Genomic DNA, 72,089 nt, shown 5'->3' with positions numbered 1-72,089 from the left:
TCACGGAAGTAAAGCAACCCCTCTTTGCGTGTACAGAAACGAGGGGCAGTAAATCTCTTAGAGGTGCTATGATAACGAAGTCTCTCCCACATAGACGGAAAGGATGCTAAAAAGTGACCCTTGTGTAAAATGGTTTCGTCGATGTCTGGTGTATTCTCCGATCCCTCGTTAGTACGAGATAGGGCATCCGCTTTGCCATTCTTAGATCCTGGACGATAGGTGATGTTGAGATGAAATCGGCTAAAGAACAGGGCCCAACGAGCCTGGCGAGGTTTTAGTCGTTTAGCTGTGCGGAGATACTCCAAATTACGATGATCGGTGTATACCAATACAGGATGGGTGGCACCCTCCAAATGATGTCGCCATTCTTCAAGGGCAGATTTAAGGGCAAGTAATTCACGGTCGCCGACATCGTAATTCCTCTCGGGAGGAGTCAATCTCTTAGAGAAAAAGGCAACTGGGTGTACAGTGTTCTGAGGGCCACTTCTTTGAGACAGTATAGCCCCTATCGCCGAATCGGAAGCGTCTACTTCCAAAATATAGGGTCTGGAGGGATCAGGAAAGTAAAGGATAGGTGCTGAGGTGAAGAGACGCTTGAGACGATCAAAGGCATCCTGAGCGGGAGAAGTCCAGATGAATCTACCCTCCTTTTTGGTCAAAAGTGTAAGGGGTTGTATTTCTTTAGAGAAATCACGGATGAATTTCCGATAGAAATTAGCGAAGCCTATAAAACGTTGGACTTCTTTCTTGTTGGTAGGACAAGACCAGGAAGTGATGGCCAGAACCTTTTTGTCATCCATTTGGACCCCTTGGGGGGTTACGAGGAAACCGAGGAACTCCACTGTGTCTGTTTCGAAGGCACATTTCTCCAATTTAGCATAAAGATTGTTTTCGCGCAACCGGATGAGAACCTTGTGCACATGTTCTCTATGCTCTTTCAGGGTCTCCGAGTATATTAATATGTCATCTAAATATATAACAACGAAGACATCCAGATAGTCCCGAAATACATCATTCAGAAAACGTTGAAATGTCGCTGGGGCGTTGCATAAACCAAACGGCATCACGGTGTACTCAAAATGTCCGTACCGTGTCCGAAAGGCAGTCTTCCATTCGTCTCCCTTTCTTATCCGTACCAAATTGTAGGCCCCACGCAGGTCAAGCTTGGTATAAATATGGGCAGAGCTAAGACGATCCAAAAGTTCAGGTATCAATGGCAAAGGATAGCGGTTCTTTATTGTAATATCATTAAGAGCGCGATAATCTATACAAGGACGCAGACCCCCATCTTTTTTTCCCACAAAGAACATCTCTGCACCGGCTGGAGAAGTAGATGGTCTTATAAACCCTTTATTAAGAGCATCATCAATATAGTCTTTCAAAATTCTGAGTTCAGGACCCGAGAGAGGATAAATGTGTCCATACGGAATAGGTGCACCAGGGAGCAAGTCAATAGGACAGTCGTAACTGCGATGAGGCGGGAGCTTGTCTGCACCTTTCTTTTCAAACACATCGGCAAAAGTGTGGTAAGCGCTAGGAATACCCGGCGTAATCTTATTGACAGGTTGTGACTCTAGAGGAAGCAACTGTCCATGTGGAGAAGCAAGTAGTTCTGCAATGGATGGAGGGGAAGGAGAGTGTTCCCTTCTCCCAATTTATACAGGGGTTATGCAGTCTTAACCAAGGTAAACCGAGGATAACAGGAAACATGGGGGACTGGACTAAATCAAATTGAAGAAGTTCGTGATGGCGGGTTCCAAGGAGAAGATCAAGGTGAGTGGTTTCTTGGGTAACTGGACCGGAGGCCAGAGGATTACCATCAACCAGGTGAATAACAAGAGCTCTAGACTTGGTGAGACGAGGTATCCGATGCGCAGAAGCAAATGCAGAATCCATGAAGTTCCCGCTGGCACCGGAGTCCACCATGGCCGATGTGGTGACGGAGCCCTCAGTCCACTGTAGAATGAGACAGACGGATAAGTGAGGAGCAGAACGAAACATAGTGGGTCTCTCTGCGATGTGCATCGTAAACAGCTTACCTCCGTTCTTAGAGGGTCTCACTGGGCACTCACGGAGCATATGGCCTGCCTTTCCGCAGTAAAGGCAGAGATTCAATGTCCTTCTTCTGGAGTGCTCCACAGCAGAGAGTGGTCCCCGAAAGATGCCTATTTGCATAGGTTCCTCTGTGGGGGGTGCGAAGGTCTGAGGGGATCGGACAACAGCTGGAGCCGGAGCAGGAGCAGGAGCCTGGTAGAGCCGACGCCTAGGAGGGCTGGATCCCAAGGTACGTTCATGTCTACGCTCACGTAAGCGACGATCTATCTGGATAACCAAGTCCACAAGTACCTCCAGGGAGGTAGGAATGCCAACGCGTGCCAGTTCATCTTTCAGAGGGTCTGAAAGACCTAGACGGAACTGATCGAGGAGGGCAACCTCATTCCACATGGATTCAACAGCAGCTTGACGGAAGTCCGTAACATACTCCTCCACTGGTCGCCTACCTTGCCTGAGGTGGCGCAGTGTGTTGTGGGCAGTAGCTGCTCTTAGGGGATCATCATAGATCTTGGTTTAAGCTGACTGGAATGTGGACCAGGAATCAAGGACCGAGTCATTAGTACGAAGAAGGTGATGAGCCCACTGCTGAGGTTCACCTGCTAGTAGTGTTATTACTGTGTGTACTTTCGCACGGTCAGAGGCAAAGGTGCGAGGCTTGAGTGTAAACATCACTTGGCAGGCAGTAAGAAAAGTCCGGAATTGGGACCTCTCCCCGGAAAACTTGTCAGGCATCGCGATATGAGGTTCGGGATCCATAGCCCCTGCCTGAGCAAAAGCATTGGACGGATACAGAGCCGATGGTGCAGAGTGTCCGGATCGAAGTTCCTGTAGCTGATACCGGAGATCAGCCACTTCTGCCTGGAGTTCCCCCACAGTGCGATTAAGGGTGGTTAGTTGGTGGGCCATAGATGTAATGGCCTCTGCTAGCCCCGCGGACTCCATGTATGGCTCAGATATTATGTCAGACACTTGCTGGTGTCTGTATTAGCAGGGTAGAAGGAGCCCAGAATGCAGGACTACTGGAGGTAACAGGAACAGTCCAGAATAGTAGAGATAGGACACGATAACTAAATCAGGTAGAGGCAGGACGCCAAATAGCATAATCAGGTCACAGGCAAGGGTCAGGTCCAGGCAGCAATCAAATAGCGTAATCAGGTCACAGGCAAGGGTCAGGTCCAGGCAGCAATCGGGTAGCGTAATCAGGTCACAGGCAAGGGTCAGGTCCAGGCAGCAATCAAATAGTGTAATCAGGTCACAGGCAAGGGTCAGGTCTAGGCAGCAATCGGGTAGCATAATCAGGTCACAGGCAAGGGTCAGGTAACGGCTCAAATCAGGATACAAATAGGTAGAGGAGCACAGTACTGGGGACGCTGTGTAGGGCACAGAGCGTCTCAGAATATCTGAGCGCCGACATAAGGGAGCTTGAGGGTTTTATAGAGATCCCAGACGTGGCATCACGTCTAGATCTCCACCCACTGTTCCGCCCCAACCACCTCTTCCCTGTGAGACGGCACAAGAGGTGCCGCCCCTCCAGGGGAAGCCCCTACCCCCACTCCTCCCCCTCCCTCCTGCACACCGTTAGCAGGAGGAGAGGAACTCCATGGGGACCCGAATAGCGTCGCCGGCGTGTTCCCCTGGCTCCCCGCGTGGACGCGGGGAGTGAAGAACACATCGCCCGAGACGGCGGCAGGGACTGGGAACCTGCCGCGAGCAGACGCGGTCTGCCACGGGAGGTAAGTCCCGGACCTCGAACGGCACGTACCGTCCGGCGTACGGTACGTGCCTTACAGATAGAAAGGGGTAGATAGAGGGGATAGATAGTGAGAGGGGGTCCATATTGAGAAATGGGGAAGGGGGTACATAGTGATAAGGGGGGAACATAGTTAGAAGGGGCAGATAAGAAGGGGATGGGGAGAGGGGGTAGTGTGAATGCGTATGAGAATGAATGAATAAATGTGTGGATGAATTGTGTGAATGCGTATGAGAATGAATGAATTCATATGTGGATAAATTGCTTGAATGATTTGTGAGACTGCATTAATGAATATGTGTTAATGATTTGTGTGAATGAGTGAGTAAGTGTTTGTGTCTATCATGAATGTTTAAGTGATTTGGGGAAATGCAAAGATGGTACATGAAGGGTGGGCTTTAAAAATAAATAAATAAATAAAAATGGGCTGCTCAGTCTTAAATACCCGGGCCTATTTTTTGTCCCAGTCTGGGCCTGGATAGATAGATAGAAAACAGACTTTGGAAATTAAGCTAAATGGATTGTGTTGAAGGGTTTTGAGCTGAGCCTGAGCAGAAAGTGGGTGGTAAGGTTAGGAACAGAGAGGTTAAAGAACAGAAAGGTTGAAGAAGGTACCATGTCTTCTTAGTCTGGGTCAAACACTGTGCTCAGTTCTTTAGCTATAACACGTTGTTAACTTCAATACTAAAAAAACACCGCCTCTTTCCCCAATGTTACAGGTCCCCACCACTGGTATTCAAGGCAGTGAATTATGTCTTAAAAAAGGGTAGACTTGGGCACCAGGGGGCTCTTCGTGTTCATCTTCGTGCTCATCTTCGGGGGGAAAAAACTTCGTATTCCGCGAATATTCGCCTGGTCCTGTCTTCTCTTCAGGCGAATATTCGTGGACATTCTTCGTGTTCGTTTTTTCTTCGTTTTCCCCGGTTAAGTGGTTAATACGGGGTTAAGTGGAGTTTAAATGTCCGTATGAACAACTCTATTGGTCGTCAGCAGGGGGCTCGTCTGCCATTGGTTGATGGCAGACGAGCCCCCTGCTGGCGACCAATAGGGTCGCTCATACAGACTGCTAAACTCCTGGTGCCGTAACTTGTCCGGCAGATCCCACTGGTCTCCCTGTTCTAGCATTTATTAACTGATAGAACAGGGAGACCAGTGGGATCTGCCGGGTAAGTTGCAGCATTGGGATTTTAAAAGTCTGTATGAGCGACTCTGTTGGTCGCTCGTACAGACTTTTAGGCTCCTGGTGCTGTAACTTACCCGGCACATCCCACTGGTCTCCCTGTTCTATCAGTTAAATGTCCGTACGAGCGACCAATAAAGTCGTTCGTACGGACATTTAACTGATAGAACAGGGAGACCAGTGGGATGTGCCGGGTAAGTTGCAGCATTGGGGTTTTAAATGTCTGCACGAGCGACCAACAGAGTCGCTCGTGCAGACTTTTAAAACCCCAATGCTGCAACTTACCCTGCTGATGCCACTGGTCTCCACTGGTCTTCCTCCCTGTTCAATTAGTCTGTGCCGGGTTAAATGTCCGTACGAGCAACCAATAAAGTCGCTCGTACGGACATTTAACTAATTGAACAGGAAGGGAGACCAGTGGCATCTGCAGGGTAAGTTGCAGCATTGGGGTTTTAAAACCCCAATGCTGCAACTTACCCGGCACATCTCACTGGTCTCCCTCCCTGTTCAATTAGTTAGTCTGTGCCGGGTTAAATGTCCGTACGAGCGACCAATAAAGTCGCTCGTACGGACATTTAACTAATTGAACTGTAAGGGAGACCAGTGGCATCTGCAGGGTAAGTTGCAGCATTGGGGTTTTAAAACCCCAATGCTGCAACTTACCCGGCACATTCCACTGGTCTCCCTCCCTATTCAATTAGTTAGTCTGTGCCGGGTTAAATGTCTGTACGAGCGACCAATAAAGTCGCTCGCACGGACATTTAACTAATTGAACAGGAAGGGAGACCAGTGGCATCTGCAGGGTAAGTTGCAGCATTGGGGTTTTAGAACCTCAATGCTGCAACTTACCCGGCACATTCCACTGGTCTCCCTCCCTATTCAATTAGTTAGTCTGTGCCGGGTTAAATGTCTGTACGAGCGACCAATAAAGTCACTCGTACAGACATTTAACTAATTGAACAGGGAGGGAGACCAGTGGCATCTGCAGGGTAAGTTGCAGCATTGGGGTTTTAAAACCCCAATGCTGCAACTTACTCTGCAGATGCCACTGGAAATCCATAGGTTCGCTGTCAGGGGTTAACTTACAAAGACCGTTCGAGTGAGCCTATTGGTCACCTGCAGGGTCTTCCTCTGGCATCAACCAATTGGTTGAAGCCAGAGGAGGTCCCTGTAGGCGACCAATAGGCTCATTCGCACTGCCCTGTAACCCGTGTCGGCGAACCTGCGGATTTCCACTTCCGGGAACTGCCGCGATGCCGCGAAGACAAGGTAAGTTAGAAGGGGGGGGGGGAATGGTAGACGAAGACAATCACGAAGATCTTCGTGGTGTGTGTCTTCGTCTTCGCCTACGTTTTACCGCCGCCGTCTTCTCTTCGGCGTGTCTTCGGAACGAACACAAAAACGCACTCTTCGTGTTCGTTTTCATGTTCGCCCGAAGACGAATGCACAAGTCTAGAAAAGGGTACATCAAGAGCTACCCCTGCCTTATAAATATTTATTTTCTACCTGCTTTACTTTTTAAGGTTCAACAAAGCAAATGATGTTTGTTCACTTTAATTTGTAATCACTGAGAAACAATGCTTGATTACATATCTGGCATACACACATTCATGTTGCTTTTTTCACTGTGCTCATAGTATTCCACTTTGTCCCTGTACTCTAACAGTCCTCTCACATTAAATCTCACAAAGTATGCTACAGAGCTTTACAGACTAATTGAAGAATGGTGGAAGGCATTTAGGATGTTATGTATAAAAACAGCGGTAGACCACACATACTCACAGTGCGTGGTTGCTGAGTTCTAAGTGCATAAAAATCACCTGTCCTCTGTACCATCACTCACTACAGAGTTTCAACTAGACTTGGGCACCAGGGGGCTCTTCGTGTTCGTCTTCGTGCTCGTCTTCGGGGGGGGAAAAAACCTTCGTATTCCGCGAATATTCGCCCGTTCCTGTCTTCTCTTCGGGCGAATATTCGCGGACATTCTTCGTGCTCGTTTAATCTTCGTTTCCTTCCCGGTTGCCTTGCAGGGGTTAATACGGGGTTAACAACACATCGGAGCAGCAGCAGCTGCCGTGAAGGAACGTGTGTGCAACTCTATTGGTCGTTTCGGCAGGGGGCTGGTCTGGCATCAACTAGTGAATTGCAGAACGCACTTCATTCGTTGATGGCAGGCCAGCCCCCTGCCGAAACGACCAATAGAGTTGCACACACATACTGAGGTGTACTGTACACAAAATGACCTAGAGACAAATGCTCCAAGGAACTTGGCCTCCGTTTATCATACACAATCACACATCCATAGATGTTTAATAAAAGAATAGGGATTATTTTACATTTTTAAATTGATTTTGGACCACTTGTAATACATGCCTAACATTTGCTACCTATTTACAATGGCATACTTTGCAACAACCCAACTTTTACTGGACAGGACTGGAAAAAAGCAGGACTGTCCACCAAAATCTTGGGTGTGTTGGCAGGTATGCGGATGGAAAAATGTTGGACAAGAACTAAAAAATAGCTTAGGGTTAATGTACGGTTATGTTTAAGATTAGTAGCAGTGCACTGCTTTGGTTAAAGATGTATTATGTCTAAATAATAATTTAATTTTAATGGGTTTTAAAAAAAAATTAGGGGTTTATTTAAATGTATTTTAAAGTTAGATTTATTATTTAGTACTTTATTATATTTATTTAATGTTTATACTAGTGCTACCTACCGAGCTATAACTACCAACATGTATTTGCATACCTAGTTTAGCTAAATTAGATGGGACAGGACTGGAAAAAAGCAGGACTGTCCCTGAAAAAGTTGGGTCTGTTGGCAGGTATGTGGATGGAAAAATGTTATAGTATGAAGTGTGAGTTATAGCGTTAATGCTAGTGAGTGTAGAAATGAAGGCCAGGACAAATAACAAGAGGAAAGGTCCTTGTGATTTTTGCATTGTACGTGTATGTGTTATGTGTGTTATGTGTGTTGTCACTTGTCACTGTGTTATATGTGTTATGTGTGTTATGTGTTATGTCACTGTGTTATTTGTGTTATTGTGTGTGTTATGTTTGGTTGGTTGTGTATCAGAAGGAAAATAATGAAATGGAAATGGAAAAGGAAATGGGAAAGGCGAATGAGTGGGCAATTGGCGACCCACTCACCTGTTTCACCCCAGAGCAAAGCATCCAAACACTGTCAGTCCTAGACGTTTGGCAGCGGACTTCCAGAGCTCAGACACAAGGCCCTAGCGTAAGCTGGCCACTCCGGCGGAGGTAGCAGGCGTTGCCACACCGCAAACAGACGCAGCCAGGGGGGAGAAACTGCCCTTACCATTAGGGACATTTGAGGCATGACACTAGCCAGGAAGCGAACTGGCATCGAAGAGACGCTGGCACCAGCAGCAGCAGAATTGGGAAAGGCGAATGAGTGGGCAATTGGCGACCCACTCACCTGTTTCACCCCAGGGCAAAGCACCCAAACACTGTCAGTCCTAGACGTTTGGCAGCGGACTTCCAGAGCTCAGACACAAGGCCCTAGCGTAAGCTGGCCACTCCGGCGGAGGTAGCAGGCGTTGCCACACCGCAAACAGACGCAGCCAGAGGGGAGAAACTGCCCTTACCACTAGGGACATTTTGGGCATGACTCTAGCCAGGAAGCGAACTGGCAGAGAAGAGATGCTGGCACCACCACCACCAGCAGCAGCATTGAAAAATGGGAAAGGCGAATGAGTGGGCAATTGGCGACCCACTCACCTGTTTCACCCCAGGGCAAAGCACCCAAACACTGTCAGTCCTAGACGTTTGGCAGCGGACTTCCAGAGCTCAGACACAAGGCCCTAGCGTAAGCTGGCCACTCCGGCGGAGGTAGCAGGCGTTGCCACACCGCAGACAGAGGCAACCAGGGGGGAGAAACTGCCCTTACCATTAGGGACATTTGAGGCATGACACTAGCCAGGAAGCGAACTGGCATCGAAGAGACGCTGGCACCACCACCAGCAGCAGCAGCAGCAGCAGAATTGGGAAAGGTGAATGAGTGGGCAATTGGCGACCCACTCACCTGTTTCACCCCAGGGCAAAGCACCCAAACACTGTCAGTCCTAGACGTTTGGCAGCAGACTTCCAGAGCTCAGACACTAGGCCCTAGCGTAAGCTGGCCACTCCGGCGGAGGTAGCAGGCGTTGCCACACCGCAAACAGACGCAGCCAGGGGGGAGAAACTGCCCTTACCATTAGGGACATTTAAGGCATGACACTAGCCAGGAAGCGAACTGGCAGAGAAGAGACGCTGGCACCACCACCAGCAGCAGCAGCAGAATTGGGTAAGGCGAATGAGTGGGCAATTGGCGACCCGCTCACCTGTTCCACCCCAGAGCAAAGCATCCAAACACTGTCAGTCCTAGACGTTTGGCAGCAGACTTCCAGAGCTCAGACACTAGGCCCTAGCGTAAGCTGGCTACATTGGCGGAGGTAGCAGGCGTTGCCACACCGCAGCAAGTGCAACCAGGGGGGGAGAAACTACCCTCTCCATTAGGGACATTTAAGGCATGACACTAGCCAGGAAGCGAACTGGCAGAGAAGAGACGCTGGCACCACCACCAGCAGCAGCAGCAGCAGCAGCATTGGAAAAGGCGAATGAGTGGGCAATTGACGATCCGCTCACCTGTTTCACCCCAGGGCAAAGCATCCAAAGACTGTCAGTCCTTGGCGTTTGGGAGCAGACTTCCAGAACTCAGACACTAGGCCCTAGCGTAAATTGGCTACACCGGCGGAGGTAGCAGGCATTGCCACACCGCAGCAAGTGCAACCAGGGGGAGAAACTACCCTCTCCATTAGGGACATTTGAGGCATGATTTCAGCCAGGAAGCGAACTGGCAAAAGATGCTGGCACCACCACCAGCAGCACCGTTGGAAAAGGAAAAAGGTGAATGAGTGGGCAATTGACGACCCGCTCACCTGTTTCACCCCAGGGCAAAGCATGAAAGTCTGTCAGTCCATGGCGTTTGGGAGCAGACTTCCAGAACTCAGACACTAGGCCCTAGCGTAAATTGGCTACACCGGCGGAGGTAGCAGACGTTGCCACACCGCAAACACGTGCAACCAGGGGGAGAAACTACCTTAAACATTACAGATAAAAAAAATTAACTTTCCAAGCTAAGAGCTGGGTAACCCAACTTGGGCAGATTGAATTTAAGGAAGGCAATCTGCTCCATCAGATGAGGTGCCATGCGTGAGCGCTGTGGACTCAGTATGTTTCCAGTCATAGAAAACACGCGCTCACTTTGAACAGTGGTTGGCGGACATGATAGTAGCTGCTGCGCAACCCATGAGAGTGCAGGCCACACACTCTTCTTTTCATCCCAGTAGCTAAGAGGATCAACATTAGGCGCAGAAGGAACTTCACAGAGGTAAAGTTTGACCATTTCAGCAGCACTACTCTCCTTTCTGCTGCTAGCTCTGTCAGATGGTCCAACTATACTCCCAAGTGCCTCTTCCCAAAACGCAGCTGCTCCACTCAGCTGTGTTGTGCTGCTTGTGGCACTGCTGCTGATGCTGCTGCTAGGAGTAGCAGACCACATCATCTCTTCCTCCTCCTGCACCTCTCCCTCCTCGGACAGCATTCCCATTTTACGCTGCCAGTCACGCACCTTGTTGACCAATTGCTCCCGGTAGCTACTGAGAACATTAAATTTCAAAGCTAGCTTTCCCTTAATTCTTGGATCGCAAAGGCATGCTAGCATCATTTCGGGACTCTCTTCCATTCGTTTGCGAAGGTGTACTTTTAGCAGATCCTTCAGCTTCCTGACTATGGCTGCTATGTCAGGATGTAGAGTGCCACCTTGAACAGCCTCACGGTTTCCAAGGAACACATCCATCTTGCTGCCTAGATGGGAGAACACTGGGATTACCTGGGCCAGACTGGCAGTGTTTGAGCTTAAATTTTCTGTGGCATCCCTGAATGGTTTAAGGACTGCCACTAGCTGGGCGATCACTGTCCAATCCTCCCTATTCAATGGAGAGGTAATCCCAATATTGTGCTCTGAGGCAAGATTATGGATTTCCCTCTGCTGCTCCAAAATCCTCTCGAGCATGTCTAACGTGGAGTTCCACCGTGTACTGACATCCTGACGTAGGCAGTGTACGGGAAGACCTGACCTCTCTTGCTCTTCCCTCAAAAGTTGGCTAGCCTTAACACTATGGTGAAAGTGCCCAGCGATCTTTCTGCAGCGGGACAGAACTACTGCTGCCACATTAGTTCCTTCTGACATTGCTGCCTTCACTACAAGATGGATGATGTGGGCTGCACAGCGCACACCAACAATATGACCATCTCGCAGCGCTTTCACCATATTGGCACCTCCGTCAGTTACCACAAAACCAACTTCAACATTGGTGCCCACCTCTGCTCCCACCCAAAGGCTAAACATTTTCCTCATCGCATGCAGAATGTTTTGGGAAGTGTGCTTTTCATCCATCACTTCTGCATGGAGAAGGAAAGATCGGTAGCCTGCTGCAGCAGCTTCCTTAGACACACCGGTGCACTCCACAAATCTGTAGTGAAATGAACAGACTGACCAGCAGCCTTGGAAAGCTCCTCTTTCACTGCTGCAACACAGGACCGATACAATGAGGGGACAATGTTCCTGCTGAAAGTGGAACGTGACGGAACTGTATATTGTGGAGCCACAGCCGCCATCAATTGTTTGAAAGGCTCCCCTTCGATCATAGAGAAGGATGCCCCTCCAACAGCAATGAACTGACCAATCAGTCGCGTTACTTTATTGGCCTGCTGTTTGGGCATTGACCTTTTGGATTGGAATGCCACAAATTGTTCCAGGGTGGGCTGGACATGCAGTGCTCCAACCTGCCTTGGTCTCTGGCTGCCAGCACTAGTTGCTGCTGCTGCTGCTGCTGCTGCTATTGGCTCAGAAGAAGAAGCTGTTGGGGTTTTTCCACGGCCACCAGCTATGCTGCCTGCACTAAGTTTTCCCTCTGCATCTTTCCCCAATAGCACAGCGTTGTGTTGAGTGCTGAGGTGATGCTTCATGCTAGCACTGGTAAAATGGCCAGACACTTTCCCTCTGCTTATTAGCTTCCCACAATGTTTGCACTTTCCATAGCGCCCTTCTTCAACATTTTCAAAGTGCTCCCAAATTGGGGCGCGCATAGCCTTGGAGTGTGCCTTGGGTGCTGCTCCTACTGCTCGGGGTGGATGAACAGAGGCAGAACTAGTGGTGGTGGGACTGGTGGTAACAGTACTGGCCATAGTGGGACTGCTAATTGCTTTAGATTTGCTAGGTTTTGCTGCTGCTGCTGCTGGTGGTGGTGGTGGTGATGATCGTAGCGGAGAAGGTGGAGGCTCAGGGGAAAATTGTGCACTAGTCATTTGGACACTGCTCCCTGAGGAATCTGATTCCTGACCACTCATCTCCTCTACTTCCTCTGGCTCATAGTCTAGCTCTTCATTAGCCAGATCGAATGGAATTCCTGCTAGGCTGGAGCTAAGACTGATATCGTCGTGAGACTCGTGACTAGTAGTATTGCGAGCAGGAAGAATAGACTCTGCACTTGGCCTCTCAGTCTCAGGCTCCTCTGCTACCTCGCTAGGTGGAGTTCCACTATGTGTAGCCCTCTCTCTAACTGTCTTTACAAAAATTTTGTAAGGACTTGGTGGCTTGCTAGAGGTACTAGGAGGACATGGCGTGGCGGTACCAGTGGGAACAGTAGGCGCAGCACTAGTGGTGGTAGAGGCGGTAGAGGTGGGGGTGGTGGTGGTGGTGGTTTTCCCTACAAAGGAATGAGATCGCTTTGGTTTGGGACCCCTCTGAGTCTTGCTGCTAATTTGGCTCTGCTTGGTACCTTGCATGCTGCTGGTGGATGGGGAAGATGCTGCTTGGGGCAAAAGGCACTTCTTTTTAGTCACTGGGCTGGTACTACTTGTGCTACCCTTTAACTTTGAACGTGCTTCTGGTGCTTTAGGCTTTCCGTAAAAAACCATAGAGCTTGTGGGCCTAGCCGCACTACTACTGCCTGCTTTTGGTGCCTTTCCTTTACTTGATGATCCTTCAAGCAATGCTTCCCCAAATGATAAGCGAGAGCTTGGCCTACTTGGCCGACTAGACTGACGCAAAGGCTGCATCTTAGAACTGGTGGTGGTGCTGGTGGTGGTGCTGGTGGTGGCGGTGGTAGATGGAGCTTGTCCCTCCTTAGTCCCAAAAGGAGGATCCATTTCAAATTTTGTGTTGTGTGTGTAGTGTAGTGTAGTGTTTAAAAAACTATAAAAAAAAGAAAAAAAAACTAAAAATTAAAAAAAAGGAAAAACGAATTAAAGACAAAAAATTAGAGGAAGTTCTCTTCAGTGCTACTGCTTAAAAAGTAAAACTATGCACTACTGCACTGTGCTGTGTGCAATCTGCCAAAGTGCTAAAGTTATTTAAATTATTAACTCAAGATTAACTATTTAATAACTAGCAGTATTTTATTTTTAATTTGAATTTACACGGGCCTAAGAGCTTAGCCTACTACTATGCTAGCCTAAAGCTATATTTCCTTACTATAAGTCTACCTCTAGGCAGACGCTCTCAAACCCACTAAGCTAAAGTGAGGTTAAATCAGATTCAGTATATGATTTATTAATTAATATTAAGTTATATAATATTAATAGATTAGAAATAATTTACTTATATATTATGTATTATAGATAGAAGGATATAGATTATGAATTAGAATTTAGAATTAGAATTACTTATATTATAGATTATGAATTAGAATTTATATTGTTATATATTATTTATAATATATTATAGATTAAGATTAAAGAAGATTAGAATTATTTTAGTACTACAGCTAGTAGCTTGAAGCTTTGCTTAGTACAGCTCGTCACAGTCAATTTTTCTTGAAAAGAATTAGAAATAAAATAAAATGTCACAGCAAAACAGTTAGCTTCACTGCTGGCTGCACTCACTAGCCCAACAAGTTCACTTCACTGATGGACTGAGGTGAGCAAAACACTAAGGGTACTTTTAATAAAATTGAAATAAAATGTAAAATAAATGAGAAAATCTTTGCAAAACAGTTAACGTCACTGCTTGCTGATCAAAAAAAAACACAGCACTTATGCGGCTGCACTCACTAGCCCAACAAGTTCACTTCACTGATGGACTGAGGTGAGCAAAACAAATGAAATAAAATGAAAGATTAATTAAGAAAAATTGACTTGGTCTCTTGCTGTTGCTAAAACAAAGCACAAACTATAGAGCTGCAGCACCAGTACTAATAAGATTAGCTGAACTATACGCTAGTAGTAATTATTTAATATTATTACTTTTATTTATAGCTAATTTAATTAACTATTAAGACAAGAAAGAATTATAGAATTATTGATATTACTGATTTTAGATTAGACACTAGTAGATGTCTTGAATGTCTACAGTACACTCTACACTAGTATACTATTACTAACTATAACTGACAAATATATATATAATTTTATAATGAATTCAATTATTAATTATATTAATTAATATTACTGATTTTAAATTAGACACTAGTAGATGAATGTCTACAGTACACTCTACACTAGTATACTATAGAATATATATATATATATGACTGACAAATATATATATATATAATAATGAACTATTAAATTATAGATTCTATTAAATTATTATTTATAAATTCTATTTAATTTATTTAAGCAGGACAGGCAATAGGCACTAGTGCCAGCCCAGGGCAAGGGCACCCCAGTGCCACTGAGGCACTGGGTGCACTGTCAACTCAACAGCACTTACACTACAGTTGATGACAAATTAAATAAAAAAAATTAAATTAATCAAATTATTATTATTAATTATATTAAGTAGCACTGAAGTGAGGATGAAGTACACTGTGAGAAATGGCAGGCTAAGGCTTACCAGTTTCACACAGAACAGAACAATCTCTCTCTGTAACATAGTAACATAGTAACATAGTTCATAAGGTTGAAAAAAGACCAAAGTCCATCAAGTTCAACCTATATACATATTGTGTCCCTACTGTGTTGATCCAGAGGAAGGCAAAAAACCCTTATGAAGCAGATGCCAATTGCCCCATACCAGGGGGAAAATTCCTTCCCGACTCCAAATATGGCAATCAGAATAAATCCCTGGATCAACGTTCTGTCCCTATTAATCTAATATCCATAACTTGTAATATTATTGCTTTCAAGAAACACGTCCAGGCTCCTTTTGAACTCTTTTATTGAGTTTACCATCACCACTTCCTCTGGCAGAGAGTTCCATAATCTCACCGCTCTTACTGTAAAGAACCCCCGTCTGTGCTGGTGTAGAAACCTTCTTTCCTCCAGCCGTAGAGGATGTCCCCTTGTTATAGATACAGTCCTGGGTATAAATAGGTCCTGGGAGTGATCTCTGTACTGTCCCCTTATATATTTATACATAGTTATTAAGTCCCCCCTAAGCCGTCTTTTTTCCAAACTAAATAACCCCAATTCTGATAATCTTTCTGGGTACTGTAGTCCTCCCATTCCCCTTATTACTCTGGTTGCCCGTCTTTGAACCCTCTCCAGCTCCACTATATCTTTCTTGTACACTGGTGCCCAGTACTGTACACAGTATTCCATGTGTGGTCTGACTAGTGACTTGTACAGGGGTAGAATTATTTCCTTGTTGTGGGCATCTATGCCCCTTTTGATGCACCCCATGATTTTATTTGCCTTAGCAGCAGCTGCCTGACACTGGTCGCTACAGGTAAATTTACTGTTAACTAAAACTCCTAAGTCCTTTTCCATGTCAGTCGTCCCCAGTGTTTTCCCATTTAATACATATTCCCAGCCTGGATTTTTCTTCCCCATGTGCATAACCTTACATTTATCTGTGTTGAACCTCATCTGCCACATCCCAGCCCAAGCCTCCAACCTATGCAGATCCATTTGTAATCGTGCGCTGTCCTCTATTGTGTTAACCACGTTACAGAGCTTAGTATCGTCTGCAAAGATTGATACTTTACTATGCAATCCCTCTACAAGGTCATTAATAAATATATTAAAAAGAATAGGACCCAAAACTGACCCCTGTGGTACCCCACTAGCAACAGTCACCCACTCAGAGTATGTACCATTAATAACCACCCTCTGTTTCCTATCACTGAGCCAGTTACTTACCCACATACACACAGTCTCCCCCAGCCCAAGCATTCTCATTTTATGTACGAGCCTTTTATGTGGCACCGTATCAAATGCTTTGGAAAAATCAAGATATACGACATCCAGCGATTCACCCCGATCCAGTCTTGAGCTCACCTCCTCATAAAAGCTGATCAGGTTAGTTTGACAGGACCGATCCCTTGTAAACCCATGCTGATATGGAGTCATACACTTATTTTCATTGAGATACTCCAAAATAGCATCTCTTAGGAAACCCTCAAACAGTTTACACACAACAGAAGTTAAACTAACAGGCCTATAATTCCCCGGGTCACTTTTTGTCCCCTTTTTGAATATTGGCACAACATTTGCTATGCGCCAGTCCTGGGGAACAGACCCTGTCACTATAGAGTCCTTGAATATTAGAAATAGGGGTCTGTCTATTACATTACTTAACTCCCTTAGAACGCGGGGGTGAATGCCATCTGGACCTGGTGATTTGTCTATTTTGATTTTTTTTAGGCGGCACTGCACTTCTTCCTGGGTTAGACAGGCGACATGTACTGGGGCATTTATCTCATCCTGCTGTATATTACCTGGCATTTCATTTTCCTCTGTGAATACAGCAGAGAAGAATATATTTAATAGATTAGCTTTTTCCTGATCCCCGTCTATAACTTCTCCCTCATTACTTTTTAAGGGGCCAACGCTTTCATTGTTAACCTTTTTACTATTTATATAGTTAAAGAACATTTTGGGGTTTGTTTTACTCTCTTTGGCAATGAGTTTTTCTGTCTCCAATTTTGCTGCTTTTATCTGATTTTTACATATTTTATTTTTTTCCCGATAGCTTTTTAGTGCTTCCTCACTGCCTTCCTGTTTTAGTAGCTTAAATGCCTTTTTTTTGCCATTTATTGCCCCCTTTACATTTTTATTTATCCACATTGGTTTTCTCTTGTTCCTGACTCTTTTATTCCCATACGGTATGTACCTTTCACAGTGAGAATTTAAGATATTCTTAAAAATCTCCCATTGAGCGTCTGTACTCTTGTTTTTGAGGACATTTTCCCAATTTACAGTGTTAAGGGCTTCTCTTAGTTGATCAAACTTTGCCCTCCTAAAGTGCATAGTTCTTGTGGCTCCTCTAAGAGTTCCCTTATTGAAGGACAAGTTATAATGCATCATATTGTGATCACTATTTCCTAGATGTCCCCTGACCTGCACATTAGTTACTCTGTCAGGTCTGTTGGTTAATATTAAGTCCAGTAGGGCGCCCCCTCTGGTCGGGTCCTGTACCATTTGGGACAGATAATTATCCTTACTTATAGTCAGAAACCGGTTTCCTTTATGAGATTCACAGGTCTCGGTTTCCCAGTTTATGTCGGGATAGTTAAAGTCCCCCATAATAACCACCTCATTGTGATTAGCTGCCTTGTTTATTTGCTTTAATAATTGATCTTCTGCTGCTTCCATTATATTTGGTAACGCTCGGATGCAGCACAGCAGTGTTGCCAAAGTAGTCACAGCGAAAAATGAATGGATCTCTCAGGCAAGCTCTGGTCTTATAAAGGCGCCTTCAGAATTCAAAAAACAGCAGCACAGGCATTGGACGAGACCCTTAGCGTGATGTCACAAGAGTGAGCTGATTGGACAGACGAGATCAGCTCACTCCTGTTTGAAATTTTGACGGCTGCGCGGCAAAAACGAAGACGATCACGAAGAATCTTCGATTCTTCGTGGTTGTGAGTCTTCGTCTTCTCCTACGTTTTGCCGGCACTGTATTCTCTTCGGCGTGTCTTCGGAACGAACAAAAAACCGGCCTCTTCGTGCTCGTTTTCATGTTCGCCCGAAGACGAATGCGCAAGTCTAGTTTCAACTGCTTCTGGAAGCAACCTCGGCACAAGTATTGTGTGTCAGTGCGTCAAGAACTTCATGGAATGCGTTTCCATGGCCAAGCAGCTGCACACAAGCCGAAAATCACTATACACATTTCCAAGTGTCCCCTGGAGTGGTGTAAAGCACACACACAAAAGCAATAGAGTGCAGGGAGTGAAGTAAGAAAGAGAAGCACCCACCAACCTTCGCTCTCTTTTTTAATTATACTTGAATAAAGGTAGGTATGTTTGCATAAGGTTGAAACGCTCTACACGCTGCCCAGACTAAGCACCGGGGACTCAGATGCACCGGTAAGTTGGGGGGGGCATAACACAGGAGGATACAGGTCCCCTGCATTTGAGTCCCCGGTGCTTAGTCCAGGCAGCTTGTAGATTCGCGTAGAGCTCTACACGCTACCCAGACTAAGCACCGGGGACTCAGAAGCGCCGGTAACTTGGGGGAGGGGGGTGGAAGGAGCAGCAGGGGATCTGGATCTTAGTCTCATAGTTAAACCTATTTGATCTCTGATTATAAGACGACCCCGATTATAAGACGAGGGGTATTTTTCTGGAAAAAACCTCGTCTTATAATCGAGCAAATACGGTAACCCAGATCAGTCTTAATGGTCCCTTCACAGGGTTAACTTGCAATTGAACCACTTCTTCTAATAGACAGGGAGTGAGGGTAAGTGCATGAATACAAGTGCATTTTCATTTATTTAATAACTCCTTACCTCAACCCATAAAGTGTGGGCATAGCCAGATAATCATTAGCCATCTTTTAGCTTATAGGGGGCCCAAGTGACCCAGGTTTTTCTATTATATTTCTTATTTAATGTTAAGTGGAAGGGGGGGCTCAAATCCAATGTGTGTGTTTTATTAATTATGTTACAGTTTTTGAGTTTTTCGAAAGTATTTTTTCCCCGTACGAATTAAGCTAGTATACAAATTAGCTTCAACAATACATAGTCCCTATGACAGGCATATTGTTGTAGTTCAAAAGACAGATATACAGAGCTCAGAAAAATAGATTTTCTTTCTTACACCAAGTGCCACACAAGGCTGCCAAGGTTATAAGAATGCATTTTAGAAACAGAGTAAGGAAACTTGCCTTTGTATGAAAATAATGTTTGATCGGAAAGCTTTACCAGGGACACAACAGGAACTGAAAAAATTTTCTTTTTCATTAGAAAAATGTCCAAGAAGCCCTGGGGCACAATCTCCTGCTCCTTTTCCATTGGGCCACCAGCAGATCAGTAGCACTGAGATTCGGGAAGTTGTAACAAGATTACACTCAAGTCAACAATGCATACGCTGTGGTACTGCAACCCTGTTAAGTTGCTCAAAGAACACAGAACTTCTTAGCCCAGAGCGACTTGGCCATCTTCTGGAAAGGCTCACCCTGCAATCTGAGGAGAAGGCGCCAGACAGAAAAAGGATTCCTCAAGGAAAAGTGAAAGATATGGGATTGCTGAACTCCTATGCATGGAAAGGGTGGAAGACATTAAACAGATCATTTCTATGCTGTTTCAATATATTTTCTATTTTTCAAAATAAAAAATCTCTGCTTGATCCGTAGTATGGCATTTAAAAAACAATAGTGTTGTAAAATAGAAGCATTGGACTAGTTAAAAAAGGAGCATGACACCATCAATGTTATAAGGAATGAACAGAATTATCTATACTAAAAATATAAATTAATCCATAGTACAGATTGACATGACATCTTTGTATGACATTTTAATAAATATTTAAGAGTAAACGATTTCAGCCATTTTTTATAGACTGTACTTTTAAAGATGGATTGCACATTTTGGGTTCCCATGTGCACATGGCATCAGTACACCAACTGCAAATGTTTCAGAGGCTGAATTGTTACATCACAAAGTGAGCACAGAAGACCCAATGCTTACTCATATTTGCCCATCATTAAATTTTAACAAAAATTACCTGTCTTGTGCGTTCATACAAATCTCTGGTACCAAGGTGAGACCCAACGAAATGAAACAAAAACAAATTGCAACCCGCAAAAGTTTTGTTCATTCGTTTGCCTGTTATGGACGAGTCATCTCTCCCTTTCACACATTTTCTTGGACGTTTACCAATAACTACAAGATGTTACCTTTTCTGGCATCAGGTAGGCACTTAAACAAGCTATGATTAGCACCTATGGCAGCATTCCCAGAAAACGTGATTAAGGTTCAAAGCCTGAATATAAGACTACCCTATAGGAAAAAAAAGTTTTACTAATAAATATTAATTCACATGTAAACTACTTTTTCATATTTAATAAAAAATGAGAAAAATGCATGTTTTATTTATATTTCCATTTATTTGCCAACCTGTCCCCAGTTATGCACATCTGCCACCCAGGTATCCCTTATCCCCTTTTCTATGCTACTCTGTCCCCCAGAAATGCCTTATACACCCCTATATGCCACCCTGCCTCCCTGATATGCCTTTTAACCCCCTTTTTGCCACCCCCCGATATGTCCTATACCCCCTATATGATACTCTGCTTCCATGATATGCCTTTTAACCCACTATTTGCCACTCACCCCAGATATGCCTTATACCCCTATATGCCACTCTACCTCCCTGATATGCCTTTTAACCCCCTATATGCCACTCTGCCTAAAGAAAACCATTGAACACCCCCCCCCCCCGACTTACCAGTGCATCCCTTTACTTGTGACCCGTGCTTCAGACTTCCTGGTGTCTAGTGCGGCAGCTGGTGGAGGACTGTGCAAAGCAGACCCCCGCTGCTGCTTGCCAGTACTTCCGCCGCGGCTTCTCCGGTGCTCCACCATAGAAGCCCCTACGGAAGTGCCAGCAGCAGCGGAGGTTGTCTGTGCGCATTCCCACAAGCGTTCACTGGACGGTGCTCCCAGAGGAAGGGCCGACAGCAGCAGCGGCTGTCAGAGAGGAGGATCCAGGTCCCCTGCAGCGCTGCGGGGGATCTGGATCTTAGTCTTGTAGTCAGACCTCTATTTAAGGTATGATTAGAAGAGGACATTGAATATAAGACGAGGGGTATTTTTCAGAGCATTTGCATTTATATCTTCCTATTCTGCCTGCCTCCTATCTATTTTTATTGCGTAAATTCAACATGCTAATATTTTTTGTTAATTTGTAATCATGCTGACTATACTTGAAACTGCTTTTGGAAATCTAATTTTTAAGATTAGGGGATTAAGGATACAGCGCTAGTGTGCCTCAGAAGAAAAAAATGTATAAGGGAGGGTTATAGGATAATGGAAGAAGATAACATTCAGTAATAAAGATTGACAAAGCAGCTAGTCCTGAAGGGCAATACAGTTCCGCTTAGCAGGGGAAACCTATAATGACAAACGATAAACTAAAAAATGACAAATATACATTTTTGTGTTTTATTTATATTTGTTTTTTATACATGATATATATTTATTAGTAATAAAATATGGATTTTTATATCTATATGTTGTCTTAGCGCTGTCTTTTTTTAGTTTATCTTAGTTCTTAAGATTATATACCTATTATATAGTTATATACCAAACTGACATATATTAGGCACAGGAAAAACAAGCAAAGGAAACTATAAGAAATACTGCATTTTCAAATTAGCAATGTGCAAGATAGAGGCTAACATTATTGCACATAAACACATTTTGGGATTTTTTGTATATGTAGTCAGCTATGCATAAATTGAAAAATGAAGGAATTCTGTCAATAGACAATAAAAGATTAGCTTTTGATTTAGTGATTAAAGTATTGTTTAGTGTCAGTAGGTAGTAAAAAAAATAGGTACTCTTTCTTGATTTGCAGAAGCGAAAGCACTAGATAACATCTGGGTAGTTTGGTTGGTTATAGTGGCAATCAGAGAATGCCTAGGGTGCAAAGAAGGGCTCGTTTCAAGCACAGATTTGTTATTTCACAAAAAGCATCTATAATACAATACTATAAATACAAATACTAAAAATGAAATGGAAATGTATGCAGGGCTATCAACTCAACATCCTTGGAAACTACTTATGTGATTACATTTTACTTTCAAATGTTTGATAAGCATACTATTTTAATTTTATTTAGTTTACACACGCAGTCATTTTAACATTTAATTCAATAAAATTAAGTAAATAAAACCAAGGGCTGCTCCTTGTAACAGCATTATGCAGTACTTGCAGAAAATATGATATGAAAAGTTGAGGTGACAAAATTGATAACCATCATTACCAAGCCTTATGAAGTCATGGCTACATATTCCAATATATAGTGTTCAAACTAACATACCGTATTTGCTCGATTACAAGACAAGGTTTTTTTCAGAGCAAATGCTCTAAAAAATACCCCTCGTCTTCTAATCGGGGTCGTCTTATAATCAGACCTCAAATAGAGGTCTGACTATGAGACTAAGATCCAGATCCCCCGCACCGCTGCAGGGGACCTGGATCCTTCTGTCTCTCCCGCCCCCCCCATTTAACACTTCCTCTCCACCCCCCACCCCACACACACTTACCGGTGCTTCCAATTTCCTGCTGTATACCGGGGCAGCGGGTTGACGTCCACGCGATCCGCGTAGACAACTTACGCTGCAGCCGGAAGGAGGTGTGGCTAGCAGCGGGGGTTGTCTGCGTCCATCGCGCAGACCTTCCCCAACTGTCAGAGAATCAGAGTTCCCCGCACCGGTGCCGGTGCTGCACCGGTGCGGGGAACTCTGATCTCTGACAGCCGGGGGAAGGTCTGCGCGATGGACGCAGACAACCCCGCTGCTAGCCACACCTCCTTCCGGCTGCAGCGGGAGACAGAAGGAAGACTGCTGCCCCGGTATACAGCAGGAAATTGGAAGCCCCGGTAAGTGTGTGTGTGTGGGGGGGGGGTGTTAAATGGGGGCATAGGGCATTTCTGGAGGCAGAGTGCTCTATGAAATGCCTTTTAACCCCCTGAACGCCACTCTGCCTCCTGAAATGGCTTATACCTCCCTATATGCCACTCTGCCCCATAATATGCCTTTTAACCCCCTAAATGCCAGAGTGGCATATAGGGGTATAAGGCATTTCTGGAGGCAGAGTGGCACATAGGGGGTTAAAAGGCATATCATGGGGCACAGTGGCATATAGAGGGTTAAAAGGCATATCATGGGGCACAGTGGCATATAGAGGGTTAAAAGGCATATCATGGGCCACAGTGCCATATTGGAGTGGCAAGCCTGGGGGCAGATGTGCGTAACTGGGGGGCAGGTTGGAAAATACAAGGAAATAAAAACAAAAAAATATTTTTCTCAATCATAGCTTTTATAAAAAAATGTAATAGTTTAAATGAATTAACATTTACTGGTAAAACTTTTTTCCTATAGGGTCTTTTTTCCTAAATTAATATTCAGATTTTGGGGGGTCGTCTCATAATCGTTTTATAATCGAGCAAATACGGTATTTATAATAAAGCGTAATTTGTAATCTTAATGATTGAGCTGTTTTACTGTTGTATTATTCAAATAACTGCATGCACTGTTAAATAAATGAAAACTTGCAAATATCGCTTTGTTTTAATATTCAATCATTTGGAAGAGACAATGTGTGAACCTTAAAGTGTCAAGGGTCTCCTGTGTGCAATACGTACAATACATGTTTAATTTGACATACATATATAAAGCAGGGAAATTTGAATAAAAATTGCTGCATCATCAAGTAATTTGGACACAGGTAAATGCAAGGTTGTTGCTGATTCTCACGGTGCTCTGGGCAAACCTATGTCCTATACATATATTTAAAGTGGACAGACAACACATGCTTGTGTAATCCCAAAAAAAACCATTAGTTTTATAGGACAATTAGTCCTAACTCATCTTAAGCATTAAAAATATTTTATTAAAACTCTCTTTAGCTTGTGTATTCTGTTTGTCAATCAAAAATCGACAACGGGAGGCAACCCTACAGCTGACACAACCTGACGAAAAGCGGACTCTCTCTTAGACGCCAGGATTCACAGGACACCAGGGATCCCACTACTGCTATATTCAATAAAACAGCAGTTCACAAAATACAATCCTGGGATCCAAAAAAATAAAACATTTTTCATATCCACTTTGCAGTTTCACCATGTTTATTTTTCTAAGTGGATATGTGAAAAAACTAAATTGGTCTTGCTTTGTGTTCAGTAACATCTGCCCAATAACAGCAATATCCCACATGCATGGATAAGTAATGTTTCTCAGACATTGTGGAGTCAAACAGGAACATGCACATTTCAGGTTTCAAACTTGGAATATCTTACAATGCCGCCATCATGTCATACACAATCGTGGCATTGAAGGGGTTTATGCTGCACCATTGATCTGGCAGCTTGGACACAATCGCCTGGGAGGAGCCTGTAGGAGTGATCAAAGGGCTCATGGGGGTTCTTTTTTGCCGTTGGCAGATCAGCAGCAGTGCCCCGTACAAAACGGGTATTAACCCCTAAAATTACTGATATTTAGTCCCCACCAAATATTAACCCCTGCAACACTGTGATTGACATGGCATTGAAGGGGTTAACGCTGCACTGACGTTCTCATGGAGCGATCAGGCATCAGGGGAATGTTGTGGCAGAAACAAACAGCCCCATTCCCTGAAGCTACCTGTGGCATCTGGAAACCGCTGGGAATTGCGTGTTGAGCCTGTAGAATTGCTCCTGCAGGAGCAATCAAAGGCTCGGATGGGCTCGGGGTGGCTGTGCTGGGCAGATAGTAGCAGCAGTGCCCCCGCGATCATGACATGGGGGCCCCTTTTTTGCATGACATACAAGGTATGTCACAAAATCAATGAGCCCATTTGGGCATGATGTAACTGGTACGTCATTGGGCATGAAGGGGTGAACAAAGTGCTCATGGAGACAGGGCCGGCCAGACAATGAAGCAGAGTTGGGCAACTGCTCCAGGCGGCACTTTTGAAGGGGCGGCACTTTGCCACCCCAAGCCCTTTTTTTTTTTTTTTAAAGCGGAAGAGAGAGGGGCGCCGGGTGGTTTTTGCTTACCAAGTTGTCAGTACCCGCTCTGCGCCCCTCTCCTCTGCGAGTCCTCTAGCTCGGTCTCGGTGCCGGCTTGTAATGCTGAGCGCGGTAAGATGACGTCATTTCCGGCGCTCAGCATTACAAGCCGACACCGAGACCGAGCAGGGTGACTCGCCACAAGACTGCTGAAAGGTAAGTACAAGGGGGAGGGAGAGTAAGGGTAGATAATAGGGAGGGAGGGAGAGAAAGGGTAGATAATGGGGGGGCGGCAGGGACGGAGGGAGAGGAAGAGTAGATAATGGGGGGGGCGGCATTTTAAACTTCGCCCCAGGCGGCATTTTGTCTTGGGCCGGCCCTGCATGGAGATTACCATATTTGCTCGATTATAAGATGACCCTGATTATAAGACGACCCCCCAATATTTGAATATTAATTTAGGAAAAAAAGAAAAAAGCCTGAATATAAGACTACCCTATAGGAAAAAAGTTTTACTAGTAAGTACTAATTCACATGTAAATTATTTTTTCATATTTACTGAAAACTATGATTGAGAAAATTGCAATTTTTGTTTTTATTTCCTTTTATTTGCCAACCTGCGATCAAGTTATGCACATTTGCCCCAGGCTTGCCACTCTACCCCCCCTAGATATGCCTTATACCCCCTATATGCCACTTTGCCTTCCAGTTATGCAGTATACCCCCTATATGCCACTCTGCCTCCCTGATATGCCACTCTGCCTCCCAGATATGCCTTATACCCCCCCAATATTCCACTTTGCCCCCTGATGTGCCTTATACCCCCTATGTGCCACTCTGCCTCCCTGATATGCCACATTGCCCCCCATAAATGCCTTATACCCCCATATGCCACTCTGCCCCAATGATATGCCACTCTGCCCCCCAGACTTACCAATGCATCCCCAGACTTGGCCCCCGTGCTCCAGACTCCCTAATGTCTAGTGGGGCAGCCAATGGACGTCTGCGCAATGCGTGTAGACAACCTCTGCTGCTGCAGTGCGAGTGTTCCGAGTCCCATCAAGCTTCATATTTTATCTGTCATTAATTTTGTTGCCAACTTTACCAGGGTGAGAAGTGCAGACAGTCTTTGTTTTTTGTATACATTGTATACATTGTACAGCCAATACACTGTATTTGCATGATGCTCACACTGTTTGGTAGGCCTTGTATTATACATTTGTTTTATTTGAACCTGGGACTAGCTTAGCGCACCAACATTTTTCTTTTCTCTGTTTGCACATATGTGAGGTTGTTGGGAGGAGGTTTAATCATACCTCCCCCAACACATTTATAAGGTTTTGGTAGTAGTATAAACTGCTTTGTGTGTCCACTATGTAGGAGGTGAGAGTAGGTACTCACCCTATTGAGAGTGTGCCTTGACGTGGCGGTGAGCTTAGTTATGCTTTGGCCAATTCCTATAACCAATTTATAACCTCTCATTTATATTATGTTAATATATTTGTTTCCAACTTTGTTAAAGTGAGAAGACAGTTTTTGTTTTTTGTATACATTGTACAGCCAATACACTGTTTTTGCAGCATGCTCACACTGTTTGGTAGGGCTCGTACAGTTGTATTATTTGAGCCTAGGACTAGCTTAGCGCACCAACATTTTTCTTTTCTGTTATTAATAAAATTCCCAGTTATCTATGGCACTATATGTCCCTTTTTATCTATACCTTGTATTTTTCTAAACCCATTTTTATACCTCATCCCCATAGATTGTAAGCTTTCGAGCAGGGCACCTCTTTGGTGCTATATTAATAATAATAATTTATCAATAATAATTTGGAAAGAGCCTTACTTGATATAGAAGTTATAATTAAAGAGTTAGAAATTACCTTTGATTCGAAGCTGCAGCTACAATGATCAGATGGGTCACTCCAATGATCAGTGGCAGGAAAGCGCTCCATTGGGAGCTAGCCTTAATTTTTTATTTAAATACTGTGTAAACACATAATTGTGCAAAAACCTTTCCAAATCAGGTGCACTTTAATGGGAACATTACATGCCTTCACATATTGCAATAGAAAAACTATATTGCATTCTGAGCACAAATATCAGAATCAAGGCAGTATTATTGAACAATTTATACATAATGTTGTTTGCATTTCCCTTTGAAGTGTCTTAATATACAGAACATGGCACACTGTTAGGTGAGCTTTTCATCACTGAAATAATCTGCTTGTGATTAAACTTTCTGCGTTATTCTGCAGATTTTATTAGTAACAAAACCGTGGAGGAATCTTTTGTGTGTGGTAACATAAGAAGTTACATTATTTTCAGTGTTTGATGGCATACAAAATATTTGATTACAATGTAAACTATACAGTATAGTTATCAACCTAGCTGCCTTGCTAGACAAATGGGACCATGCAATTGAGAGACTTTCTAGATTTGTTTTAAATCAAGCACCAGAATTCATTCAGATGTAGCAGTGAATTACATTATCTAAAGGGAACTTTCCGTGATAAAAGCAGGTCTTCAACAACTGTCCATCATAGGCAACTGATGTTACAATTTCAGAGGAGACAGCTAAACATTTTATACCCATCAGTTACTAGGCATGTCCCAATTTTTTAAGGATTCCTACAAATTTACATGTTAATGTCCTTCCTCCCATATCCCTTTAGCTCCTAGTCCTTCTCCTATGATACTTACACAAGTATGGCTGTTCCGTTCCTAACAGTGGAACTTTTACCTGTTGTGTAATACACCCTAACTCCATCTAGATTGTAAACCTGTTTCTATAAGTCAAAATGTTATGTTATATACTAGTTGTTATGTCATATTTACCCGTTGTACAGTGCTGCAGAATATGATGGTGCTATATAAAACAATAAACAATAATTGTTTTGCATAATATACTCCTCCTTCTTTGCCCCAACTAATATATTATGATTTTTGTATCTACTGGTGTTATCTTGCAAAAACGCATCTCTATTCAAAAATATATTTTGTGATATCCTATATTTGTGTATACTGATTTTATTTCTATTCCAAGGGATTGATATAATGTTAAACATGTGTCTCTATTTATTTTATAAAGTGTCAAAAATATTAAAAAAAGAAAGGTATGTTATATTCTTTAAAAAAAATAATACAGTTATGCCCCACAGTGAATTTACTGAATTTGCCTTATGTCTACTAAAAAACAAAGGCCGCTACCCCTGAGTGTGCATTTGATCGTGGTGATGTATTAACAATATACTTAACAATGAGTATCCAACAGCAAGTAAAGCAACTGTGACCTACTACCACATTGCAATCATAGGTATGTCAGTACACATTCCATCAAATCTGTTAACGGGATTGTGTTATTCAATTATAATGTTGACTGTCATTGCTTGTTGAATTATACATTCAACTAAACTAAAGCAAAAGTGTCTAATTGTGTCTGAAGATCAAATCTAACTATTTAATTGCTGCTGGTTTATTATCATCCTCTATCAGCTTAACGATATCCCATTAAGTTTTTTTTACTTTTCAATATGTTTATTGCTACTTAGAATACCATGTACATTGTTCTATTTGTTGCAGTACTAATGCCTAGAATTACCAATGGAAAACAACACTCCAATTGTACACACCTTAAACAAATATGTTTTGTTGTCCTGTTGGCCTGGATGTATTAGGAGCTACCTACAAGTTGCTAAGGCAGTTGTCACAAACATTTCCTTGACAAATCAAGGGAAGGTTTATGCTCCCACACTGAGATGACTACATCTAGAAGTGAACACAATATTAGATTCTAATAAGACAACAAAAGACACATTAGGGTAAGTGTTATCTGATAGCTTTTGTATATTTGATCAATTTATAATTCACCACAAAACAAATGATTAAAGTGTTAAAAAGTATTTTCGATTAATATACTTTGCACTACCTAGCAAAGATAGTGTGGCTGAGAGTAGCCTTTTTTTTTTTTATCCCTCTTAGTACCCAGTTTAACCCCTGAAATAAGGTGTACAAAGGTTTGCACAGATCCTAATGCTGGGGTAATTGTCTGATCAGTGTCTTATTGGGTTTTAAATCGACAAACTTCCATTTTGCATTATCACATGTCTTCAAGCTGAGATTAGTAGAGTTTCTCAGAGGGCTCCACTGAAATGGGTAGTTTTGTCCAACACCCTACAATTCTATTTCTTGTAGCCCAAAATAGGGTGACAGGATAAATCTGTAATATTCTTGAAAGGCTTAATATTGAATTTTGATCAATTTGAAGGCCTTGTTCCCTATATGCCCTGATGCCAGTGACAAATATGGCTACATCCCTTGGTTTTCCATGAAAAGCATCTAGAACGCAGGCAAAGGTACAATATTTTTAACACAGACCTGGCAACTTTGTTGCATTATTCCAGTTTATGGATTTATAATCCATATTTTGCCGTTGCTAGTCAAATTATGGATCCCAGTACATGTATGGGATTCTGTATCCTCTAGGCATTTCAGTATTAAAAATCACACTTTCATTACACAAATCTAAAGGTTAGACTACTTAGGACTTTTTTATATTCTGAACATCTTTATAGAGAAATTGCTGCTTAATTATATATAAATACTTGACACAAATGAGCAAGGGTAAGTCAATTGTGATCATACCTGCTTGCTACCACAGTACTGGCTTGGCTCTTTAGTAAGACTTTTAGGGCCCTAGTGGCCCACTTTTTCTATACATGGTTTTCTGCATTATTGTTGGGACTGGGTTTGATGGCTGGTGGGGCTAAAATATTCATATAGAAATAGGGACATTACGTTTTATAAAATCATATGATTAGTGCTATCTGGCACATAGTTTCTAGAATACTATAACTGTCAAAAATATCAGCTCAGATGGCTGCTTGAAATGTAAATAACTTTATTTACAGAGCTATTTATGGAACCATCAAAATTCCAAAAATCTTCATAGATCTTCCACATTGTTGCAAGTTAACCAGAGCCAAACCGAAGCAACAACCAAATTACGCTTTTGGGATGAACCGTAATAATAAGGAAAGCAGTAAAAAGGGAAATTGACTCACAATAAGCCATTCTAAATGCATAACAAATGTAGTACTACTTTGTTTTATGTTAAAACAAAATTAAATTTAAGCATAAGGGAATAATGAAATCTGTTGTCGGTTTTACATTTATTTTTCTTATCAATTATAGCACGTTAATTATGTAGCACAAATCTAGAATTTGACTTGGTGGAGAATTGTTACAAGTTCATTTTAGAGTTAATGTTGTAAAATGTGGCATGTTTATATCAAACATTTAATGAGGAGCTAATGAGCTCCCTGGGTAGCTGAAACCAACAGCACACCAGAATCCGCAGGGTCTGCAGGCAATGTTTTTATTACAGAATGGTGTTTGCACACATTTTGCAGCGAAGCAAGTTTTTAATCGCAAGAGGTCACTTTATTGTGCTCAGAGTCTTATGTTCCAAGTCATGAAAGTAACAGAAATGAGAAGGTGGGTTTTATTGTAACCTTTTTTTAAGCGAAATTGAGTTAGGATGGCACAAGCTCATTTCAAATGTTAAAATTCTTTTTAGTATGCCTCATTTGACACATTTTTCCAATAATGATATAAAGCTGGTAGGTACCATTCAAAGTCCACTAACCATTGTATTAATGATGCTGGTTGCTGGAGTTTCAAAGTCCTAGGGCATTTACGGCGCTCAGCATTACAAGCCGGCACCGAGACCGAGCTAGAGGGCTCGCAGAGGAGAGAGAGGGGCGCCGAGCGGGTACTGACAACTTGGTAAGCGAAAACCACTCGGCGCCCCTCTCCTCCGCTAAAAAAAAAAGTGCCGCCTCTTCAAAAGTGTCCCGCCTGGGGCAATTGCCCCACTCTGCTCCATTGTAGTGCCGGCCCTGGGCAGAACCATCTCTCTTCCTGCTACTAATCCCTCTCTCTCTCTATGCAACCCAGCATCCTGCTTGGTTTTTCAGATGCCTTATTGCATTGTCTGCTTACCTTTAATTATTTCAGCAGAAATAGTTACTCCTAAGTCCCTCTTTTCCATTGTCACTGACAGAACAGTGCCCCCAATTCTATATTCTGCATTTGGGTTTTTATGTCCCAAGTGCATTATTTTACATTTATCAACATTAAACTGCAGCTGCCACACTCTTGACTATTCTTCTAATTTACCTAAATCATTTTCCATTTGAGTTGTTCTACCCAAAATGTCTACGCTGTTGCAAACCTTTGTATCATCTGCAGGGGCGGGCCCCCCAGGCCACCCTGAATCTACATTAAACAGCCAGGCAACCGCCCATTTAAGTGGCCAACTCGGCCACGCCAGGGCCGTCTTTAATGTGGTGCAAAAGTCTGCAGCATCGGCAGTGGGCCGGCCAGTCCGTGGGTCGGCACACCGAGATGCCATTGCAGCTGATGTGGCTGCGAGTTTTAAAGCGGCGGTAAGACACACCAGCCGCTTTAAAATCATTAAGCGGCTGACGTGCCTGCACCGTGCCGCCCAGTGCCCTATTCCGTGTGACTTGGCCTCCGTGAACTATGTAATTTTTACTTATCCCGAGAGAAAACGCCCTCTTGAAGTTGTAGTCACTTCAGTGGACAAAACGTTTTAGGCCCTGAAATCAGTGAGAGGAAAAGTGAAGGTTTTGTGTTATTTACTCTATTTCAATCTGCATATTGTATTAAAAAGGATTAGTGGCACTAAATTGTGGCTTCAGGAATCACGTGTATGAATTTCTTTTTAGTGTACTGGCGTACTCCCAATCCCATCACATTACATCAACATGCGTTAGAAAATCAGGAAAAGATGGGCATGGATGGTGGGCTGCTTTGGTGGCACAACAGGCCACTTGACTAGACATGCTCCCCAGGCCTTATATTAAAAAGTACAGGTCTCAATACCTGAGGTATCCCACTAGTAACAAGTCCTTCCACTTAATATACGCTATTAACTACAACCTTCTGCCTTCTCTCACACAACCATTGCCTTATCCATTCAACTGTTTTTACATCTAAACACAAAGACTTCTGTTTTCTTCTGTGAGGGACAGTGTTGGCTTACTGAAATCTAGGTAGACTATATCAACAGCTCCTCTCTGGTCAATTATCTTAGTTACCCAGCCAAATAATAAATTAAGTTAGTTTAACAGGATCTTCCTGTAGTAAACCCATGCTGTTTCTAATCATGCAAATCATTTACTTCCAGATATTTAACAATAATTTTAAGAACTGTGTTCTATCGGTGGGTGTTATCTTGGACTAATCTACTAGACAAACACCTTGACACCTTCTCATATTGCCTGTAGTAAACATATAGTTCAGTCTTAATAACCCACCCTGACTACTGAAATTTATGGAGTTTCAGAAGAGATCTTCCTTTCTAAGAAGAATTTTTCTTTTGTTGTTAACAATGTTGCTAAAGATATGTCCACAGAAAGGCCATTGTGCAAATGTGTTTTTTAATTCCATAGCTGACTATATAACTCTTTGATCAGGTGTTTTGGAACATTCATTTTATTTAGATTTCTATTAAGTTTTGGTTCTCAATTTTTAGGAAATTGCCTCCTTTATCATAATCTTGAATATGATATGTATCATTCAGATTGATCCATAAATCTAAAAGCAGTTTTAGTACCAGAATGTTGTCTGTTGTATTACAGGTCTATAAAAGAAGCAATGGCAACCTCCAGTATTTTAAAACCCTCTGAAAATAACACTTCCAAGCACAACCTAACAGTTCAGTCTGAAATACCATTACTGAGTAGGGCTGGAAGAGAATCCATGAATGACAATGACATCACTAAAGCACTGAAATGTTTTAAAAGGGCATATATAATTTCCTGTAAAATGACAGACAAAAGCATCCAGAAAGCTTGCCTATTTAATCTTGGGGCTGCTTACATTTGTGTTGGCAAACCAAAGAAAGCACTAAAATGCCTCATAAAATCAAGAACCAATGGGCTGGAAGATCGTGATGGTGACCTGTATTTCAATGTTGCAGCTGCTTACGATGAAATGAAAGAGCATGGAAAAGCAGTGAAGTTTTATGAAAGAGCAATCAATGAGTATGGATTTAATGAACTTCATAATATCGCAGATGCCTTAATAAAGCTTGGGTATTGCTTTGTAACAATTAAGGATCTTCCCTCTGCTGCACATTCATTTAGACTTGCAGGTCATTCCTATCTAAAGATCCCTCGAGCTGAAGATGCAGCAATGGCCATGAGAGAGGCAGCTAACTATATGATAAAGAGCCAGCATTTTTCCAAAACTGAAGTCCTCCAGACTCTGGATTCATGTGTGCAGGCATGCAACAAAGTGACAGATACGAAACTGCTGGGTAAGCTAACAGATATTATGTGTTGGAAGACAGGAAGGAAACATATATATACGGTGGCAAGAAAAAGTTGGTGAACCCTTTGGAATATCAGCATTTATGTATAAATTTGTCTCAAAATATGATATTATCTTTATCTAAGTTACAATAATGAACAAAGACAATTTGTTTAAACTAATAACACACAAATGTTTCTATTGTTCTTGGCCATATTGAGTACATCATTCAAACATTTAATCAATTCAACAAAAGCTAATTGGAGTCAGGAGTTCGCAAACCTGGAGTCCAATCAATTAAACAGGATTTGAGGTGTGTTTTAGAGCTCCAATAAAGAATTGTTGATTTGCATAAAGCTGGAAAGGGTTACAAAGTAATCTCAAAGAGTTTACATATTGATCAGTCCACCGTTAGACACATTGTTTATAAATGGAGACAATTTAGTACCGTGGGTGCTTTCTCTAGGAGTGGGCATCCAGCCAAGATGACTCCAAGGGCACAAAGCAGAATGCTCAGGTAAAATGAGCCATAGAGTAACAGGTAAAGGCTTGAAGGAATCATTGGAACTGGCTAACATCTTTGTATATGAGTCTAGCATTCGTAGAACATTGAAAAGTTTACCAAAGAACACCTTGACATTCCAAGGCTACTGTGAAAATGTTTTGTGGACTGATGAATTTGAGAAGAACGCGCAGTAATACCGTATTTGCTCGATTATAAGACGAGGTTTTTTTAAGAGCAAATGCTCTGACAAATACCCCTCGTCTTATAATCGGGGCCGTCTTATAATCAGACCTCAAAAAGGTCTGACTATGAGACGACTAAGTCAGAAGCACCGGTAAGTTGGGGGGGGGTCGTAGGAGTGTTAAATGGGGGGCATAAGGCATTTCTGGAGACAGAGTGCTCTGTGAAATGCCTTTTAACCCCCTTAATGCCACTCTGCCTCCAGAAATGCCTTTTTAACCCTCTATACGCCACTCTGCCTCCTGAATGCCTTAAACCTCCCTATATGCCACTCTGCCCCATAATATGCCTTTTAACCCTCTAAATGACATAAGTGGCATATAGGGGTATAAGGCATTTCTGGAGGCAGAGTGGCACATAGGGGATCAAAATGCATATCATGGGGCACAGTGGCATATAGGGTTAAAAGGCATATCATGGGGCACAGTGGCATTTACAGGGTTAAAAGGCATATCATGGGGCACAGTGGCATATAGGGGGTATAAGCTATTTCTGGGGCAGATGTGCATAACTGGGGGGCAGGTTGGAAAATAGAAGGAAATAAAACCAAAATATTTTTCTCAATCATAGCTTTTATTAAAAAAAAATAGTTTAGATGAATTAACATATACCGGTAAAACTTGTTTCCTATAGGGTCGTCTTATACTCAGGCTTTTTCTTTTTTTCCTAAATTAATATTCAGATTTGGGGGGTCGTCTTATAATCAGGGTCGTCTTATAATCGAGCAAATACGGTATATATGAGATAAAAAGGCCACCAAATACTACCACAAAAACATCATCCCAACAGTGAAGTACGGCGGCTTTGCTTCCTCTGGGCCTGGACAGCTTGCCATGATTGAAAGGGACAATGAATTCCCAAGTTTATCAATGTATCATACAGAATAGTGTCAGGATGGCTGACCATCTGATGTCGATCAGACCACATTTTATGAATAATTAATGCATGAAACTAGGTAATTCCAAAGGGTTCATTTTTTTGCCACTGTGTGTGTATGTGTAATGCAAAAATGACACTGAGTGAGTTTCTCTTTATTGTGCTTTAGGAACACTCTATAACAACATTGGCTTGCATTATGCTGAATTGAAGTGCTTCACTGAAGCTAGAAAATGTTTTACAGAAAGTATAAAACTATGCAGTGGGCAGCAATTTGCAATAAGAAAAATGGCTGTATTGCTCCAAAACCTAGGAGCAGTTGACAATGCTCTTTACGAATATGAAAAATCACTCAGATGCCACGCTGAATCTGCAGATATGTATGGTAAGCTAAAAGAAACATATTCTTATGTATTAATTAAGGTCTTTATGAAGAAGATCAATCAATATTTCCATTAAATAGCTCTTGCGTGTATTATTGAACAATAAATGATCTTTTACATTTCTGCTTTAAAGTGATTTACTGCCACTAAAAATTAAATTAAGGTTCTCAGTGTTGGATGGGTTTTCATTGAAATCCCTAGGTATTAGAATAAATTTAGTTTACTGAGTTTAAATGCTCTTTAAATGTACTTGACATTTCTTTTCATGAACATATAAGGTAATTTTTTCAAACATTTATTAATTCCTAAAGCACTGGCATCCACTGTAAAATACAAATGCAAAATGTGATAATAACCACAGCGCCACTACAGTACAGATAATGGTTAAAATTTGATTCTGAAGGGTATGGGGAGCAGTGGATGAGGAACGGCGGCAGAGAAAAATTAATCTTGCTGCAGTGTTGAGGATGGATTGAGGCGGGAGAGGGGAGACCGCTTAGTAGAAAGTTGCAATAATCCAGGCGGGATATCACAAGGGAGTGGATTAGTAACTTGGTTGTTTCTTGTGTGAGGAATGGGCAGATTCGGGAGATGTTTTTCAGGTGACGGCAGGATTTAGTGAATTTTAGTAAATTAAAAAAATATATTGTATGTCACTGGGTGCTATGCAGTACTGCACTTGGAGAACATTGGAGTACGTGGTTATTGACATAATCCTATCTTTCAGTATCATGCAACCAGCTAATTTACTTTGATTTTTCTAGGAACGTTGGGAGAAAGGAATGCTCAAGGACAGTGCCTCTGCAACTTGGCATTTGCCTACAGTCAACTAAGAAAGTATGAAATGGCAGAGTTTTACTACCACCAGTCTCTAGATGCATTTATGGATACAGGTAAGGTAGTATTTTGGTGGAATCATAGAATATCTAAAGCTTTAAAACGCAATAACCTCACATCAGCACCTCAATCAAACACTATACTGTATAACATTTTTACATTCTCACATATCTGAACTGCATAAACATTTCATACTATTCATTTATACAATTAAAATATACCCATGGCCCATGCTGTGAACAAATGCACAAATATATTCAAGGTCAATAGAAGGCAGCCTGAGAAGAAATGCTCACCTCACAGACAGGACAGCTAACATGAGGACACCTATTATAATCTGAGAAGTTGTCTTTCTGGCTAAAACAGAGAAGTGAATTATTTTAAGGGGTGATTTGATGTACAAGTAAAGTGGAGCACTACATAAGAGACCTTTTCATCCCAAAGATAAATCAGATAACAAGAGGCCATCTATTAAGATTACAGACAAGGCAGTTTAAACTTGAATTATGAATAGGCTGCAGAATTCTGTAATGATGTGGTGACTATAGGGTGTGTGAAATGTTTTGAAAATTCAAAAGATTCATTATTGGCATGAAATGGCATCCATGAATGTATGTCTTAATTTGAATAGTGGTTGATCCAATGACCATTTGGAGACATTTTCCTCCTCACATTTTGAGAACATTTTCCCTAAGAGTTTTGTTTGTTTCATTGGGATAAATGCAATTAGTAAAATGGATGTTCGACATTAAAGGAACAGCCATGTCAAGTTTTTGTTTTTCTACATTACTTCTCAATGTAGTTCCTCTCCCATGCACAGTGTATTTCAGCATGGCACCACTACAGCATTATTTTATTTTTCTCAACTTCACTAGGTATCTATAGTAACTATGAAACACTCTTATATTGTATACAAAGCGAGGTTTGTGTGCAAATGTGTTTTGCACAGCACAATACTGCGGCTTTTGTCTAGGCTTGTCTCATTGACTGAATGTTGTCAGCTCTGTTACGTAAATGTAGGGAAAGTATGATCGATATTAGGCATGTACCACCGATACAAGCATGTGTCTCTGTATGAGTCAAATGGCCATTCACCCATATGTTTCAACCAACACCAGAAGGACTGCTTGCAGAATTAGGAAATATAACATGAAAAGAGAATTTGCAACTGAACCCAGCATAGCTTTTTATAAGGGAAAACAAATCTATCTCTTTAAAAATCTGCTGATTACATTGTTTGTTCACTTGACAAATAGTTGGTAAAACTATTGTGACTTGGGAAGTGGCCTATTTTACAATACGATTGTCACAAGCAATTGCATTCATATACTCGGGAGAAAAGGGAAAAACTAAACACTTATACTTTAAAAAATACCTCTCCACATCCAAAGTCATTTATATTCAGAAACAGTCACATGCTGTGCTGAACAAATTCTCACTAGATACAACTTCATACTGCTTCAGATCAATAGTAAATGATTGTGAATCTCCCTTTGGCATGCCTAGAATAAGCCATCCTGGACATCCTGCAAAGCAAAACAACATGCTCCATTCCCCAGGCTTGCAATATAGATAGTTCTTGCACAAAGCAACTCTATACCCAAATCAAGAACAATTCTGGATTGCAGACATTCTCTTCAGCTCATTAAAGTGCCCTCAGTTTGTGTGGTGCTTTGTGGGATTCACTGTTGCATGGAATAACGTCCATGTGTAATCAGACTATTGAATAATTTCTGCTTTATGAGAGGGTTACATTTGCCAAGTAGTAGTTAAAACAGCAGGTACAGGCAAAGTGGTAAATATAAAAGGAGCATCAAATACTTGCAGACAGCAAAATGACTACATGGCAATGTGCAGAAATAATGATGTTCCAGATGCATTTGATGTAACGTGTATGAAGTGTTCGGCATAAATAGGGATTTCTAGAGTATAGAAGATAAAAAAAGAACTGAATATCACTGTATATTTGCAGTGCATAGCAACACATTTTATGTGTGTGTTTATGTAAATAAAAAGAATATGAAATAAAAAATATGTTACCTAGAACCGGTTTGTATGGGAAAAACAGCCTTCATGCAAAGGCAACTACCATATTTATATATAAGTAAGTCTGTTTTTAATTAAACACATCTCTTGTAATCCTGCAAGATCTAGACCTCTGACAATCTTGGAACCAAGTATAGCCCCATTATATCCTAGAATACTGATTTTTACCCTTGTAAGCTGCACAGCCTCATAAATTCATGTAATGAACTGACATAATAAGAGAAACTGTAATGGGATGGTGTTAGTGTACATACATTGTACCTACAGAACCTGTCTGGTTAACAATTGAGGATTTCTAATTTGGCTGAGCATGTTGCTGTTTTACTTCTGTTGAACAATTATAGTATTAAATCAACAGATGTGCCTTCAATAAAAATTGGTTATAATGGATATATGTGTATGTGTGTATATATATATATATATATATATATATATATATAATATTTGTGTGTGTGTGTTGGCACACCTGGGAACGATCAAGGTTTTTGGTCCAATTTTAAGATCTCAGGGTGAGGAGCCAGATTCTCAGGGTCCAATCTCGGGATGAAGAGAAAACAAGGAAGCCAGCTTCACTGATTATATCCATAAAATTGTACCTCAGTAGTAATACAGAGACAAACAGGTTGGTGGCTTCACCTTAAGCGTTTTGTGCTTTCTGGCACTTAGGTGTAGAATCTCAGGGTCACACAGTCTGGAGCTGAATTCTCTACTAGACTTGGGCACAGGCTAACTCTTCGTATTCGTCTTTGTGGGGAAAAATCTTCCTATTCCACGAATATTTGCCCGTTCCTGTGTTCGGTTCGGACGAATATTCGTGTACATTCTTCGTGTTTTTTTTCTTCGTTTTTTGCTATTTTTAATACGGGGTTAAAGCGGTACGCACTACCTAGCAGCTTTGGTGCCAGGATTTTAAAGGTCTGTACAAGCAACTCTATTGGTTGCCGACAGGGCCCTCCTCTGCCATCAACCAATGAAGTGCACTTGCACTTCATTGGTTGATGGCAGACGAGCCCCCTGCTGGTACCGACCTTTAACTCCTGACGGTGAAACTCTGCCTGGGGAGACCATTGGTCTCGCTGCTCCAGGAGTTAAAGGTCCGTACGAGCGAGCAATAGAGTCGCTTGTATCGACCTTTAACTCCTGACGGTGAAACTCCGCTCGGGGTCTCCCTGCTCCAGGAGTTAAATGTCCGTGTGAACGACCAGTAGAGTGGCTCATACAGACCTTTAACTGATGCAGAACTTGGCTCTAAGAGTTAAAGGTCTGTACAAGCAACTCTATTGGTCGCCGGCAGGGAGCTCCTCTGCCATCAACCAATGAAGTGCAGATGCACTTCATTGGCTGATAGCAGACGAGCCCCCTGCTGGCAACCAATAGAGTCGCCCGTACTAATCCTATATGCCACTCTGCCTCCCTGATATTCCTTTTAACCCCCTTTGTAACCCCCTATATGCCACTCTTACCAGTGCATCCCTAGACTTGTCCCCCGTGTTTCAGATTCCTTGGTGTGTAGTGGGGGCAGCCAGTGGAGGTCTATGCGATGTGCGTAGACAACCTCCGCTGCTGCTGCCAGCACTTCCACTGGGGCTTCTATGAATGAGCACCGGAAAGGTCATGTGATGCCAGCGCTTCTTCATAGAAGCCCCAGAGAAAGTGCCGGCAGCAGCGGAGGTTGTCTGCATGCATCACGCAGACATCCACCAGCTGCCAGAGAGGAGGAACTAGGTCTCCTGCAGCGCTGCGGGGGATCTGGATCTTAGTCTTTAGGTCTGATTAGAAGACGACCTTGAATATAAGACGTCTTATAATCGAGCAAATACGGTATATCACACAATTAGTAAATAGTGATTGATAGGTCACATAACGTCACCCAGAACTCCATTCCCAAAGCTAACATGTCACATTTTGGCACATTTGGAACACATATGCTTAGTTTTAAGCATCTAGACTTTTGTACCATCTCAGGTGTTTTTAAGGCTTCAGTGAAGTGATAAGGTTTCGGTTGTCACTGCATTCACTTTATAGATCCATTGAAAGTGATTTGGTAAATGCTGGAGACTAGATAAGATAAGATTTGTGCTTTTCCATTTTGCTCCATTTTTTTGGAGCCTATAAAGAGCTCCAAGACCAACTCATACACAGAATATACATTTCCTAATGTTTTATAATTAAAATATAATTAATTAAAAAAAATATACATCATTTCACAAAATTCTGTTTCAAGACATGTTTGGCTACAAAACAGCCTACAGCTGGTAAGTTTTAGAACCACTGCAAATTTAAATTAAACAGTATGTTTTATCTTTAATTAGGTGTTCCCAATGTTTTCTTTTTAAAACGGAGCATAGATCGCAACTTGTGCCTCAGAAAACCACATGATAAAATTTTAATTACATTTAGAAATAATTTAAAAGATACTAGGCTTGACAAACATATTATGTGATACTTGTTTTATAATGTGTTGGCAGGAGACCTGATGAGACAGTGGCAGGTCAGCGAAGGACTGGGTGCCACATATTTCTGCCTTGGTAACCATGATCAATCCATATTCTACTACAAGCAAGCACTAACTTTGTTTGTAAAATCAAAGGTAATTTTTATTCGTACAGTCTGCTTGTTTTGTATTGTCTTGAACATAAGTTGAGTTCAACATTTCTGATTTGGGAGAATTTCAAAACCTGTTACCGCATTTGAAAAAGGACAGTTAAAACAGATGGCATTTACTAAAGAAAATATTTTATTGATGTTATAATAGGTATATAGTTAAAAAATAAGGCTTGGAAACATCTGTGGAAAAAAAAAAAAAAATTGCTAAATTTATCTTTAACCCCATTGAGCAATAAATAAAACGTATCATTGGCTTTGTAACCTTGCCTATTTTATATTCAAAGCACACACATTGGCTCAGAGTCATGATACATTTATGAAATTGACGGTCGTGGCTTCTTGCATCAATAAATCATATTCGTTAACATCCTGACATTTTTCTCGCTACTGGCATATCTAAAAATGTTGAAAACTACACACTCTCCTTCACCAATCTTTTTATAATAAACTCCACCTATTTTTTGTTTACCTTACCCTCTATCCTAATTGAGTTTTTCACATAAATATATGACCCATTCGTTATCCATGGTGTTCTGCATCACTCTTCCACACAATTGGGGGCAAGCTTTCCTCCCTGCCCCTTAGTGACCGCATTTTTATTGACTACAATTCTCAGTTTACTGTCTCCCTTTTTTCTTTCTTCTCTACCTTTTTTATTGAGTTTTATTGATACACTCTGTAAAACCTTATTAAGTTTTTGTGGCTGAAAAGTATGGTCATAGTTGTCTTATTCCTAATGATATGACAAATGCATATGATAGATGAGAGGTCCTTATCAATTTACATGTGGCCCTCTTTGCAAATACACAAGGGTTCAGGTTTCTGCAGAATCCCCCAATATACATTTGCCCATTCCTCACCTCCTAGCTTTTTGCAATGAAGGAGATGTTCTTACGGTTCAGCTTCAGCACTGGCTCTGCAAACATCACGGGGTGGGGATATAACATTTACAGAAAGCACTTTCATTGATTTCAGTGGAATCGCTTCCTTGCCAATCAACATACAAAATGTTACAATAATAAATTGGGGATGTAGATTCTATGGGTGCATGTTGACGCTAGAGCTGATATCAATTTACTTTTTGTGCTTATACATGCATACCTCCCAAGTGTACTGGCTTTTGCTGGACAATCACAATTTGAAGTCAGGTAGTAGCATTACTGTCCAGCTTTTGCAGGCAATAGGTGTGATTGTAAGTAAGATAAATTCTTACTGATTACACATCATTTCATACTTTATACAAGATATGCACCTCTCAAATAAACTTTTCTTTGTGCATATACATCAAAGGTATTTTAGTTTTTACCCGAGATGCTTTAGTATAGTGTATTATTTACAGTGGTGCAGGGCTCACATCAATATGAAAGTGAATCCTAAATGTGTTTTCTGATTTCAAGTTCTAAGCAGTTCAGACAAATTTTATAATGAATGCTCTTTTTTTATTAAATGGAAATGTACATTCTTGGATTGACCATCTGACACACTGGACAAATAACATATAGGCATAGTGCCATATACTTGCCCTTACTGCCACTCCTTGCCCCCCTGTAGCGATGCCACTGCATACAATAATGTCATTTCTATTTATTCTTTTTTTTAATTTTTACAGGAAACATCTGACTTACCTAGAGAAAGGATTTTACTAAAGCTTTCCGATGCAATTAAGTATAAGCTAACTAAACAACATCCAGTCTCAGCTGGGGCAAGCATTTCTAGGACAGAACCAGATGTGAGTACAATAACTAAATAATGTTTTAAAATTTTATATGAGCCTTTCCATTTTTCATATTTTCATTTACACAAAATACTTAATAAATGCACTCTTCACACTTCACATTAATACCTTGCATGTGACAACAGTATTAATGAAGTGTTGTCCGAATTAAGATTCTATAAAATGCATACCTGGGAAGTCTTAGGGTTTGTCCCTGAGTCTCAGGGTTTTTGTCCCAATCTCAATGTCTCAGGGTGGAGAGCTGACTCCTGCCTGTCTTCACTGCTGTGACCATATCTAAGACTCCCAGTTGGTTTCTCTGCTGCCAGTGTGTTATGGTTGATATCACTGCTTGAATGCAGATTACTCAATTATCTTTAAATAATGGCAAGTCAAGGTCTCCATGAGGAAATTGGTATTAGAGACATTTGGGTGACACATTTCCAGAGACTCCATGACAGCTTACTTAGAAAGTTCCCAGGTATGACAATACGGCTTTGACTCCAAGTAATCTGTATAGAATGATTTCTCTGTGGTTCATGGGTTAACACATTGCGACATGGTATTTTTAGCCATAAACATACTATTTAATAGGGTAATAATATTAACACTTTCATATTATTATAATTATTAATATCTTCACTTTTAATGAAGCCGCTGCCCAAAGAAACAAAGCAAAAATAACACAACTTGGAGGCATATGCAAAAGAAGAAATAAAAAAACAATTGCAGTGCAGTATGTCAAATATTTAAATTCATTAAATGTCTACAAATATGCACTCATAAAAATAATAATGCAAACAAGTTCATCTGTAAGACACCTTTACTTGCAACAACATTAAAAACATTAAAGGAAGGAACCAATGTCGCGGTATCACAGCAAAAGAGCCAAGACACAGGTATAGGAGACTTACAGCTGTAGCAGCACATAGAATCTGCAAATGACAGAATAAAAATTAGACTCGTCTTTGTGGGGAAAAGAGTCGCTCGTCCGGACCTTTAACTCCTGGAGCGGGGAGACCCCAGGCCATTTTCTGCCGTCAGATACGAAAGGTCTGTGCGAGCGATTATATTGGTCGCCGGCAGGGGCCTCCTCTGGCATCAACCAATTGGTTGATGCTAGAGGAGGCCCCTGCCGGCGACCAATAGAGTTGCTCTTATGGACCTTAACTCCTGATGGCGAACCTACGGATTTCCGCTCTCTGTTATTTACGCAGCATCGCAGGGGTTAATGGGAGCGGAAATCCGTAGGTTCTTCGTCAGGAGTTAAATTTCCATAGGAGCGACACTATTGGTTGATGGCAGACGAGCCAATAGAGTCGCTCGTACAGACTTTTAAAATCGTGGTGCCGAAACTCGGCCGGTCTACCCGCTCCAAGAGTTAAAGGTCCGTACGAATGACCAATAGAGTCGGGTCTCCCCAGCCCAAGTTCCGTCGTCAGATGTTAAAGGTCATTGGTTAATGCCAGAGGAGGCCCCTGTAGGTGACCAATAGAGTCGCTTGCATGACCCTTTAACTCCTGATGGCGAACCTACGAAGTTCTGTTCCCATTAACCCCTGCAATGCTGCGTAGATAAGGTAGGCTAGATGGGAAGGGACGAGGGAGATTAGTAAACAAAGACAAACACAAAGATTCTCCGTGTTGTGTGTCTTCGTTTTTGTTTAGGTTTTGCCACCGCCATGTTCGTTTCTTCGGTATTCATTTTCATGTTCGTACGAATACGAATGCACAAGTCTAATAAAAATGAATAATAAAATATAATTTTTGCTTTCTTCTCACACAGTCTCTGTATGCAATGGACAACGTAATGTGTCCGTTGCTGGGAGGATCCTCTTCTTATAGATGGAGTTCAATCCATTGATATATTGTATACAATTGTTAAGGGTATCATGTGAAATCATGGGATAAAAACTGAAGAAACATCTTCTGTTGCCCATGATAGATCTGATGAGCAATGGATGCCCTGCAGCATAGTTAGATTTTGTATTGTATATTTAATATGTGCCGGGGCCAGTTTTTATTCTTCTAAAAAAATATCAACATATTCTGAAGTATTATAGGTGAGAGACTTAATACCACTAATAATTGATTCATTCAAATATTTAAATTCATTCAGATTAAGAAATTGGTTAGTGGCATTATCTGAGTCTTTTTTTTATATATATATCCCTATCTTCGTTTTAAAATAATTTTGGCTATTGTAACTCCCAGATTTTCCTTATCGCCAAAATCTATTTATGCCTTACAAATCTGTCTTTATCTCTTGTGGCAGGTTGGGAACAACAGTATGTTTGCAACAACAATCTATTTGATGCAAACTTGGTGCTCTGGGGGATGTATACCAGTGAGGTTCTCATTATTTGGCAGGGCTCACATACATACCTGGGAACTTCTGGGCTCCGCCCGCCCGGAGCCTCTCCTTGCTGGCCGCGGCCAGGACTGTCCACTGACGTCAGCGAGCGGTCCCGTAACATCGGCGAGGCGGTCCCGCTGATGTTAATGGGCGTTTCCACTGACATTGGGGGAGTTCCAGCTGACGTCGGGGGATTTCCCACTGACGCCAGCGGGAAACACCCCCATTTCAAGGGGAAATGGGGGGGGAGCGGGGAGTGTCAAGACCCCGCTCCCGCGACCCGGAGGATTCGGGTGTTGACCCAGAGAAACGGAGAAGCAGTGCTCACCCGGTAATCTCTGGATGAAACCCGGAGAGGTCCCAGGTATGCTCACATGATACCCTTGAAGATTTTATACAAATATATCAATAGAAATTATTACAATAGAAATTTCACCTTTGACTTTCATGAACGTGCAATTGAATTACGATAAATGACAACTGATTTATTGATTCTTCTAATTGCCACCATCCCCCTTAGCTTTAGAACATTACAAAATGACTCGTGAGAGACAAAAATAATTGTTCAATACAGCTTGAAGTCAATAATCTTAAAAGTAAATTTATTGAGAAGACTACCTTATCCCACTTCTGGAACAAAAACCATAAACAAATAGGGGAAATGGATAGGAAAGATCCTATGAAGGATTTTACAAAATTAAAATGTTTTTTATATGTGGCACACATACAACCAAGAAAAACTGGAACAACTATAAGGAAAAAAAAAATCAGAAACAGAATGGATTTTTAAGTTTAACATTTATGAAACGTGTTGCTCTCAATATGCAGGAAGAACCACTAGGGCATTGAAAGACAAGATTTTTGAACATCTAGGAAGTATTTGAAATAAAATTGTCAAATATAGTGTTCCACATCATTGTACTTCCTGTAGACAATTTAACATGGATTATTTTTTGACCATAAGGATAGCTATAGTCAAATTGTCTTGGAGAGAGGGTAACATAGCACAGGTTTTATCAAGAAAAGAAACACAATGGATTTTTAAACTTAAAAGTTATGAAAACTTTGTCTTAATACAACGTTTCTATTCCTTATCTTTTTGGTGGCAAGATGTAGGTGGCAAGTTGATAAGTGTTTTTAGTTTTACCTATTGTGTACTGTATATTTTATTTTTCAGCCCTGTTTGGTGCCTCCAGGGGACCTTTGGGCACCTTTTATATGACACTATAAATAACCTGTAGACATCAAAGGATGAAATGATGATTGATCATCATTTTAAATACTACATTATATGCCTTTAAATGTATTTTTCCCATTTGATGCCGATGTGTGATGGGTGACCTTTATGGGGTTAAAAAAAAGCCCCTTGTAAATATAAATTAAATGATATGCAAAACAATACATTTTTACAATATTGGTTATTAATTTATTCGGGGTTTGGGCAATGTATTTGTATATCCGGAGGTTTGTTGTTTATACATTCATAACGCAGTATGAGCTGGCATTTTATGAATGATAATGAATGGGGGGGGGGGTTTGTTCTCACATGAGTTATGTATGGAAAGTAAATTGAACTCAATCTATGAGAGGAGGATCTTCCCAGCGATGGACACATAACAATGTTATAGATTTTTCCTCCTGATAAAGCCAAACGGCAAAACACTTTTTATCGTATCAGAGACTGTATGACAAGAGCGTGAAAAGGACATCTGATTAATTATGTTTACGTTATTTTCACATTTACTCTATGTACAGTCATGTGAAAAAGAAAGTACATCCTCTTTGAATTTTATGGTTTTACGTATAAGGACATAATGACAATCATCTGTTCCTTAGCAGGCCTAAAATTAGGTAAATACAATACATGACATTACACCGTGTCATGATTTATTCAACAAAAATAAAGCCAAAATGGAGAAGCCATGTGTGAAAAACTAAGTACATACTTACTTCTCCCATAGGAATTAAGATGCTAAGTATCAGACAGCAATCACAGGACATAATGTAGATAACAATCATATAAAATCTCAGTATACGTACATGAACATAAAAAACATTGAAGCATTCAAGCATTGAAGCATTCAAAAGGTTAAATGTGAGCTACAAATCTCCTATAAAACATTCCCATATATAATGAATGTTAGTTAGTAGACTTGTTTAATTGTTTTTTTGATTGAGAATTATACAGTGCATGACAGTGATCTGGGGTTAAAATAGGTAATCAGTATAGTTTGATTAATATAAAATCACAATGCTGTGTACAGAGTGATATAGCTCATGAATTAAACATTTACATCCAATGCTTTATATATGAAGCACTCAAATATTATAATCAATCCCAGACCACATCAAGCATTGGAACATTGACATTATGATAAAGAAAACAACCTGGTAGAAATCTCAAAAGAGAAGAAAGAATAGTAAGAAATAACAATGAACAATTCTAATCGTGCTTAATGCTGGCTGTCAAATATATAATAAAACCTTTCCTTTTCCACAGCAATCTCCTAGCAACGGCGTTAATGATGCTCACAAATCAGTCACCTCTCAATATCATGAATCCCGGTGAGTTATAGAACTACTGAGATTAAAAAATAAATTCTTTGAACTGGCCGTCTTGAAAATAACCTTGAGATTTAAAGCCTTTGGTGCCAGGTCTCAGACTACTAAACCTGCAAAGATCAACTGCGATTTAAGGTTTAAATCTATCAGGAGATCTTAAGTATACTAGTGGTCTCAGTTCAGTTCCCATTATACAGCTGGAATCCTGGGAAGATTAAGGGATCCTGCAAGATATAATCAGAAATACACAGCTGTAGAAATTCAGAATGATTTTTAGAAAGGTGCTGTGCAACTCTGACGTTGGGCCACTAGGTGTCACATTGAAAGGGAACATTTTTATTTGAAACAGAATTGAAACCCTAGCACGGTTCTAAAGCACCCATATACTTTCCTCTGCGTTTCATTTATTTATTAGTAAAATAGAATGAATTTCAGACCATAGCTTAAGCAACTGTTGTTTGTTTGAAGTATTAACTGATCCCCAAAGCACAGCTCAAATGTAGCAGAATATTACATTGTTTTCACTTTGCCCAATTTGCCTAACATGGCCCATACTAAACATGCGAGTATGAAGAATAAAATAGCAATATACAGAATACCTTTATAAAACAAATGTTTCCAAAATGTCTGTTATACTAAACAATACATTATTATTATTATTATTATTACCATACTACTAATTTATGTAGCACCAACATGTACAATGGGTCAAATACATAAATAAATATCTATTAAGAGCTGCCCATCAGACATGTGTGGGATTTTCTTTAACTGCTTCTTTTCATGTTCAGCAACATATGGGTAGTATCCTCTATTGTAGTAGGGCTACAGAATCTATTGGTGGTGTTTAAATACAATTTAATAATAATGTATGTCCCATGCCATTATTCCTGTAAACCTTTCCTTAGGTGGAACTGGGTCACTGATCTTTTGTGACTTGGCTTAAACTTAGCACTAGGTCTAAGCAAACTAGTGTTGCAAACTCATTCAGAAGGTTAAAGATGAGATGTCAAATCTCACAACTTCTTATTGAGTTCTGTGACACCCTTTAAACTATGGATAGTATTTATAAAGGCACATCTGGAACACGTTTATAAGATGCATGTGTTTATAAGATGCAGTATATAATAGAAAAATTAGAGATAGCATTATTATATGTTTGTTGTGAATGACCAATCTTGCCAAGTCAATACTGCAATGTAGAGAAATTAATGGAAACATCTTCTTATAATGTATAGTTATGTAAATGAGAAATTCAGCTCACGCCTTTCACTTAAGGCACACAATTCAATAAATGAAGCTCCCAAATATCACTGAAACACCAAAAACACAGAGCTATAATTAATGTATCGTTCGTCCTGAAAACACTAAAAATTCACTCCAATTACAATTATATAGTGCTGTGAAAAACCATTTGTCCTTTCCTGATTTCCTCCATTTTTGCATAACTGTCACACTTAACTGCTTCAAGCTAATTTTATTATTGGACAAAGATAACCCAAGTAAACACAAAATGCAATTCTAAACAACGATTTCATATATATATATATATATATATATATAGAAAGGAAAAAGGCTATCCAACCCTACCTTGGCCTATTTAAAAAAGTAATTGCCACCTTATTTAATAAATCAATCAATGAACCAAATGTAATTGATATTTGGGTTCAATTTCACTAGACACACCCAGGCATGATTATTACCAGCCCTGTTGAATGTAAACATCAATTAAATAGGACAAGTGAAGTAAGCTAAAAGGTCTGAAAGCAGCACATGATGGTCATTGGCATCTCTCTATCTGGGAAGGGTTACAAAGCTTAGGTGGTGGTAGTATGATGGTAAGGGACAGCTTTGCTACTTCAGGACCTTGACGTGCTGCCATAATTGATGGAACCATGAGTTTATTCTGCTTTGTAAGAAAAAGTTCTGAAGGAGAATGTCCAGCCATCAGTTTGTGACCTAAAGCTCAAGTGTGGTTGAGTTATTTAGCCGGACAATGATCCTGAGCACACAAGCAAATCTAGCTCTGAATGGCCTAAAAGAAACAAAATGAAGTATTTGGAGTAGACATGTGCAAACGGGCCAAAAACCAATTATACACATATTTTACTTTGTTTTTTGCCCATTAATTTTCTGACAACAAATTCCGTTTCTTGCCCATTTGCTTCAGACAAAAATCGGGGGGGGGGGGGTTAAATTCGGAAACAAACGTTGCCTGAAACCTACGTTTACTCACACTTTCTTAGACTCTCATTTTTACTTTGTCTCTCGTGCTCTCTGAATGTCTCTAAATGTCTCCCTACTTTCTCTGCTGGCCACTTCCACTTCTGTGTCTGCCATCTTCATATTCTGAATCTTTTTGTTCCCCTCTCTTCTCTTTTCTCCCTTCTTTCTTCTCTCTTCTTTCTTCATGTGTGGACATAACCTTCCGGGTAACTTCCACGAAAATGGCAGAGCTTTCGGTAATGTCTTCTTCTGTCACCAGACGCTACGCCATTTTGGCGAAAGTTCCCACGAGGTTATCTGAGGACAAAATGGCAGAGGTTCCAGTAATGTCCTCTTCAGTCATCCCAAAATCGAGGGAAAGGATGTCATTGGAAGCTCTACCATTTTGACAGCAGTTCACACATTGTTTCTTAGGGCAAAATGGCAGAGGTTCCACCGGCCCTCCAATAATTTTAGCGGAAGTTCCCTGGGAGGTCCTGTCTGTGGAGATGCAGACAAAAAAAGAAAAGAGAAGAGAGAGGAAAAAAGAAAGAAGAACAAGAAGATGCGGGACACAGAAGCAGAGATGTGAGACACGGAAGCAGTTGGCAAAGAAGGTAGAGAGACAGTCAGAGAACACAAGAAAGTGAATGTGCACAAGAATGTTAGAGCATGTGCATAAGAGTGTTTTTGTCTGTCTCGCCTCATCATCAGAGATTCGTACAAGTTGATGAAATTGACAAGTTGCAATTTGTACAACTCCATAAGCACAAGTCTAATTTCGAGTGGCTTAGTCAAAGTCATGACTTCAATCCTATTAACATGCTGTGATATGACCTTAAAAAGGCAGGTCATGATAAAAAAACCCTCCAATGTGGCTGAATTAAAACAATTCTGCCAAGAAGAGTGGGTCGAAATTCCTCCAGTGAAAAAGACTCATTGCCACTAGTTGCAAACGTTTGATTGCAGTTGTTGCTGCCAAGGGGGGCGCCACCAGTTGCAATTACTTTTCACATAGGTAATATAGGTTTTTAATTATTTATTTACCTTCAAGAAATGAAATGATCATTTAAAAGCTGAATTTTGTGTTTAATTATGTTGTCTTGTATTAAGATTACTCTGACAAAAGACTTCCGTCTAGGGGCGCTTGTAACCACCGATCTCAATGGCTCCGAAAAAACAAAAGATAACCTATGCCAAATGGTGTAATATGGTCAATAAGCCAGTACAGGAAATGAAAACATCCAATGGTAATACTCACAATATGTATGAGTATTTCAAGCCTCCAAAAATGATATATAACCCGATTTATCCTGAGCGACGAATATAGAAGAGAAAAAAAACATCTGCCATGGGATGATATCTTTCAACACTTGTACATGTGCGATAATCGGTTACACTCACATTTAGATGGATGTATCTGGTTTGTTTTCTGGAGTTTGCAGTGAATCCTGGGTATCCTGGGTTGACCTTTGCCTCCTGGATGAAGTATCCAGGTGTAGTTTTTTTAGGAGTATATACCCACTTATATAAAGTGCTGGTGCTTGTGTAAATCAAATGACTGTTAGTGAATTGTAAGATATGTGTATGAAACTGGATAGAGGCCAATAGAAGTAAAATAGTGGTGCACAATTTGATAAAAAATACTAATTTATTCCGGGACTCAGCCCTTAGGTTTTAGTTAAAAAATCTATATTCTACATACGTCTAAAGCTTATGTTCTATTAAAAACAATCAAAAAAATATAAAAGTATATATAAAAAATCTGTATCAATTGGTCCAAAATAAAGTCCAATAAAATGGTAATCCTCGAATTGGTCCAAAATAAAATCCAACAAACTGGTAATCCTCTACGCGTTTCGCCACGATATGGCTTCCTCAGGAGGTTCATGTCCGGTTTCTCCGTGTTCTTCCTTTTATGTTTTCCGTTGTTGTCCTCGTTCTGGTCCTCTCGTTCGCTCCTCCCATTATTTTACGTGATGACGTACAGGGCGTGTGTTGTATTCTAATCATCCTGTATGCGTCGCTGTTCTTTCTTAATCCATCGTAGGTGCATGATGATTTCCAAAGTTCTGTCTGTGCCGGGGATGCACCGCCTGTGTTCACTTCCTGATACGATGCTGTTTCTTTCTGCGGTATCCCGCGAAGATGTAGGGGGGCGGATAGATGGACATTAATGTCACCGTCGCTTGTAAACAAAAAATAGCATGGTTACCCAAGGTGTTTGCTTTCATTTCTTTCAGCTTGTTTCGGGGAACTAATTGGGGGCTTTCTTTCTTTCTGTTCGATTACATGTGAATATACATACCGGGAGAATGTGTATAATCTTGTAGATAAAGTGGATTTTTGTGGTGAATCCCAAAAAGTGTTATAAGAGTCCTATTTTTTATGGGATAATATCCTTATTACAGAAGCTTTCTCTTCATATACACTATTCCAGGTGATAATTAGATATAATCACCAAAAATCGATTATATTGATGATCTCTTATAACACTTTTTGGGATTCACCACAAAAATCCACTTTATCTACAAGATTATACACATTCTCCCGGTATGTATAGTCACATGTAATCGAACAGAAAGAAAGAAAGCCCCCAATTAGTTCCCCGAAACAAGCTGAAAGAAATGAAAGCAAACACCTTGGGTAACCATGCTATTTTTTATTTACAAGCTACGGTGACATTAATGTCCATCTATCCGCCCCACTACATCTTCGCGGGATACCGCAGAAAGACACAGCATCGTATCAGGAAGTGAACACAGGCGGTGCATCCCCGGCACAGACGGAATTTTGGAAATCATCATGCACCTACGATGGATTAAGAAAGAACAGCGACGCATACAGGATGATTAGAATACAACACACGCCCTGTACGTCATCACGTAAAATAATGGGAGGAGCGAACGAGAGGACCAGAACGCGGACAACAATGGAGAACATAAAAGGAAGAACACGGAGAAACCGGACATGAACCTCCTGAAGAAGCCATATCGTGACGAAACGCGTAGAGGATTACCAGTTTGTTGGATTTTATTTTGGACCAATTCGAGGATTACCATTTTATTGGACTTTATTTTGGACCAATTGATACAGATTTTTTATATATACTTTTATATTTTTTTAATTGTTTTTAATAGAACATAAGCTTTAGACGTATGTAGAATATAGATTTTTTAACTAAAACCTAAGGGCTGAGTCCCGGAATAAATTAGTATTTTTTATCAAATTGTGCACCACTATTTTACGTCTATTGGCCTCTATCCAGTTTCATACACATATCTTACAATTCACTAACAGTCATTTGATTTACACAAGCACCAGCACTTTATATAAGTGGGTATATACTCCTAAAAAACTACACCTGGATACTTCATCCAGGAGGCAAAGGTCAACCCAGGATACCCAGGATTCACTGCAAACTCCAGAAAACAAACCAGATACATCCATCTAAATGTGAGTGTAACCGATTATCACACATGTACAAGTGTTGAAAGATATCATCCCATGGCAGATGTTTTTCTTCTCTTCTATATTCGTCGCCCAGGATAAATCGGGTTATATATAATTTTTGGAGGCTTGAAATACTCATACATATTGTTAGTATAACCATTGGATGTTTTCATTTCCTGTACTGGCTTATTGACCATATTACACCATTTGGCATAGGTTATCTTTTGTTTTTTCGGAGCCATTGAGATCGGTGGTTACAAGCGCCCCTAGACGGAAGTCTTTTGTCAGAGTTATTGTTTCAACACTCTGTGGAGAGTGTTACATAGGGTTGCAGCTGTACATACGACCAATAAGAGAAAAGTATCTCTTTGATTTTATTACCTTTACTTTCACTTTTCTGAACACTGGTTTTCACTTTTCTTTATTGTATTAAGATTAGTTAGATGAGCTGAAACATTTAAATGTGATAAATAAGCAAAAAAAAGCAGAAATCTGAAAGGGGCAAATACTTCTTCATAGCACTGTAAATGCTCATGTTATTTGAAACTGAGCTCTAACATATGTTGATTTAGAACATGTCCAACGTAAACTAAAAACCCATTGTCTTCTGCAGTTACAATGATGACTCTCCTTTATCTGACACTTTTGAGAAACAGGAGGACTCCACATCCAAGTGCAGAGATGTCTCTGCATACAAGTGGTATAATGACAATACCCAAAACATGAAAAGGTACAGTATGTTTAGGGCTTTCTATGCTAGCATGGGGAAAATGTCACCTGGGTTGTTATGATTGAAAGATTTTGTGCACCAATCAGTAACTCTTTTGTATGTTGTCCTGGGATTTGCTTAGCTACCTGCTTATCAGCATGTCAATGTTTTTTTTCTGTGCATTTTCTATTAATTTTCATAAAATGAAAACATGAGCAGTTTCAGACATTTAATCCCCAATTATGAGACTTTACACATACAGGCACACAAACGACAAACACAGTCAAATGCACACACAGCAGGTTTCTTAGCTGGTGCCGGCTATAGCTTAAACTGAGCTTAGTGTGGAGGAAATCTAAAGGCTTCTGAACTCTCAGCCAGCAGAGGGAAATTTTGCTTCTCTGAGCGTGCCCTCAGGAAGGCTGCCCCTGACAGCAGCCCTAGACTTGACCCCTAGATTGAATACTGCCAGTCCTTACCTGATCACTACTAATTTAGAAAATGTCTTAAAACAGCAAGTATAATTAGAATACATTTTATAAAATTACCATAACATTGTCCTCCGCAAATCTACTTACAACTGTAAGATATTAACATAACACTCCATTGTCCACAGGTTCCACCTTAACAGTCAATTGGTTCAGTACACTAATGTGTTATTATATAACAGTCTATCGTTGCTCATTACTACTCTTTTCACTAATATTATGTGGTTTCACAGCAGCATGTGTCACGGTCGGGACTACTTGCCAAGCCGTGACTGTGTGGAGGGTGTGGGCATGAAGGGGTTAATAGCACCAGGCCTCTGGATTTACTAACTTGACCCCTTAACAAGGCATAAGTTACACCAAATTAACCCCCAAATCCTGCCTGTATCCCCCCAGGTAGTCTGCCACCACTCACGATTTTGATACCGGATTCGTGAGAAATCCGAATTAGAACCTTTATCTCTATATATATATCAACCCACCCCGGGCAAACAACATATATATATCCCGTAGACCTTAATAACAATACGGTAACGTGTTATCCTCTCTTAGGGTTCGTGGATATCGATACTAGAGCCCAAAGACAGACTTGGATTTTGAATATTTTAATAACAAAAAGACAAAGATTACACAGTGCCAGAATTACAAAAACAAGACATACAAAAGAAAAATAAAACAGCAAACAGTTCTTAAAAACAAAAACTCACTCAAGAGTTTCTCCAATAAGCAGGCCTGTGGGAACTCCTTAAGTCCAGATGGTTTCTAGATGTTGTTCCGATCAGAGTATATCATGGAGTTCTGCCTTTCGGTCGCTGCATTGTCCCTAAATCAGACTTTTGCAAGCAAACGTCCCTCTGACCACATGACTGATTATATGACACCATCCCCAAGAATCCGGTCCCAACTTTGATGTGCCAATAAGTTATGGTGGGGTAAAGGTGATGGAAACCCCTCCACTTAAGATAGGAATGGAATTCCTATAACTAAGGATCCTTATCTGTTAGGCCATGAATCACCACAGGGGTCCTTCGGGAAGATGACACCTCTAGCCAGAACAGATACAGAGGGCATGCACAAAAACACATTTAAATCAACCTCAGATTAACTCATTGAATGCTTAAACAAAGAAACGAACCACCTCTGCTGGGTTACCCTTCCATGCATCCACTACATTATATGAGTTAATCATGACAGCATGTAATTATTATTATTATTTATTGTTTGATATAGCGCCACCAAATTCCGTAGCGCTGTACAATGGGTAGGCAGGAAATAACAAGTAGCATGTAACATAACAAATTGACTAACAGAGACAACAGGTGAGGAGGGCCCTGCTCAAACAAGCTTACAATTAAACATTGCAATCATATACAGTGTCTTATACTAGCCTTACCATAAGGTGGCATTAGAAACAACAAGCAGCAAACCTTTTATCACTCTAAAATTATTTTCTGTTGGACATAGGTCCTTTAACAGTTGAGTCCTACGTTTGTTTTATCTACTGCATTTTGCTGTGTTCACTTGGTAGACAAAGTTGCTAATGGGCATCCAATACGGTACACGTTATTAGTGAAGGATTCAGACAGGCCACACAGAATTCTTGTAGAAAAGAGCAGGTAGAGGTCAATTGTGGTCAAAGTCAAAAGGTACATTAATCTTATAAAATGGAAAAGGACAGCGTGAGACACTTGATGTATAAAGACCAGATGTGTGAGCAGAAAGGTGCTGATATTCATATCAATCATAGTTTGCAAACAAATCGGAATGGTTTCAGACATGCTGGCTAATGATATGCAACTAGCATACATGGCGTACATTAACAATTATGAAAAGTATACCTAGATACAAAACCCACACCCTCTGTAAAGTGCAAAATGCTTTTAAGAAATGAGTGTTGTGATAGGCCATGCAGACAGGTCATTCATTTTTTTAAGGAGTTCGTGTTACAGGCAAAAGTATGATATATAGATATATATATATATATATATATATAGGCATAAACCCAAGCTAATTTACAAAACATTTTTTTCCTGCAGATTTCAGAATAACTCCAAGGTTTCTGACATTTCTGAGGAGCTGGAAGAATCCACACATGAATATGGAGTTGACTAAATAAATAATGCAAACATGCTGAGATACCAATATAATCCTTTGCATGAATAGTTCTGAAGGTGGCGAATAAGGGCTGTGTTTTCTACAACATGTTTTTGGATGAAGTTATGAGTCTACGCAAATATATAGAAAGTTACTGATAACGGTTCATGCATTGCTCCATTTATCCACAGAAGGACAATAAAAGATGAGGAAAAAATCAACCACTCTAAAATGAAATTATTGTGAACGCCATTGTAAAGTTCACAAGAGTATATACTCCCAAAAAGTGTTTGAATCATGGTGTGCGAAGCTGTTTTTCTTCTGATTGCTGCTTATTTTATAGGAGCACCCAAAAACAAAATGCAACCGTTCTAATGCCAGATGTTACAGTCTCATGGGAAAGCAATGGATATATAACTATAACCAGTGAAATCATGTAAAAGAGAGAAAGAGCCAGCTGTTGAGTTGCTCAGAAACACTGTGTGGTTTGTCAGGCCTGCCATTTAGCCATACCCACTCACCTCCGGTACATCCCCAAAATGTAGGTTAGGCAGATGTTAAAAATGTATCATGCATGAGAGTTCTGGGACAGATCTAGTGTCCCATACCAACATAGCATTCAATGAATGAATATTCATGAATGAATATTCAAGTACATTTGTTACCTACAGGAAAAAAAATCAAATACCTACTTTTAGAAGAAGATACAGCTCCAGAGATACAACACATCACCCAGTCTGATTTTTTTACCAGTTTTGAATGCTTGAAGCAGTCACTCACGGCAAGAATGCACCACCTTTGAAATCATGGGAGAGCTTTCCACCTATTCATGCAGAGGTTTTATTATACCTCCTGGAACTGGGAACTGGAGAAGACTGGGAGTGAATATATAACATGCATGTGGACTGACAATCTGGAAATGTATTCAGCCAATTAGAAATACATAAAGAAACACACACACTTATAGTATCTACCACAGAAAGACACATTCACACAAACACACACGTAAGCTCACATACTGATACACAGTAACATTCTGTATACATGCACACACATACACTCAAACTACTACATGCACAAAGAGCGCTGGTGCAACACATACAATTGAGAAGGCAAGTACAGGAAAGTACAGTAAACAAATCACTAATCATTAAACCAACATCAAAATAAAGCTCCATATAGTATACAGCTTCATCTTTGTCTGGGCATTCAATACAACACAATCCAACTTTGCTCCTCAGTAAGAGGCAATATGACCTACAAGTGGCGAGACTCCCAATAAACCAGACTGTTTAAGCAGCCAATTTAATTGCTCAACTGACAAATTAAACTGCTTGAGCAACTCAGTAGCTGCTGATGTGATGTTAGACCTGATTTTCAAACTTGGCTTCATTCCAGCCCCCTAAAAAGCATCTCAGCATTTAGTGAATAAATAGGTCAATGTAACGTTTGGTTGCATAAGGCAAAAGCTGTGAGGGACACTAAATCAAAGCTATTTACAATTAATTTTTTTGAAAAAAATTGCTGCAGAGAATGAATCTATTGTGTGTATTATGTTATGCTAATATGGTGGTCCCCCCGGAGGAAAATTCAGTACAAGTAGCTTAGATGGAACCAGTGTCAATATTGGCCTTTGACACCAGCTATTTTCTGAATTGAATTCTGAAGTGGCATCCACTAGCATGTTGGACATGAATTGCTTTATTAATTTTAGAATGATGACCTAAAAAGTACCAGTATAAGACTGTTCCACTTGGGAAAAATTAAGTTATCGGGCATGTTTATAAATTAACTTTAGCAGATTTGTCATTTTATTCTTTTGCCAGTACATTTAATTACATAAGAAAACACAGAAAATGTAAAAAAGTTCTCTCAGCTCTATGACAACAACTTTTGACAACAACAACAAAATTTCACTTGATGGAATATATATACCGTATTTGCTCGATTATAAGACGAGTTTTTTCCCAGAGCAAATGCTCTGAAAAATACCCCTCGTCTTATAATCGAGGTCGTCTTCTAATCAGACCTCAAAAATAAATGTCTGCTGGGGCGATGCTGCTTACCGGGCTTTGGTCGTGAGCAGCGTCTCTGCTACTAGCAGCAGGAGAACAGGAAGCTAGCACAGTCCTCACATAATCTACCTCCCCCCTCCTTCCTCTGGGGGCGGGGCCAGAGAAGTTGCTCGCACAGCCGGGCCCCTGCAGAAGTCTGCGAGTGGGAGATCTGCAGTTCAGGTAAGGGGGTGGTGGAGGGTTTTTGAGCAAGTATGTGTGATTAATGGAATGAATGAGTATTTAAATGTTTGTTAATGAGAGTGTGTGTGATAGCATGGAAGTGTAAGGGGGGTGGGGGTGGTAGCATGGCATAGGGAGGCTGTAATCACACTACTATCATCCCCAGGTTCCAGAATGTACTGGCTGCCTTGGCTTGATAGGAGTGTGATTGCTGTTAGCAGTTATATATATAAATATACCTCCAGAAATGCCTTTTAACCCCCTATATGCCACTCTTCCCCATGATATGCCTTTTAACCCCCCATATGCCACTCTGGCAAATAGGGGGGTATAATGCATTTCTGGGGGCAGAGTGGCAAGCCTGGGGGCAGATGTGCATAACTGAGGGGGAAGGTTGGCAAATAAAAGGAAATAAAAAATATATATATTTTTCTCAATCATAGCTTTTATTAAATATGAAAAAATAGTTTACATGAATTAATATTTACTAGAAAAACTTTTTTCCTATAGGGTAGTCTTATATTAAGGCTTTTTGTTTTTTAAATTACTATTCAGATTTTGGGGGGTCGTCTTATAATCAGGGTCGTTTTATAATCGAGCAAATACGGTATATACAGTAGATATGATTCAACAGAGTGGTGAACAGTGATCACCTTTAAATTACTTACCCTGCATAATTACTGCCCAAGAGGAGAAGGCAGATACTATTGTATCAATGTTTTATTTTTGTATCTATCTATATATTTCATGACTTGTGGCTATTTCTTGAACCATTCATGGGCGAGATTGAACTAGATGTACAATAAAAGTTTTTGAATTTACTCTGGGACTATAAAATAAATTAGTTTCCTTTTCATATTTCAGTTTTACCAAAAGAAAAACAGAAAAGTGTCATAAATTCTAGAAATATTCAGAAACATGATTGAGTATATGAAAAGTAAACACAAGTGGAATAGTCAAGAAATGAAATAGACAAATATCTAAACATGATTGTCTGCAGGCAAAAGATATTCACATTGTAGCTTTATCACCCAAACACAAAAGCAACATTAATCGATAGCAAATAAAACAGCTAGGAAATATGCCATGTAAAAATGTATTAACACATTGTATGACAGCTTTTTAAAATATGTGTATTTTCCAGAAATATATTCAATACTGCCATAATGTTACATTCCATGATCCGTTTTGCACATTTTCAAGCGGGAACACTAAGGAAACAAACCTTAGCAGACCTACAATTTTATTCTTTCCACTGAATGTTTATCAGTGCTTGTTTTTGTGTTACACGACAAGCTAACAATTATAAATCAGGCACAATTTTACTTGATTAAACAATTATAAGAAAAGAGGTTTGGACATTTAACCACAACAGGAATTACCGTAAGACGACCCTGATTATAAGACGACCCCCCAAAATCTAAATATTAATTTAGGAAAAAAACAAAAAGACTACCCTATAGGAAACAAAGTTTTACTAGTAAATATTAATTCATGTAAACTATTTTTTCATATTTAATAAAAGCTATGATTGAGAAAAATATACATATTTTTATTTCCTTTTCTTTGCCAACCTGCCCCCCCCCCCCAGTTATGCACATCTGCCCCCAGGGTTGCCACTCTGCCCCAAGAAATGCCTTATACCCCCTATTTGCCACTCTGCCCCATGATGTGCCTTTTAACCCTCTATATGCCACTCTGCCTCCAGAAATGTCTTATACCCTCCTATATGCCACTCTGCCCCATGATATGCCTTTTAACCCCCTATATGCCAGAGTGGCATATAGGGGGTTAAAAGGCATATCATGGGGAAGAGTGGCATATAGGGGGTTAAAAGGCATTTCTGGAGGTATATATATATATATAACTGCTAACAGCAATCACACTCCTATCAAGCCAAGGCAGCCAGTACATGCTGGAACCTGAGGATGATAGGAGTGTGAGTACAGCCTCCCTATGCCATGCTACCACCACCACCCCTCTTACACACAGGGCCGGCCTTTGGGGTGTGCCACCTGTGCGACCGCACAGGGCGCCACACTCCAGGGGGCGCCGCCGCGGGGTCCGCCGCCACCGTAGCGTACCGCTGCCGCCAGTACCGTACCTAGCGGGGGGGCGGTCCGCACCGGGTGCCGCTCATCAGGGGGGCACCCGGCACCCCTCCAGAGACAGACAGTAATGTCCGCCGATGGAGGAGCAGGCTCGCAAGGGAGCGGTATCGGAGGTCTTTAACAGACCTCCGGCTCCCTTGAGTGATTTTAAGCCGGTTCAAGGATCTCCGATACCGCTCCCTTGTGATCCGCGCGGCAACAGCTGCTGTGCGCCGGGGTTTGTTGTCAGATCCCAGCACACAACACTGAAGCCGCGCCCACCGCTGTCCGTGCCCTCTGACCCGGAAGAAGACAGAAGAACTGAAGAAGAGGAGAAAAAGGAGCTGTAAGGAGAAAAGAGGAAAGGTAGGAAAGCATTTAGTGAGAGTGGATTGGTATATGTGTGGATTAGTATATGTGTGGATTGGTGTATGTGTGGATTGGTGTATGTGTGGATTGGTGTATGTGTGGATTAGTATGTGTGGATTGGTATGTGTGTGGATTGGTATGTGTGTGGATTGGTAAATGTGGATTGGTAAATGTGGATTGGTAAATGTGGATTAGTGTATATGTGTGGATTGGTGTATATGTGTGGATTGGTGTATATGTGTGGATTGGTGTATACGTGTGGATTGGTGTATACGTGTGGATTGGTATGTCTGTGGATTGGTATGTGTGTGGATTAGTATATGTGTGGATTGGTATATATGTGTGGATTAGTGTATATGTGTGGATTAGTGTATATGTGGATTGGTATGCGTGTGGATTGGTATGTGTGTGGATTAGTATATGTGTGGATTGGTATATATGTGTGGATTAGTGTATATGTGTGGATTGGTATGCGTGTGGATTGGTATGGCCAGGTAAATGCTGCACTTTCGGTTTCAGTCCAGAATTCGTTTCGGTGCATCCCTACTAGTAAACCAGACAATTACCGTGTTTCCCCGATAGTAAGACACCCCCGATTGTAAGACGTATCGGGAGTTTCAGAGAGGTCAGCTAATATAAGCCATACCCCGAAAGTAAGACATATGTCTTACTTTCGGGGAAACACGGGGGGATTTGCCTCCAGTGCCCTCCCCCTCCGACTGAAGAGACAGCGCCGTTTTGATCAGTCTGCCGACAGGTGTCACTGGCTCTGTGTCCTCCCGGAAAAAGGTCAGTGCTGGTCATACAGAGAGAGACCAAGGAGGGGGAGGGGGGTGTGAAGAGATTCTCTGCAGCTCTTATTGTAACCGCAAGATGCAGCTGAGGAGGACTACAAGTCCCAACATACCGGGCTGTGTGGGCTTACAGTTCTCCTCTGCTGGAGCAGCAATAATGTTTTCCGTGGTCCATCAGGACCATGGACAACATACAAAACACGCTGTGTGGGATACTGTATGGGGCTGTAACCTTATGGGAGACTGTGATACGGAACCACAAGCAGTGCTTATACCATATGTTTTATATTTTAGCCCCTAGACATGAGCGCTTCCGGTTCCAGTGGTAAAAGGAAGAGTTACACCGTGGAGTATAAAAAAGCGATTGTTGAAGAATCTTGGGGCAAAAATGTAGTGCAGTTCTGCAAGGAGAAAATGTTGGATCACCGACTGGTCCAAAAATGGCGTGCAGAACACACTAACCTGAGTGAAAAAGTGGAGAGCGGAATGGCTAAAAAGCGAAAGATTGGATGTGGTCGGCAACCAATGTATACAGAGCTGGAAAGCCTGGTCTCTGAGTGGGTTGCAGACAGGAGAGCAAAGACATTGGTGGTGACCAGGGCTCAGATTCAGGAATATGCCCTTGCAGTGTTGCCACAGTTTGACATTTCTCCTGAACAATTCAAGGCATCACAGCACTGGGTGGATAACTTTCTTGAACGCAATGACCTGTCTTTGAGAAGATCCACAACCCTCTTTAGATTGGAAGATGCTGAGATTGTTAAACGTGCATTAGCCTACAAGAAGTTTGTGGATGACATTGACTTCTCTAAATACAGTCTTTGCAACATGATCGCCATGGATGAAACTGCCGTGTTCATGGGCCAAGCGGCTCAAACCACCATTGATCAACAAGGTACCTCCTCAGTGTACGTTCCCTCCACCGCTTATGAAAGTGCACGTGTCACCTGCATTTTGACGATTCGTCTGGATGGCACTAAAGCAACACCACTACTCATTGCAAAGGGCAAGAAGGAGAAGATTGACCGGGTTTCTGGCATTTATGTGCTGGAAACTGAAAAAGCCTGGGCCACACAAGATGTTATAAGAAAGTGGCTTGATTTAATGCTGCCGCTTATAATCCGCGGGAACAAAAGAGGGATGCTGATCTGGGATGCAGCAAGCACACACCGCGCCAAAACCATGAAAAACTTCCTTCATGAGCGGAGAATTGACCAAATCATGATTCCTGCAGGGATGACGGCTTATCTTCAGACTCTCGATATCGCCATTAACAAGCCGTTCAAGGACTATCTGCGTGTGGAAATCAATGACTACATTGAAAACCGAATGGAGAGAAATGTACGTGGGAACTTTGTGAAGCCCAGACTGCCAGAGATTGTTAACTGGGTAAAGAATTCTTGGAATAAGATCACTAACACCTGCGTTGCAAATGCACTGCGAGCTGGCTACCTGGACAAAGCCTGCTCATTTCAGGACAGTGCCGTTGCTACCCATGAGAAATATGGGCCAATGATTCGGCAAGAAATGTCGTCCCGAGAGTCCCAAGAAAATCCACAGGAACCTAAGAGTGCGGATGTTTATGATGATATCCCTGAGAATGATGACATGGTTGTCATGGAATAAATCTGTTTTATCTTCCAGTATTCCACTGTTCGTTCTTACCATTTTTCATTGTTTTACATGTTATGCAATGTTGTAACAAGACATTCTTGGAACTTCCTTTTATTAACCTGTTTTGTGGTGAATACAATACTGTTCAGGTTGTTAATAAATGTTAATTTTATGGTTAAAACAAAAAATTCGACAATTTTTTCCCAATATAAGACATACCCCGAAAGTAAGACATAGTGGGGCTTTTAGGGATAAAAAGAAAGTAAGACGCTGTCTTACTTTCGGGGAAACACGGTAAGTGGTAGGCCTACACCACATCAATGTTTGGCGTAGTATATAGTGATTGGGGTTTTCTTACAAGTTTTTATTCCTTTCTTTTTTTGGGATGGGGGGGCGCCAGAGGAGTAGTCCGCACAGGGCACCAGAACACCTAAGGCCGGCTCTGCTTACACATCCATGCTATCACACACACAGGGCCGGCCTTAGGGGTGTGCGACCTGTGCGACCGCACAGGGCGCCATGGTTGCAGGGGCGCCTGACCGGGACTTAGATTAAAGCATCGTTTTTTTTTTTTTTAACTTTATTTAACATCATTCATGTTAAATAAAGTTTTAAAGAAAAAAACGATGCTTTAATCCAAGTCCTGGTCAGGGGCTCCGAGCGGTTGCTCGTGAAGTTCTCAGCAACCGCTCGGCGCCCCTTACTCTCCGTGACTCCGTCACTGTGCCGGCGCTCAACATGAAATGCCGGCAGAGCGAGAAGACGGATGCCTCCCGCTCTCACCGCAGGACTCCGGCAACAAGGTAAGTGTGGGGGGGGGGGTAGTTTGAAGGGGGAAAGGGGGGGGGGAGTAGTTTGAAGGGGGGGTGTAGTTTGAAGTGGCGGGGGGGTGTAGTTTGAAGGGACAGAGGGGGGGTGTAGTTTGAAGGGACAGGGGGGGTGTAGTTTGAAGGGGCAGAGGTAGTTTGAAGGGGTAGAGAGGGGGAGTAGTTTGAAGGGGCAGAGGGGGGGGGCGCCAGAGGAGTAGTCCGCACAGGGCGCCACAACGCCTAAGGCCGGCTCTGCACACACACACTCATTCACAAACATTTAAATACTCATTCATTCCATTAATCACACATACTTCACACATTAATCATAAAAACCCTACCCCACCCCCTTACCTGAACTGCAGATCTCTCACTCGAAGACTTCTGCAGGGGCCCGGCTGTGCGAGCAACTTCTCTGGCCCCGCCCCCAGAGGAAGGAGGGGGGAGGCAGAATTATGTGACACTCTGCTGCTTTCCTGTTCTCCTGCTGCTATTAGAGACGCTGCTTGCGACCAAAGCACTGGTAAGCAGCCTGGCCCCAGCGGACATTTTTTTGAGGTCTGTTTAGAAGACGACCTCGATTATAAGACGAGGGGTATTTTTCAGAGTAGTTGCTCTGAAAAAAACCTCGTCTTATAATCGAGCAAATACGGTATGTTTCTAATGCTGGATTTAGTTATAAAAGTTTTCAGTAGTAGGTGAAACAACTCCATCAACTAGGCTTAGAATGCAAACTATATAGTCCGTACATATTGGCATTCTGGAGGCTCTATATGGTAATCACAAAAAAAAAATGATGTTGTGTAGTCAGATTGAACAGCCTTTCCTTATGTCCATATAGAAAGTTTTGAGAACGTAAAGATGCCCAGGCTCTGAATCAGGGGAGCATCTGTGACAGATCAGCAGCTTCCATGTAAAGAAAAGGAGTAGGAAATGATTAGTACATGGATCAGGTCAGTTAACATGGCTGCCAGGTACCAAGGTTATATCTGCATGAAAAAATAGTTGATCTATTGTGAATTGTAGCCAGATTGGGAGATTTCGCAAATTGAGGGAATCTTTTGATGAAATGATACAATATCCATAATTAGGGAATAAATTATAATTAATTACGAGCGGTGGGAATTTTTATCACCAATGTCCTACAGACAAAATAATTATTCACCCTTTGAGCATACTCATGTTGTGGTGCATTTATAATGAATAGCATCTAGAAAGAGAATTTGGAAAATGCAGTAATGAATTTGTAATAAACTATTGTGAAGACAGGTAGGTTCAATGGCCCTCTTAAAGTCTCGACTTTTGCAAAAAATGAATATTATATGCCATAATCAAACTCACAAGTATGCAATTTAATGCCTACGTCCCAAAGGAAAACAGACTAGTGCAAACTGCTGAAATGCACATTTAGTAAGTGTCTCTGAAAATCACAGACCAGCGTGGACTGCTTCCACACCTAAACCACTGTAAGATTAAAATACATTTTCTAGTTGATATTAGTACAGACAGTGTTTTTTGTGACAGTATCCCATATCCAGTGGTTGGTAAGATGTCAGTCACCCTGCCACCTCTCTACAGGCATGGACTGCATGCAACCGGAGGAGCAGGGCTGCCTGGAGAAACCATGTATCTCCTTCTAACCGCCCCAGAACGAAGGGAGCGCAACGTCTCTTCCTACAGACTTCTAGGTAGAGAGATGAAAGCTAATGAAAAATGGGAGAAATAATGAGACAGGAGGGATATGGAGAGAAAGGAGATAGATAATAAGAAAGGGGAGAGATGGTATAAAAGAAAAGAGATCATTAGAAATGAGAGAGTTGTTTGAAAGTGTTTGTATGTTAAGCAAGTGTGTCTAAGGGCTAGTATGCCTGTGACTACAAGCAGGCCCGGACTGGCCATCGGGCAAACCGGGCATTTGCCCGGTGGGCCGGGCCGCGGCAGGGCCGGATTGACTTAGGGGCTGATGGAGCTGCAGCTCCAGGCCCCTACCTTAAAATAGGCCCAGTCAGGACTGAACTGACTGGGCCTATGCGGCCTCTACGGCACCTGCCCCTTAAGCCCGCCGCAACTGCGACCGGGTCCGCCACTCTAGGGGGACGGGAAGGCCCCACCAGGGCCGGCCTTACGGGTGTGCGGCTACACAGGGTTTAAATTAAAACATCGGGGGGGGGGGGGTTAACTTTATTTAACATCCACCATGTTAAATAAAGTTTTTGTTAACTTTATTTAGCATGGAGGATGTTAAATAAAGTTTAAACCCTGTTTTTTTAATGTAAGCCCTGTGCGGCCGCAGACCCCTAAGGCCGGCCCTGGTGGGGGCTTCCCGGCCCCTTAGAGTGGCGGACCCGGTCGCAGTTGGGGCGGGCTTAAGGGGCAGGTGCCCTGCGTTAATGCGGCCGTAGAGGCCGCATAGGCCCAGTCAGTCCGGTCCTGCCGCGGGGGCAGGCCGCAGTTGCTGCTTGCTCCGGCAACAAGGTAAGTAGGGTGAGGGAGGGAGGTGCTGTCACGTTCTGCCCAGGCTGCGGAGCTGCATATCTGTCTTACTTCAGTTTTCCTGTTTTGCTTCGATCCATTCCTGGATTTCCTTTTGCTTTGTTCTGATCTTCCATTCCTTGCTTCTGCTTCAGCTCTTTGCTTCAGCTCTGTTTCCTTTATAAGGTGTGCCCCACCGGTGTGTTCTGTTTGTCTCAGTCTTCAGTCTAAGGTATGTCTCGGTGCTATGTGTTTGGTTTGTTTCGTGCCACTGTCAGCAGGGATTAGCGTTAGGACCCACCGTCATTGGAGTACTTTGGCGTAGTGGTGGGCTAAGCATACTATGGCCATAACATGTGACAGAATCTCCAATTGTTATCAAACAGTCTTAGGCTAGTTTCTGTATTCATGTTTGTTTGTCTCTTATGTACCTTTGCCCTTCTTCCTTGTATCATCTGAGGATTCTGGTTCCTCTCTCCTCTCCCTTTGTCCTAGTTTATATGGCCTATCCTTGCTTAAAGGAGAAGCGTCTGAGGATTCCGGCTCCTCACTCCTTCCCCTGTGTTCCTTGCCTTGTTCCCTGTCCTTTGTTGTGCCCTGTATCATGTATATCTTGTCTAGTAATGTTTATTCCTTGTCTGGTTCACTGTCGTGCCCTGTAACATGTATGTCTTGTCTGGTTAAGTTTTGTGCCTGGTCTCCCTCTCCCTTGCTTGTTATGTTTCTGTTATACCCTTTGCTTAGCTTCCATACTCCCAGCCTGCAGCATCCTGCACGTGATTCTAGTGATATGCTTCATGCCTGCTCCAGGGTGCCTGCAGGATATCACTTTACTTCATTCTGGACTTCATCCGCTGCCATATCAGGGCGCTGGTGTTTGGCTGCACAACCCTAGGTGCTCAACACCTGGGTGAGTGTGGTCGCCCTGCAACCAGGCCCTGTCCATCTCCACTACGGCACTGTGACTCCTGCATACAATCTTCAGGCGCGCTGGGTCCTTTCAGTCATCTGTTGGGACCCAGTCCGTGACAATGGCCACAGGCAAACGGCCAGGAGTTCGCGGAGTGGAGTCTGCAGCATTCCAGCCCGGCCAGAGGGCTACCTATCATGCACCCCACCAAAAGGGGTTTCCTGTTGTGTGCACCCCACCAAGAGGGGTTTCCTGCCGTGTACCCTGAAAGAGGGTTTCCTGAGTTGCGGCCAGCGCCCCACTAGTGGACTCCCAGTATGAGTGCCTGCATCCGGGCTACCCTGGTTGAGTGCTCTGCAAGTGGGCAACCTGCCGTGTGCCATGCAAGTGGGCACCTGTCGTCTGCCCAGCAAGTGGGTTACCTGTCGTCTGCCCAGCAAGTGGGTTACTTGTCGTCTGCCCAGCAAGTGGGTTACCTGTCGTCTGCCCAACCACGCCCCCTCTGATGTCAGCAGGACCAGAGGAAGACCGTGCCCTGGTAAGCATAGGTTTCTGAGACTGGCGGGTGCGAGGAGTAACAGGTGCAGTGAGAAGGGGCAGAGGGGGGTTAGATAGTGAGAAATGGGGAGAGGGGATAGATAGTGAGAGGGGGTACATAGTGAAAAGGGGGAACATAGTGAGAAGGGGGCAGATAAGATGGGGAGAGGGGGTAGTGTGAATGCGTATGAGAATGAATGAATGAATGAATATGTGTGTGGATGAATTGTGTGAATGCGTATGACAATTAATGAATTCATGTGTGGATGAATTGCTTGAATGATTTGTGAGACTGCATTAATGAATGTGTTAATGATTTGTGTGAATGAGTAAATGCAAAGATGGTACATGAAGGGTGGGCTTTAACAATAAATAAATACATAAAAATGGGCTGCTCGGGCTTAAATGCCCGGGCCTATTTTTTGTCCCAGTCCGGGCCTGACTACAAGTGTAAGCGAGGATATTTGTGTGTAAGGGCAACCATGAATGTGCGTCTGTATGTTTGTGTGTATGAGTATGCATGTGTCTGTTTGTGTAGGCATTTGCATATGTGTGTGTTAGAGGAAGGGCCCATGCATTTGAGTGCCTGGATGTGTTAATGTGAGATTCTGGGTGCGTGTCTGTGTGTGTTAATGTGAGTGTCTCCATGTGTTAGTGTGAGTTTAGGTATGTGCATATTAGTCTAGGTGTCTGTACATGATAGTGTGAGTTGCAAGTCACTCTGACATCATGGCATCATCTTGACAGTTTGTGGAGTAGTCAAGGAACAGAATCACAAACCATATATTCTTCTCCGTTGTTAATATGGATCAGGGTTTAGACAGGTCATTGAATGGAGCCCAATGTCCCAACTTGAATACAGCAGTGGCAGGAAAAGGTGAGAAGGTTGGAACAAATCAAATCAAGAACATTATTGTCCAACTTTGCTATCAAGGTTCCCAGTAATTGAGGATTTACAATTTGATAAGTTTTTTTTTCTGAAGACAGGATGCAGCAAATTAAAAATTAATTGTCCATATTATTGCAACAAACAAAAACATCTACTGCATGAGTAGACTTCTCAGCCCTGAGCAAGCTCCAAATACAGGGGACCTGGAACCCACAAACATTATATGTATGTTGTGGTACCATACCATAATGGTATGGTGGTAAGCAGGAGGTACAGGATGAAGCACATAACACAGAGCTCTAAAGGGCATGTAGGGACTACAGGCTCAAACAACACGTGTTTTATTATGTCCATTGAACCACCCATCAGCTGGGAATCGTATTTATCCTCATAAGGTAGCTGCTACAATTGTGATATGTTTGGACATGTTTAACCAAATGTAGCCATTATTCTAAGATAGCTGTTAGATATGATCTACAATGAAATATATATGTATATACATTTTGATAATGGTATATGTTATGTAATTTTTAAAGATGTTGTTTTTGTCATATATAGTAATTCCATAGGTTGCTAAATAGAACTGTCCAATCAAAGTTTAGGTAAACATTAATAATTACAAATATGCTGGTAAAATGTATGAATGTGCTATATTGTTCTCTTGTAAGGAAAGCCACATAGAACACAAAACAAATACATTTGTGAAATCTCCCCCTGACTATGTTTTAACATTCACTTTGGCAAACACAATTTACTCACTGCTAAAATATTTCATTTTTCATTCAAGAGATTTTTGTTCAATTAAATCTGTCATCAGATTGAAGCTTTGTGAAAAGAAAAAAATACAGAAATATTACAAAAACATTTTTAACATTAATATTTTAAACTACTATTTAGTTATTTTTGTAAGAAAATACATGGTAGGACTTGGATATGGATTTGAATACTGAGATTTTAGTTATTTTGAAAGGACGGGACATCCCGAAATGTGGCAGGTATAACTATGTATTAGTATTATGTGATTTACTGGCTTAATGTCTTGGCTCTGACTGGACCACAACAAAGGGATTTTTCCTTTTTTGAAACCATTCTGTAGTAGATTTACTTTGTTGTTTAGAGTCATTGCCCTGCTGCATTATACGACTTCTACTGAGATTCCTCCTTTAGCAGCAATCACCTCAAAACAAGTGCTTCTGGTAGCTGCAGATCAGACCTGCACAACAACATTCAGGAGGAATTTCAGACCATCCTTTCTTGTAAAACTGCTAAAGCGCAGCCATATTCCTAGGATGTCATGTGTGAACGGCTCACTTGAGATTATTCCATAGCATCTCTAATTGGTTAAGGTCTGGGCTCTGACTGGGCCACTCCACACTCCAAAGGCGGATTTTCTTTTTTTGAAACCATTCTGTAAGATTTACTTTGACGTTTATGGTCACTGTCAACGTGCATGACCCAACTTATACTGCTGGCAGTCACCCTGACATTATCCTGTATGATACCTTAATAAACTTGAGAGCTTATTGTCCCCTCGATGATGACAAGCTGTCCAGGCCCTGAGGCAGCCAAGCAGCCCTAAATCATAATGCTCCCTCCAACACACTACACCATTAGGATGATTTCATGTGAGTATGCAGTGCCCTTTTTAGGCCATAGTAGTGCTGCGTGTTCTTCCCAAAAAGTTCAACCTTAGTTTTATCAGTCCGTAAAAGATTTTCCCACTAGCATTGTGGAGTGTCAAGATGCTGTCTGACAAAACTTCACGCGAACAGCGATGTTAAATTGGAGAGCAGTGGCTTCCTTCGTGGTGTCCTACTATGGACTCCATGCCTGTTCAATGTTTTGCATATAGTAGAATCATGATATTAACCAGTTCCAATGATTCCTTCAAGCCTTTAGCTGTTACTCTGTGGTTTTTTTTTTACCTAATTGAGCATTCTGCATTGTGCCCTGGGACTCATCTTGGCTGGATACCCTCTTCTAGGGAGAGTAGCCATAGTACTAATTTGTCTCCATTTAGAAACAATGTGTCTAACCGTGGACTGATGAATATGCAAACTCTTTGGGATCCCTTTGTAACCATTTCCAAGTTTATCCAATCCAACGATTCTTGGTTGTAGGTCTTCTGAAATTAAAATTTTGCAAGGCATGGTTCACATGAGCAGATGCTTCTTGAAAATAGCAAGCTCAAAATGTTTGTGTGGGTTTTTTATGTCAAAGTAGTTCTAAAACACACTTCAAATCCCGTTTCACTGAATGGACTCCAGGTTTGCAAACTTTTTTGTTGATATGACAAGCCTAGGGGTTCACATACCTTTTTCAACCCATATTGTGAATGTTTGAATTAAGTATTCAATATAAACAAGAACTATTATTAGCTAAAACAGATTGTTTGTTCATTATTGTAACACAGATGAAGATCATATTTTAAGCATTCCTGCTTCCCCTGGGTAGTAAAAGAGAGGTTGCTTGCAGTGTGCAAGTACCACAGAAAAAGCTGCAGGTGAAGTAAGGAGGTGCAAGAGTTAGTATGAATGAGTGAATGCATAAGTGTGTTATCATGAATGTGGGTGTAGCATAGATATGTGAGTGTTTGTGTGTTAGCATGGATGTATAAGTGTTTGGGGGGCAAAGATGGCACAGACAGGCTGTTTTGGGGCAGAAATGGCACATGCATGCTATTTGGTGCGCAGAAATGGCACAGACGGGTTGTTTGGTGGCAAACATGACATGGGCAGGTTATTTGGAGGCAGAACTGATACAGGCAGGCTGTTTGTGTGTAAAGGTGGCACATGTAAACTTTTTGGGGGGGCACAAATGACATAGGCAGTCTGTTTGGGGATAAAAATGGCATAGGAAGATTGTTTGAGGGTTAAAATGGCACAGGCAAGCTGTTTAGGGTAAATGGCACCGGTAGGATGCTTGGAGTTAAAACAATGGAATAAACAGGCTGCTTGGGCCAAATATGGCACATGCAGATTGTTTGTGGGCACAGACAAACTGTGGAAAACAATTGCACTGA

General features: G+C 41.6%; 1 protein-coding gene across 1 annotated transcript; it reads left to right on the top strand.

Moving 5' to 3' along the window:
* The first annotated feature begins 32,720 nt into the window (after nt 1-32,720).
* Nucleotides 32,721-56,364, top strand: LOC149297778 (tetratricopeptide repeat protein 24-like). The gene is made up of 7 exons (XM_089488220.1): nt 32,721-33,279; nt 35,063-35,278; nt 36,041-36,169; nt 40,628-40,749; nt 47,336-47,400; nt 53,669-53,785; nt 56,289-56,364. Exons 1-7 carry the CDS (start codon nt 32,721-32,723, stop codon nt 56,362-56,364), a joined length of 1,284 nt encoding a protein of 427 aa, XP_089344346.1.
* Nucleotides 56,365-72,089: the final 15,725 nt, after the last annotated feature.

This window comes from Sceloporus occidentalis, unplaced genomic scaffold (assembly GCF_023333645.1).
Source record: "Sceloporus occidentalis isolate IW3139 unplaced genomic scaffold, rSceOcc1.0.p SCAF_37, whole genome shotgun sequence".
Classification (NCBI taxonomy): domain Eukaryota; kingdom Metazoa; phylum Chordata; class Lepidosauria; order Squamata; family Phrynosomatidae; genus Sceloporus; species Sceloporus occidentalis.
Note: the sequence above shows the minus strand (reverse complement) of the source record. Positions and strands in the feature narration are given on the sequence as shown.

What these genes read in the sequence shown, in the direction of transcription:
- LOC149297778 (XM_089488220.1), top strand. Translation starts at nt 32,721, where the DNA reads ATGAATGACAATGACATCACTAAAGCACTGAAATGTTTTAAAAGGGCA. An exon ending in CTTTGTTTGTAAAATCAAAG is followed by an intron (nt 40,750 to 47,335) that starts GTAATTTTTATT and finishes CCTTTTCCACAG; the next exon opens with CAATCTCCTAGCAACGGCGT. An exon ending in TCTCAATATCATGAATCCCG is followed by an intron (nt 47,401 to 53,668) that starts GTGAGTTATAGA and finishes TGTCTTCTGCAG; the next exon opens with TTACAATGATGACTCTCCTT.